We start from the raw sequence: 72089 nt of genomic DNA on the forward strand, positions 1-72089 counted from the left end.
CATACGGGGCTTGAACTCACGACCCTGAGATCAAGACCTGAGCTGAGATAAAGAGTTGGACGCATAACTGATGGAGCCACCCAGGTGCCCGTGGTTTTCATATTTAAAAATAAAGGAAAAATGAATGTGTGGGATACGGTGGTCCCTAAGACCAAAAATTCCACACCCAAAGAACTGAAAACAGGTATTCGAACAAAGACGTGTTCATCATGGTCATAGCAGTGACAAGAACCAAAGGACGGAAACAACTGAAATGTCTATCTATCTATCTATGAAGGATAAACAAAGGTTGGTGCATCCATGCAAGAGAACAGGGTCCAGCCATGGAAAGGAATGAAGCGTTGATACACGGCAGGACGTGGGCAGACCTTGAAAACATTACGGTAAATAAAAGAAGCCAGACACAAAAGTCCACATGTTGTATGATTCTGTTTTTATGAGATATCCAAAATAGGTAAATCGGTAGAAGGAAAAAGCAGACTCATGGTTGCCAGGTGTTTCGGGGAGCGGGAGAATGGGGCGTGACAACCAAATGGGTATGGGCATCTTTTTGGGGTGATGGAAATGCTTTGAAACTTGTTAGAGGTGGTGGTAGCACGACAATGCAAATATACTAAAGGCTACTGAATTGTACACTTTTAAATGGTTAATTTTAAGTTTTGCAAATTTCACCTCCATATAATAAATAGGCAGATATTTTTTATTTTTATTTTTTTAAAGATTTTATTTATTTGAGAGAGAGAATGAGAGAGAGAGAGCACATGAGAGGGGGGAGGGTCAGAGGGAGAAGCAGACTCCCTGCTGAGCAGGGAGCCCGATGCGGGACTCGATCCCGGGACTCCAGGATCGTGACCTGAGCCGAAGGCAGTCGCTCAACCAACTGAGCCACCCACGTGCCCAAGATAGATATTTTTTAAAACAGTTCTCCGTGTGTAGAATGGAGGGGTTGGTTCTCGCACCAGCTCAGTGATGTGCCAACTTTAGAACCTCCCAAAGCCTCAGTTTCATCTGACAAATGCAAGAATATACGGTTTCTTTGTCGTGAGTCAGTCCCAAAGACTAAGCAAGATAATGCCTATGTCACCACATGGTGCCAGGCTCACAGCCAGGTCTTAATAAGTTTTAGCAAAAATTTTTGTTTGTTTTTAGTTATTGTTTTTGTTATTAGTTTTGTTATTTGGAATCACTGATGCCAAAAGGAGAAACAAGAAACACAAAACAAGGGGGCGCCTGGCTGGCTCCGTCGATTGAGCGTCCGACTCCTAATCTCGGCTCAGGTCTTGCTCTCAGGGTCGTGAGTTCAAGCTCCGCACTGGGCTCCGTGCTGGGCATGGAACCTACTTAAAAAAATTAAAAAAATAAAAATAAAAAATAAAAAACACAAAACAAGGATATGGAGTTAGAGTCACGTTTGAATCTTGGCTCTACTGCCCACACGCTGGATCACGTTGGCAAAGGTGCAGAGACTCTGGGAGTCTCAGTTTCCCATTCCTTAAAGACAGGGCCACGCCTGACCCTCCTTATGAAATCCGCAACACTTTGGTCGGAGCAATGCCTGGAATCATAGTTTCCCCATGTGTCTCATGGCTTGTGACAATCAAATAGATGTAACAACATAAAAATGCACATGTAACCTTGATCACTTGAAAAGGGTGGTATCTGCCTGTGGGTGTCAGTATACACCTGATAATGATGTGATGGGGGAGCCCTTCACCTCTGCCGTCTACGTCCCCAAATTCCATAACCCCAGGCTTAAGCAGGAGAAAACAGCAGACAAGTCCGGATTGGGGGACGTTCCACACAACATTGACCAGTACTTCTTAACACTGTCCAAGTCTAGGGGCACCTGGGTGGCTTAGTCGGTTAAGTGTCTGCCTTTGGCTCAGGTCACGATCCAAGGGTCCTGGGATCGAGCCCCATGTCAGGCTCCCTGCTCTGCAAAGAGCCTGCTTCTCCCACCCCCGCCCCCATCGGACTCGTGAGCATTCATTCTCTCTCCCTCACTCTCTCAAATGAATAAATAAAACCTTAAAAAAAAAAACAAAAACGGGTATTTCAACAGCTTTAACGGCAAAGCACAATTTTGTGACTGATTATGAAATGTGATTGTCTGAATGTTAACTAACCAAAGCTTGAGATGCTATCTGGGAAACTGCTGGAAGAACCCTAAAAATGGAGTAACGTTGGTGCAATTGAAATCTATGCAAACTAAAACATTTCCGTCTGAAGCATTACTGTTTTCAACCAAAATCCCAGCGTTATCCACACGATAGACCTGCTTGGGCTTTCCGTGGTCTGTCACATTCTACTGAATTACCATTCCACTTTTTTTTATTATTATTTCTTCAACTTTTTTTTTATTATGCAAAGTTTAGTTCTCTCACCAATAGCATGTCAGCCTTATTTTTCCAACAATGGACATTTTTTAATTAAAGTGTAATTTACATAATTTTATTTCTTGCACTTTTTTCCTCCAGCTCCTACTACGCCCTGGGCTCAGAGTTAGTGAATGAACCAAGCAAACTCCCTCCTTGCCCTCCGGGAGCTCCTGGTCTCCTGGGGGTTGTGAAGGAGCAAACGGATGATTTGAAGGTCAGAGCCATGCAGGGGCGTGTGGGCGCTCCAGGCAGCGGGTAGCTCAGAAGGGGCCGCCAGCCGGACCCGGCAATGAAAGGGGGTGTTGCAGAAGAAGGTGGGCATCTTGGCGAAGGTCTCGGAGGCAGAAGGGGACGCTGGCAGAGCCTCTGAGGTCAGAGAGGCCCTGGGAAGAGGCGAGACTGGGCTGGTGAGCAGCGTTGGCCACACAGTCCTCCCTCCCCACATTCTAAGGACGCTGCGTTTCACCCTGGAGGAGGGACATACCGGGTGGGAGGTGTTGGGCCTGGTGCGGAAAGGTTTCTGTGGAAGGATAACGGCTTTCCTGGTTCATCCTGCTTGGTTGGTGCCCAGCTCTCCCTTAGGAACAGGAGGTGCCATGCCAGGTCTGTGAGCTTTTGGGACCCATGAGAATGTCTTCATTTTAATTTCTTTCTTTTTTTAATTTTTATTTAAATTCAATTGATTAACATATAGTGTATTATTAGTTTCAGAGGTAGAGTTCGGTGATTCATCAGTTGCCTGTGACACCCAGTGCTCATTCCATCAAGTGCCCTCCTTACTGCCCATCACCCGGGTACCACTTCCCCCCACCCCCCTGCCCTCCAGCGACCCTGTTTATCTCCTAGAGTTAAGAGTCAGAGAGGGAGACAAACCATTTTAATTTCTATTAAAGTCAGAAAAGAAAGACGAATATAATAACAATAAATATATGATCATGAATCCAGCCTGGATTCTATTCATCTCTATACCAATGCAGGGGTAAATATTTGTCCTTCCTTCCTACCTCCTTCCCTCTCTTCTTTCCCTACACATGTCTGTATGCCTCCCTCACAGAGGAAGGGGCCCACAAAAATCACCATGTGCCCTGAGCCTCCTCACCTCCAACCAAGCCTAGCTCCACCTTCCTTCTGACATCTTCTGCATGTCAGGCCAGGCACGGGGACCTGGAGATACCAGGATAAGCAAAGCATGCTCAGCACCCACACGGCTCAGTCTTGTGGGCAAGCATGCACAAGAAAACACCCGAACGCTAAGATCTGGAAGTTGTACAGGACGAGAGAACAGCAACAAGGGTGGTCTACCATTGGGTGGTTCAATAAACAGCATGTACGTCGTCACAACTCACTAGACGTTCCAGCACCTAGAATCAGCCTAGGTAAGTGTGGAGGACAACACTATGATGGTTCTAGAACCCAAATCGAATGTCTCAAGGCTTGAAAGAGGAGAAGTAGCAATGACGGAAACTGAGAAGTGAAAGTAGAGATGTGGCACGATGTGGACCATTACCCTCCTCGGACAACGTGGGGAGGCAGGAAGTACTGAGTCACCACTACTTAGAGTCACGAGGTCAGCAGGGCAGTTGTTGCCAACTGCAAGGAGCTCCCACCTGCCCGAAGGGCTTTGGGGGAACCTCTTCCTCACATAATGGGCAGATCCTCCACCTCGGGGGTGGGGGCGGGGGCAGGACTGCCGGGCTCCATCTGGCAACGGAAGGACAGTCCCAACCACAAAAAGTTGTCCTGCCCCCAAATGCCGATAGTGCCTCCTCTGGGAAGCACTGCAATTGGCAAACAAAAAATCCTGCCACAAGGGAGTGGAGCAGATTCCAGAGACAAGAGCGGCAATATCCTGGCGGAACCAGTTAGAAGCTCGGCTGGATGGAGACTTGTCGCCTCTGCAGAGCAGGACCGGGGCAGAGAGGGGCATGTGCAAGACTCTTGTTCTCCTTTATAAATCCTATCTGATTGTTTTAACCACTTGCATACATGATTTCATTCCTTTTTATTTAAGGGGCAATCTCAACAGCATGGAAAAGACCCTGGCATAAAAGAACACAATCCCTATTCAGTTAAGGGAATCAGCTGCAATCTTTCGTTTGAATTTTTTCAAATGTTTTCTTTTGCCAAATGGGCTTTGATTTCCAAGGCATCCAGCTTGGGACTACAGAGAAGTTGCATGTTCTTCAGGGAGAGAAAACCCCAAACCCTGACATCCTCTAACACCACCTAACTCCAGGCCTAATCCCAACAAAGGACTGCCCAAATTTCCGTTGACCTGATGACGGGCGCCACCACGCGGCAAAGACATCTCTGAAGATGGGCTCACACTGGCTGACATAAGGCTCCCGGGGAATTTCTAATTTCGTGGGGTTCACACTCTTGCACGTTTGGTGCCCGCGGTGGAGCTCCATCCGCCATGCATCTAATTCACAATTTTGGATTTGCAAGATTCAAACCTGCATAAAATAGGACCTCACGGCGCCAGCCAGCGTCCCGTCAGGCTGATGGCTACTTGTGAAAATCCTTGAGCTTCTTCACATTTGTATTTGCACATGAAAGGAGGCCACGGAGCTGGCCGTGATCTATGATTATTTGTTTTATATTCAGGATCAACAGAAAGCAATAAAAGGAGTCATTAGAGGATTCCATTTTCCAACTCGCTGCACTTGGCTGCTCACCTTCAAAATCTAATCGATAATAATGAGAGAGACTTAATACAAGTTCAACCAAAAGTTCAAGTCTTGCCGTTGATTTTTGACGTTGCCTTTCCGCCTCTGGTCGATAAAACTGTGGATCTTGTTCTGCAGTGTTGCGGCCCGCGTTGTCTTTCCGTTGGCCCCAAGATGACGTGAACCTCCCCAGCCAGGTAACCAGCACCTCGTCAGCCTCTTCAAATCCTTGCCTGGCAGAAAACTCTCTGCTCAGGTGGTTCCCACCGGCCCATGATCCCTGAAGTGGGCCTTGCTGCCTTCAGCTTCCCAGAGGGGGAGTTTAGAGGGAACAGCAAGTGCAAACCTTCCCAGCTCCTTATCCAAGTCTCAGATTAGATGGCACTTCTGCCAGGAAGTCCTCCAGACCCTCCCCACAAGGGTCAGATGCACCAACAGAGGGGGTCTTCCAGAAATGGAAACCAAGTTCAATGTGGTATGTTGAGCAGCCTGTCAAGTGTCTCCGCTGCATGAATGTTCAACTCCATTTGGAGATAACATCAGTGATTCAATGACCATGTCCCATCATGGTCAGACACTGGGCTAGTTGCTGGGGATACAACTAAGTCCAATCATGTTAATCCTCTGCTCAAACCCACTCCCATGGAGTGGCTTCCATCATGCTCAGAACAAGAACCAAAGTCCTTCCAACAGGCCAACAAGACTCCATCCCCTTTCCTGTCCTCAGCCACCAGGCCAGCCAGCCACCTGCACCTTCTCACTGTCCTTGAGTAATACGGGGCCTTTGCACATGCTGCCTCCTTTGCCTACAGTGTTTCTCTCCAAATCACCACATGGCTCACTCTCTTGTCCTTCAAGTCTTTGTCCAAATCTCATCTCCTGGGTGAGGACTTTTTTTAAGTTGCACCCTCAACCCCAACCCAAGTCCTGACCCCTCCTTACCAGTTAATTTTCTACTAGTTCTTATAAGCTCTGACATATTATATAATATACTTATTTAATACTCCATGGGGCCAAGGGGTTTTGTCTTTTCAGATGATAGGCCCTCAATAAATAAATGAGGAGTATATGAAGGAGCCTGACCTGCCCTCATGGACCTCACAGTCTTGCACGAGAGAGTCAGCCTATGGCCAGCTTCCCAAATGGCTATCTCAATGTCTAATAGTGTAGCAATCATCATACAACCAGGAGGAGGTGTGGGCTACCCTGGATGCACCTAAAGATCTGCAGGCAGCCACACCTGGGTCTGCATCTCTGCCCTGCTCAATCCTACCTGCACCCAGTGGCCCAGTGCCTAACTGTCCGAGCCACAGCTTGCTTGTTTGGAGAATGACATTAGATGGTGCTGGCCATAAAAGGTACCTTGTGAGTTGAAGCCTTCATATTGTCCCGGTTTTTTATATTCTGACATTTCCAAATGCTTTACTGTGCTGTTTTTTCATTTTTTTAATTGAAGTACGACATACATCTAGAGGTGCCCAAATCACATATACAGACCTCAATGAATTTTCACAGAATAAACCAGCACACAAATGAAGAAAAGAAGTATTTGCAGCATCCCAGAAGCCCCCGTGTGCTGTCCCCCCACCAGCACCACACCACCCATTATCCTGACTTCTAACAACATAGGTTAGTTTCGCTGATTTTTGACCTTTACGTAAGTGGAATCGTACAGAATATTCTCTCTTGTGCCTGGTATCTTTCGCTCAAAATTAAGTTTGTGAGGTTTCTCCATGTTACTCTGTGACATCATAGATCATTTGTTTTCACTACTGTATAGTATCCGACTGTAAGAATACACCACGTTTTACTCATGCACTCTATTCTTGGTAGGCATTTGCACCTGTGCTATTTTGAAGTACAATTGGAGTTTGGTTCCAAATATAATCAAATCCAAGTTACTACTTCATCTAGTCACAGAATTATCCACCTTTTATAAAACTCATGTATGAACCGGCCAGCTGCTTATCTACACGTTAAAAGCACAGACGTAGCTCAACCTCTTTATCAGCCACGGGCAACTTAACTTGGTTGGGCCTCAGTTTCCTTATCTGTCAAATGGGGAGGATAAATTGCCACCTTAGATAATGCACGTAAAAATCTCTTAGCGCTGCCTCGGGCACATAGTAAATGCTCAATACTTACATATTAAATCGAGGGAGGAGCGGAGGAGCAATTTTCAAAAGGGCTATAGAATAATCCCCTATCTGGTAACCATAATAAGTAACAGCATGGGCGTAGAGAAAAATCAGAAGACATAGACTCTGAATTATTAAAGGTGTTACTCTTTAGAGGAGGGAGTTTCACATTCTTTACTATAGATTTATCTGAGGCTTGCTTTTTTATAAAAACGTATTATGCTTATAATTTTAAAATTAAGATGTTTTTCGTATTGTGGTCAAGTGTGCTTAACATAAAATTTGCCATTTTAACCATTTTTAAGTGTACAATTCAGGGGCGTTAAGTACCATCACACTGTTATTCGGCCATCACCACCGTCCACCTCCAGAACCTTTTTATCTTCCCAAACTGAAATTCTGTCCCCGTGAAACCCTCCACCTCCTCCCCTGCCCCGCCCCTCACCCCAGGCAACAGCCATTCTGCTTTCGGTCTTTGTGGATTGGACTATTCTGAGAACCTCACATAGATGGAATCATATACATATCTGTCCTTTTGTGCAAAATTTGGGTTTTTAATGGAGGAAAATAGAGGTGCTAAAGCACCAAGCCCTCGATCACTGCACTATACCAGAAGCTCTAACAGAATAGCCCAGGGACCTCTGAGGTCCCAAGCCCCCTCAGGGGGTCCACAGGGTCAAAAAGACCTAATATACTACAAAGTTACCTGCTTTCCACAGGCCATATGATGTGTAATGTCACACAAGACTGAACGAACAGCAGAGATGACCGTCCCGCTCTCTTTTATGAAGTAAGACACTAAAGACAGTTACAAAAAGGTGAAACATTGCCAGTCTTCTCATAAAATTTCTTTCACTTTGGGAATTTTGTTATTTACGATGGAAAAAAAATATGTTCTTCATATTAACATGTAGCAGGTTCATTATTTTTCCTCTTGAATTATTAAGTGTTTTCATTGTTTTAAACTCTACTATGGTAAATATCAATAAGCATGAGCCACAGAAGCAAAAACTTTCGAGGACCCCGAATAATTTTCTAAGAGTGTAAAACGATTCTGAAGCCACAAGTTTTAAGAACGAGCACATTATGTTAACCTTTCCTCTGATGAATGGTGCTTGTGTTGGCGTGGACCACGGGCAGTTTTTCTCTATGTATGAGACGTGTCAGCGTGTAAACGTCTCAAATGTGAATAACACTCGTCTCCAGGCTTCCAGTCTCCTATAATCTGATTATCTACTCTGCCCATCCTCACCACTCTGCCCACACACTCCCAGAAAACTATTCAAAGACTCCAGACCAAAACTCTCTTGATCCTCATTACCTTTTATTCTTCTGAAATATCCGCCCACCCTTGCAGCAGACTGTGAAACTCCTTTCACTTGGTATAAGGATATATAAGGGATAATAAACTAACAAGAGTTGAGTATTACAGTTTATTGCCACAAGCAGATGGAAACGCTTACGTGCAGTGTGACTCAGTAGATAATCTCATAGGTAGGAGGTTATTGAGATAATTCTAGGAGACCATCTCTCTGTCATTAAAGAATTGCCGGGCTGGAATAAATCATGTATGTCCATCCATCCATCCGTCCATCCATCCTACCAACAGATATTGAAGGAGAGCCAAACTCTGGGCTGTGCCCATGGGAAACATCGATAAAATAAATTTCTTCCCCCAGGGAGCCCACCTTCAAGTGGGCAAGAGCAGCAAGCAAGTCCACACCATAATGGCAGGTGGTACTGAGTTTTATGAGGAAAAATAATACCAGATACAGATGTAGGGAGGCTGGAAAGGCTTCAGGGCAGGTGATGTATGAGCACTTAGGTGAAGTCGGGGTGGGGGGCAGACTACCTGGGATAAAAGTGTAACCAGGCCACGGTTGGCGCCTGGCTGGCTCAGTCACTGAGCGTCTGCCTCCGTTTCAGGTCGTGATCCCGGGACCTGGGATCGAGCCCCGCATCGGGCTCCCTGCTCAGCGGAGAGCCTGCTTCTCCCTCTCCCACTCCCCCTGCTTGTGTTCCCTCTCTCGCTGTGTCTCTCTGTCAAATAAATAAATAAAATCTTAATAAAAAAAAAAAAAAAAAAGTGTAACCAGGCCTTGAAACAGCAAGAGTACCACTGCAGGAAGAGAAAGGTGCCCGGAAGTTTCTAGAAGAACCAAGGCCTCTGTGGCTGCCACAATAAACGAGGGAACAAGGATCCGTGAGGCCAGGGATCAGGCCTTGCAAGCACGCCATGGCAAGGATTTGGGGTTTTATTCCATGCACAGGCGTTGGCAGCGGCCTGAGACACAGCCGGGCTCCAGGGCAGGGCTGGGTGGGACAACGTTTGTGGGACAAACGGACACCGCACACTGAGCTCTGAACCCTAGGGCCCTGACGTGTCAAGGATCCAGCTGTTCCTAAAATCCCTACCCGGGGCCGCTGGGGGGTTAAAGGGACAATTCCCCAGAGGGGATGAGGGTGGCGTGGTCTGCTGACAATCCAAGAGGATGCCTGTCAGGCACCTGATCCAAGGACATTTTCATTATCATTGCAATGAGATTACAGTTGCCAGTTTGAAGCTATTTTAGGTCATTTAGAATTCCAAATCAAAAATCTAGGGAAGTTTGAGGTAATTTCTCACTCTGGAGTAACCGAGAATCTCGTGGGGTGCCTGGTAGGCATGCCGGGGCTCAGCCCTCCTCCAGACCCCCCAGCCAGAATCGGGGCGGGGGGAAGGCGGTCGGGTCTTGGCAACGTGATTCTGAGGGTTGCCGTCTACGGCGGCCGTGGGAATCCAGGCATTTGATGTGTGTGCAAAACTGATGAGGAAATCTCACTGGGTGAGTAAGGGTAAAGGGCAATAAAAAAAAGTCATTTATTTTTCTTCTTTGATATAACTTTTTACAAACAAACCTACAGCTGAGGAATTTCAGGCTCCCTAACCCATGCTGTATTCCTTGAGTGGAATTTACTTGGTATAGAGTCTCCAGCAGAGACTTCTAGATTCCGCACCCCCCACCCCAACTCCCAAAGTTTCTGATTCAGCAGCTTTAAGGTGAACCTGATGGTCTGCACTTCTAGCGATTTCCCAATGATGATGATTTTGCTAGTCCGGGACCACAAGTTGAAAACCAGTTATAAACAAGAGGAACTATTAAAAAATCTGAAATCTCCACTTAGAATGTTGGTAATATTGGCATCATGACTTAATTGCTACTGGCAGGATAAAGCAAGTTATGTTGATATCAGGAACCCAAGTTTTCAGAGAATCAAATATAAAATCAAAGAAATAAAAACCTTATTTTGAGTTAGAAACAGCAATACAGGGGCGCCTGGCTGGCTCAGTCGGTAGAACGTGTGACTCCTGATCTCGGGGTTGAGTTTGAGCCCCACGTTCGAATTAAAACAAAAAAACTGTAATTCATTGAAGTTTTTTTTTTTTTAAAGATTTTATTTATTTGACAGAGAGACACAGCGAGAGAGGGAACACAGGCAGGGGGAGAGGGAGAAGCAGGCTTCCCACTGAGCAGGGAGCCCGATGTGGGGCTGGATCCCAGGACCCTGGGATCATGACCTGAGCCGAAGGCAGACGCCCAACGATGGAGCCACCCAGGCGCTCCTGAAGTTTTTTTTTTTTTTTTTTTTCTTAAAAAAGTATATCCTTGTTCTCTAGGTTAAGAAGCCCCGGGGGTTGAAGCAAACCAGGACTGATGAGCATCCTTATCCCCAAGTCACCACTTGTAATTACCATTTCCCGTAAAAGGAACCCAGGATCCTCAGAGCAGTTAACTCTCTGGGTCTTGGTCAGGAAATGGATGAGTTCAGAACATCTTATGGCAAAAAGCTACGAAGCCTTCAGACTGTTGCCCAAAACACAGAGCCAACTTGAAGGAGCCCACTGGCCAAAGACAGGAGACTCTAAGCATCAAAATAATGCCTGCAATTGCTTAAACTCATCAAATGTATAGAGTTCCTACAAAAAACTCTCAAGTTCATTCACCAGCCACGTCTAGGACCAGACAGGATACTGGGCACCAGATTTTATTCTCAAAGCTGGTTAATCAAGGGAGAGAATCAAGTTTTATCTATCCTTTCTTGTTCAAGCTGCATTTCAGGGCAATCAAATAACCACGAGTGAGGTCTTCTGCCCAATACTAAATACAGAGGAAATGACAGAACTTTAAATCACCTTTTGCAAGATTCTTAATGCTCATCAAATGGCCACTAAAACCCGAAGGAGAGAGGCTGATGGAGAACTTTATTACAGCTGGGCAGTCTGACATCTGAACCCACTGATCCAACTTGAGTACAGGTTGGAAGACCAAGTATTGCAGGTGTCCAGAGACGATGCGATTGGGAGCACAAAGACCCCTCCTCCCCAAAACTGAGTTCAAATCTACTTTAAAACTCTCATTTGAATTCACCTGTTCACAGGACATAGAGACTGGAGAACACTGGTTAGACAATACCACAAATGTACAATAAACCCGAAGAAGAATGTGCAAACTCCTTCTACCGGACCAACTACCCAGCCTCTTCAATAAATAAAACGTGTGTATGGAAAGGGACGGAGATTAAAATCGACTTAAAAAAACGATCTTCTAGGGGCACCTGGGTGGCCCAGTCGGTGAAGTGTCTGACTTTTGGTTTCAGACAGCTCAGGTCCTGATCTCAGGGTCTGGGATTGAGCCCCACGTCAGACTCCCCACTTAGTGTGGAGTCTGCTTAAAATTCTCTCCCTCTGCCCCTCCCCCACCGCTCGCTCTCTCTCTAAGTAAATAAATCTTAAAAAACAAAGAACAGAAACAAAACAATCTTCTAAACCAATTAAGTGAATCTTGTTTGGGCCCTGATCACAACTTACCAACAATGAGAAGCCACTTTTAAGACAAGGCAATGTGGTCATGGAGGTTGGTCATGAGGAATCACTGTCCATTTAACTGCATGTAATTATGAAAGCCCTTATACATACTGAAGTGTTTTACGAATAAAACTAAATCACGGGGTCTGAGATTTGCTTTTAAAGTACTCAGGGGAGAAGAGGGGCAAAATACTGCTGGCGAGCATCGAGGATTCAGAACACTAACCTCTCTTCTACCCTGTAGGCTTAACATTGTACTTATGAAATGTTAAATAAAACAAAAACAGAAACCAGGGACACAATAAAGACCAGAACGCAAGACTGCAAAACACCAAATCTATATTTACATCCACATATAATAACATAACTTTAAGCTGAAATATATCATAAATAAAACAAGTAATGTCTACTGTTTGACAAGTATCAACAATTAAAATAAATCAAACTGGAATGAAATAAATACATAAACAAAAATCCAACGGATTGTACCTCTATTATATGTACTGTTGTCTCAAAGGAAAAAAAAAACATACAAAACCAGTAGTATCCCAATAGTTAATACTGATGGACCAAAAACAAAAACAAACAAAAAAAATTTTTGGAGTACAAGGGCTGTGAAAAAAAAGGACATTTTTATGCATTCAGAAATTCAGAAATGTGGTGAAGAAAGGAGAAATCTGAAAGCCCCCCAAATTTCAGCATGACATGAATTGACTTGTTTTCAAATAGATTTGGTGATTTTTTTTTTTAAATACAGGTTTAAATTTCAGCCCTCTATTATCTTGTATCCCCTTTTTAAGATTTACATTTATAGTCACAGCAAGCTTTTCTGCAACACTCATTGGATTAGGCAAAGATCAAGTCAATCATCTTGCAAAAATGTGTTAATCTTCAAAAATAGGCTATAAAAGTGCAAAACTATGAAAACAAAAATCTAGATTATGTACATATGGCTCAGCTTATGAACAGGAAACAAGGTCAATAGTGTACGTTTTCCTGATACAAAGCACTTCATTGCAATACCAGCAGACGGGTCTCTAATCAGCTCTCCCTTTCACACGGGAGTTAAGACTTCCGTCAAGTACGCTTCATGTTGCATAATGAAAACAAAACAAAAAATCAGGGTTCTTTTAGGACTTTACTCCTGCTCTAACGCAGAAGGGCAGGGCAGGACAACTTAACAGTGCAAATTTATTTTTGAAACAGTTTTCTTAATAAAATATTTTGTGGTTGCTAAACCAATGTACTGCTGAAGAAACTCAGCCACGGACAGCGTTATCAAGGGAACCAAAGTTTAAAACACCTAGTAAGCCAGCTGGTGGCTACCCTCTCTTTAAAACCCAACCTGCGTATGCACTGAGAAAAACGCTGCTGCTCGAAACAACCAAAAATGGGAAGACAACGGAGGTCGAGAAGAGATCACATCTTCCCCATAACCAGAAGGCTCAGCCTGCAGTTCCTTCTTCAGAATCAATGTGTCTATAATTAACTCAGAATGTCCACAGTTAACCCAAATGCCAGGCACACCAAGACTTCCAGATACAAACCTAAAATTTACCCAAAGACGTTCATGTCCTTTTTAAAATTGCTTCCAATATGTGTCATTCACATGTATAATTCAGCATTTCTTTTTACCTACTAATTTCAGTGAAAGCCAAACAACCTGAATTTTCCAACAAAAATGCTTAATTTGATAGAAAGTAAATGCAAGGGACCCCACCTACGATTTGGTATGTTTACCGGACATGTGGCGGCTCCACAGAGGACATGCTTTCTGTAAACACACACACTTAAAAACCCCACAATCCACAGCACTGTTTCCGGGAAGGGGTCACGGATCTGGACACTCCCTTGGTTGACAAAATGAAATTTGCAATAAAAGGGCACCGAACTCAGAATGGCTGACCTCAGTACATGCAGCACATAGTCATAGAGGGTCAATACTTCCGTTAACAATTTTGTTAAGACAATAGACTGAGGAGGATTTAACATAATACAAATCATTGAGAATTAAAAAAAAAAAAAAACATACATTTTAAACGAAAGAGCACAAATAGCAGGAAACTGCTCAAAGTGGTGAGCTACATTAGAGAAAAAGAGAAACGCACAGTATCCAAACAAGCAGGTTTAGAACTTACAATTATGTACAGAGTTACCTGAGGTGCAAGCATCATAGACTTTCTCCCCACCCCACCCCCCCCAACCCAGATGGTTTCTTTCCAGCAGCGCTCAAGTAGGCAAAAGACTCTTCTTATTTGGTCGATTCTAAAAAAAATATGATTCAGGGACAAAATAGAGATTTCCAGTCTCCATTTGTGTACAACCCAACTGTTGCAACTATAGTTTTTATTGCTATTTGGTACAAAAGTTAACAGAACAACGTCACAAAACCGTAGTGTTCCTGGTGTGTTACATGCACGGCACGGTCACAGCTTATATTTCACGGGCTTCCACCGTCTGCTTTCTCAAAGGATGGACGAACTCCATTCACGGACAGTACACACAGCCATCAAGACCTACAGAAACAAAGGTTGAGAAGCCATGAAGATAAAACTGAAAACAGCTTAGAAAATCTGTAACAGAAAAGTGCAACCAACAGAACTAAGGAGATCTAGAACTGCAATGAGTTCCACTTAAACTCAAATGTTGCATCGAAGGGGCGCCTGGCTGGCTCAATGGGTGGAGCACGTGTAGAGGTTACTTAAAAATAAAATCTTTACTTAAAAAAAACACGTTGCCATGAAAATATCAGGACTCTTCACACTGGCACCTCAGAGACACCTCACTATATACTGAACAGTGATTTAGTGAAGATGATTTTACCGAGATTCAGAATTCCTACCAGTTACACGGAGTCTGGCAAAGGCAACTGTCACTGACGAGAAACTGAAAGTTTCTAACACTATTTGCTCAGCCAACATTTAACAAGCTGGATCAGTGATATTCCCAGCAGTGGGCTAGGCAGGCAAGGGAACACAGGAGTGTCCTCTCAAGCTCAGCTAACAGTGAAGTTGGACACACAGGTAAGGGGGGTGGGGAGGTGATGGGGATGAATCACACCTGCACAGGGAGCACAATGGAGAAGTCCCTAGTTCCTGGCAAACATTTTACAGGAATGATGTGTGAGCTGGTCCTGGAGTATCAGGGAGAGGTGATCTGACATACAAGATGCAGGAAAGATGTTCCAGGCAGAGGGAAGTACAAGCAGAGAAGCTCAGAGGTTACAGAGAGGACAGGCCTGGCCAACGGGACAGTGCACATTTGCTGTCACTGACCGACTGTGCCATCGAGTACGGGAAATCGGTGACGAAGGATCTGTTCCTTGTAATCCATACATTATTCGTTTTTGTTTTAACAGAGAGTGAACTTAATCCCATTCCTGTGACAACACTTGACTCTCATTCTACTTTCACTATCTGAGGGGAAAGAGGAGTGCAGACCCGCATGAGGCTGATGGGCCCCACGCGTGTCCCCCTGAAAACAGGAGGGAGAAACTCTGCCCTGGACCAGGAGTCTAGATGGCGGTCACGTGACAGGACCAGGGCTTCTGCGAGAGAACGCAAATCTGTCCATAAGCTCCAATCTTTTCATTCAATGTATCGGTAAAGGAGGCCTAGAGTAACTCTTAGGCAACTGGCCAAGCTTGGAATTAACTAAATTACTATGCGTGCAACTATGACAATACTGCAGTTTCTGGGTATCTACAGTTATATACATCTGCCATGGGAACCACCAAGACCAAACGCAACTACTTGCTCCTGACCCACTCCCCTCACCCCACAGATAAGGATGCACAGAGGCTTTGAACAAGCTCTTTAATAGGAGGGCTGGGGGGGAGGAGGTCACAGGCTTTGGTTCCTGCAGACCTAGGACAGAACCAGAGTTAAGCACTGGGCAAGTTACACACTCCAAGACTTGGTACCCTCATCTGTAAAGCACACCCAGGGCCTCCTAACCCAGGGGTCAGCAAACATTTTCTATAAAGGGCCAGAGTGTAAATATTTTCAGCTTTACAGGCCCTGCACTCCCTGTCACAACTACCCAGCACTGCTAATGTGGCACAGAAGAAGCCATCAACAATACAGAAAGGAATGGACATGGCTGTGTGCCAGGAAAACTTTAGAAACAAGAACAGGTGGAGGGCAGTTTGCTAATCCCTGGCCTGATGCCCCCTGCTGTGGGAAGGCTTAAGTGAGGTCATGATTATAAAACACTTCAAGGCAGAGCACAAAATAAATGCGTAGTAAATTCCAGTTGCTATTACCATTATTACTATGATCATCATCACTGATATCCACAGACCCTGAGAACTCAAAGTTTTAAAACACTTTAAAATCAGGGCGCCTGGGTGGCTCAGTTGGTTAAGCGACTGCCTTCGGCTCAGGTCATGATCCTGGAGTCCCGGGATCGAGTCCCACATCGGACTCCCTGCTCAGCAGGGAGTCTGCTTCTCCCTCTGATCCTCCCCCCTCTCATGTGCTCTCTCTATCTCATTCTCTCTCTCAAATAAATAAATAAATAAAATATTTTAAAAACACTTTAAAATTAAGGGCGCCTGAGTGGTACAGCCCGTTAAGCATCCCGACTCGGTTTCAGATCAGGCTGTGATCTCAGAGTCTTGAGATGGAGCCCTCTCTCCCTCTCCCTCTGTGCACCTCCCCCCCCACCCCCGGCTGTGCTCTCGTGCTCTAAAATAAATAAATCTTGTAAATAAATAAATAAAAGTAATTTTACTTTATATTCTACAGGATAAGTTAGATGGTTTATTTTCTTTTTAAGATTTTATTTGACAGAGAGAGACAGAGCGAGAGAGGGAACACAAGCAGGGGCAGTGGGAGAGGGAGAACCGAACTCCCCACTGAGCAGCGAGCCCGATGTGGGACTCGATCCCAGGACCCTGGGATCATAACCTGAGCGGAAGGCAGACGCTTAACGACTGAGCCACCCAGGCGCCAATTAAGTAAAATCAATACATCACATACACTCACCTTTCTTAGACAAAATAGGAAATCAAGTTTTTTTGTCATTTGGTCGATAATGTGCATTTCCAATAAAATTCTCATAGTTTCTCTTTTGTAGCATGCTGCTAGACAAGTGTTGGTACGACACAGGTCTTTTTCCTGTTCAGAAAAAAATGTGAAAAGATGTTTAGAATTAAGTTCAACAACTGGGAAGGTGTTAGGTGGGTTGTCAGAGGTCAATTTTCACCATTCCTGACTCGTAATGGGATCAAAATACACCAGCTGCATGCATGTTGCAAAGTTACAACTGAAACGTTTTTAAGTGCCCTGAGGATATTTGCTAGTACAAAACTTCAAGTCATTAAAGCTAAAATAGATCTAAGTACTATGGTGTCCTTAGTAAGAACTAAAAAGTCAAGATCCAAGGTTTAGGCACAGAAAAAAAAAAAAAAAGCCAAAAAATGGTAGCATAAAATATTTTAAACTTATATGCATCAGAAACCAAAACTGTGGGGAAGGAGAAAAAATGATTTTAAAAAAGGATTTTACAGGGTGCCTGGCTGGCTCAGTTGGTGGAGTGTGCCACTCTCAATCTTGGGGCTACGAGTCTGAGCAGCACCACGCTGGGTGCAGAGATTACTTAAAAATAAAATCTTTAAAAAATTAAAAAGGATTTTGCTTGCAACACAGAGCCCAGACTCTTCAAGTTAAGGCAAAGTTTTGACTCCTGTCCATTTTAAGAGCTGATAGGGAGAAAGATAGACAGTTTTGATCAAAAGGCTACAAAAATTAATATTTCATCACAATTTTTATGAAATTCACTGGAGTGTGTGAAAAAAAAACTTCTTTAATTTGCTATCCATACCAGATCAAATGGCATCCAGCTATCCTGGGTAAGAGTGTTGTCACTACACAGAACCCGTAATTTGAAGTTAATACAAACTGAGAGGTTTCAAATGGATTTCTCTTTGGAGCTGCACAAACCAGCAGGACTTCCATCCGACAAAGGAAGTGGTTTAATCAAGTTTGCCAAGTGGAACAAGGTCTCCAGGACACTCTGACCTACCTCTCTACATGCACAGGTACGCACCACACACCTCTAACGGAACGCGGCCAGGAGGAAGCAGGGTTTTGAAAACATTTCCACGGGGAGAACTCCAAAGTAAATCTACGACTTTTAACAATTTACCCATTTGGGGAAAAGGGCGTCCCTTTTAAAACGCGCTTAATGTTTAACGAAGGCTAAAAACTGGGCAGCATGAGTCCAGAATCCTAGCATCAAAACTGTTCAAAAGACTGCTGTTCACTGGGGTTCTTATACTTTCTGTTCCTGCTTGGGTGGAGGGCCCGAGCTCGGGGGTGTGTGGGGTGGGTGTTCACTGTGAGGTGCCACCTGCTAGCGGGAACTCTGCCAGCCGCGTACATGGCAAAGGGACAGAAGCCGAGGTCCGGCTCCGAAGGACTGCGCCGTGGGGAGCGGGGACCGAGCCCCAGCACCAACCCCGGACTGGACGTGCACGGGACGCCGGCCTTGGACAGTGAGGGAGGCACAGGGCTCAGGGGACACCGGAAAGCCAGCCCCCAGGATCCGCCGCCCGCCGCCCCCCAGGCCCGGGGTCTGTCCACCCCTCCCCCAGGCCTCACCGTCGGCGGCGGGCCCGCAGGCGAAGAGCGGCGCGGGCGCGGCGCGGGGCTTGGGCGGCAGCGCGGCGGGCGGCGGGCACACGCACTCGGCCGGCAGCAGCGACTGCAGGCCGCGCACCACGTGGTACTTGGGCAGCTCGAAGGCCCGGCGGAAGGCGGGCGCCGGCGGCTCGGCGTCGGGCCGCGGCCGCTTGGGCAGCGGCTCTCCGGGCTCTGCGGGGCGGCCGCTCGGGGGGTCGCGGCCCCGCGGCGCCCAGGGGCGCTCCGCACAGCCGTTGGCGGCACCGGGCGGGGCGGGGGCGGCGGCGGGCCCCCGGGGCTTGGCCTCGGGCCTCCGGCCCCTCTCCGGGTTGGCGGGCTCGGCCTGCGTTGGCCGGGCGACCCCCTGAGCGCCCCCGAGCTGCGGCGGCGGCTGCTGGTGCTGGTGCGGCGCCCGCGGCGCCTTCAGGTTGCTGGGCGCTAAAGTGCTGGGGTCGAGCCCCGGGGACGGCGGGGGCCTGGCGGGCGCGGCGGGGCCCGGCTTCCCGCGGTCGCGGTCGGCGGGCGCGGCCTTGGCGGGCGGCGCGGGCCTGGCCCGGGGCTTGGGGAAGTGGGCCAGCGGGGGCACGTCCTTCCCCAGCAGCGCGGGCGGGCAGCCGGTGCGCCGGCTGCGCAGCACCGACTTGCTTCTGCAGTTTTTGTGGATGTCGGGGTTGTATTTATGCTCCAGTCTCTGGTGCATCATCAAAACCTCCGGATAAAAGGTCTTGAAGGTACAAAATGGGCAGGTGATCCCTGGGATTAAACTCTTGCTCAGAGAAATGGCGGGGCAGCCGTGAAGCGCCCCGAGGGACAGGTTCAGCGGTTTCTCCTGACAGTCCCCGCTGGCCCTGTGCTTGCCGTCGGCCGCCGTCCCCACCTGCTCCTCCCTGGGGCCGCCGTCAGCACCGTGGGCCGCACTGCTGTCCGCGCGCGCAGGGACCCCCGCCTCTGGCCTACGTGCGGGCTCGGGGGGCTGAGGGTCACCTGGCGCTCTCTTCGGGAACACGTCCAAACCCGCGGGGGCAGGAGCTTTGCCCATTTTATCAGTACTGGCATCAGTTGCATTTTTATTGAAATCCTGAGTATCTCTGTGTACTGGTGATTGGACAGTGCTGCCCAGAACATTCTGAAAGGTAGAGGCCATCCCCTTAAGTGGCTTTGAAGGTGGGCTGCCTTTAACATCTTTGGCACCATCAAAACATCTTTTCAAATTTTTGGTTTGCGCACCGTCGGCGGCTAGTAGTGCATCTTCGGTCTCCTGGTTTTTCCCATCCGTCTTGACTTCGGCGGCAATATCGATCTGCTTGTCCTTGTGATGCCTCTCCAGGTGATACCGCAGAGATGTCTTCTGTGCCGCAGCATAGTCACAGAATTCACATTTGTATGGTTTTTCACCTAAAATGAGAAATGTCACTGTGTCACACAAGTTCATGAAAAACATCTAAATAGATCTTTGGAAGCTAAAATTATCTGCCAGGAGAAAATACAGGGTCTTTCCTTTTCCCTTTTCTCTCTACGAATCTGCATATCCAGGATTTTTCACAAGTTGCTCGCTTTATCACCCTTATTATACTGAATATTTGAAAATGTGAACACATGTCTTTAAAAAAAAAAAGCACATTTTAAACTTATTTAACCTTCATAATAGCTCTATGGAACAGAAGAGTATCATTATCCTGCTTTTACAGGAACACTGGGGCACAGAAAGGTATAATGACTTGCCCAAGGTTGCACGCACAGCTAGTTGAGTAGGAGAGAGGCAGTTCAAGTCCACCCAGCCTCCTAAACCATTATTAGGTCACAGCCACTTCTACAATCTAAAGAAAATACTAAATATATTCTTGTTGCCTTCTAAATCATAACAGTTAATACAAAAAAAAGCTGTGGCATGAAAAAACATAATAAGATGCAACAGTAGTCAGAAACTAAACAAGAAACAAACTTTGAAACAGGAACAGTTCAAGTTACAAGAACACTAACAGACCTAAAATGACAGCTACCATCAACACACCACACACTTACTCTTCAACTACTACAAGGGCCTAACAGAATATTTGAACAACAATATAAAAGAAGTCAAGACACAAAGCTACACTGTAATTCTTTGAGCTAACAAGAATTTTAAAAATCTAGGAAGTTCCTTACCTGTATGCGTTCTGAGATGAATATTGAGGTAATAATTTGAACGGAAAAACTTCCCACAATAACTACATTCTCTTGAGGACGTAAGATGCTTTATTTTTCCTCCATCATCATTTTTATCTTAAGCAGAAACAAAAAATATTTCTGTAAGAAGACAGCTCAGGTACACGAGTTAAGACAAGCTAAGAATTCTTGATGGAAACGGTTTTGTTTTTTTTTTTTTTTTGGAAAGCATAAAATAATTTTTATATTAAGTGTTGGGGTATACCAGAAAGGACAGGAACACACCAAATGCTATTTTGAGACTGTCTGAAGTTTTGGAAGCTTTTTATAACATGCGTGCTGTTTCTTGGTTTTGTTTTTGTTTTCTGAGTACAGCAGAATTTGGTGTCCCGGATTCAGTTCTTCCTTTGCCTCAATCACAGGAAAGATCATTTAACAGACTGACATGCATGGGCAACTTTCTGTTCTCCCAACATGTCTGCAACAAGCAGGATCTGGCAGACTGAAGCTGGACCTACAGACACGGGCTAGAATAACCAGCTTCTTCAGAATAACTGATTTAGAAAACTGAGCCAATAGAAATTGCCAGCTTCCCCAACCACCAGGGAAAAGAAGTGTATCTTAAAATTGGGCCAGCTACCACTAGAGGGTAGCAAGCACCACTTAATCTTTAAGGAAAATAAAAGGTTTCAGCATTGGGTCAAACACCTAAGAAAGTTTGTCAAAATTCAGCACATTCTGGAAAGCAAATTGTATCATTCACAAGCGCTCACGTGGCCAAAAATACAGCTGACATCAATCTGTCCCCAAATGACAATGGGCTAAACCATATACTTCAATCTCTGCAACGACCAGGACAGTGTATCTGGGTTGCAACAGAGTAAAGGCCCACTGCGGACATTAATTAAAGGATGATTATACCTAAACACCAGCCCTCCAAAAGACGAGTACATTGCTACAGTTAAGATACCCGCTCCCCGCTGCCTGCCAAAAAAAAAAAAAAAAAAAAAAATTTAACACCCGTAAAAATGAGCGCTAAAGTTCTGGATAAACCTCCTCTTACTGAAGACTGTACTCCCTACACTGCAGTGAGGTCAAGGAGGTGGGGTCACCTCTTAAAACTGAGCCTAACTAAACTGGCTCTTTTGCCTTGAAAACTGTTAACTCCAACTAAAAAGGCCTCTTTTCCCTGCTTCTTCCCAATTTTGTATTTTAGATTACATAGATCTAGTTTACGATTTTAAAAAGCAGCTTACGGGCCCCGCTGCGGGCAGCCTCCAGGACAAGAGGAGGGGACCGCATGACCCCGGCCCCCAACCCCCTGGGGAAAAGGTATGCACCACTGAGCACCTCTGCCGTAAAACAGCAGAGGCCACCACTGGCCGTGAAGACTTAAAAACACAATCACGTGAAAAACCACTATTAAACATACTATAAAGTTGAACAAACCCCAAAACAAAACATTTACTTTGCCTTTCGAAAAGTCAATCTCAAGAAAGCCAAAATCTAGACCACCACATCATAATATAAACTTAGGAAAATCAATTCTCTAAATACAGAAGGCCCAGCTTTGTCTTACAATCATACCCAATGAGCTGAGTTTGAACCTTACTGCAATTTCCTACTCCCAAGTATGTGTCAGGATTTATGGTATGTTGCATCATATCCAAAAAGTTATGAAATGGGTCTGTTTTAACACAAAGGACGTGAAATGTCCACATATACCTGGTTCCTGCTCCTTTGGCATCACCTCTGATTTATAGTTTCTGAAAGGACTGCCAACTTTTTATCAAGAGGCTGTTGAAATTATCCTTGGGAGGTGGAAGACAAGGGTCGATGAACCAATTTTGCAAACAGAGAAATCAGGGCGAAGAAAGGTTAAGCAACACGTAATCAGCCACAGAATAATGCAGTGGCAGAACCAGACTAAAGGCAAGTCGTGGCGCTCCCAGCTACCACCAGGCATTCTATCCGCCTGACAACCAAGATTTCTACCAGGTTCTTTCGCCCACACCACCTACTGGCAGAATGCGACCAGCGATCTCATTTCTTTCAGGGCAATGGGGCAGCTCGAGGATCCAACCATCTCCCCATTACTACATGCCCCTGAAGAGGAATGACACTACTAGGAACCACTCTGAAGACAGGTCTCTGTGTTCAAGGCCTTTTTTATGATGTCATGAAGACACCATAATGGTATTTTCTAGATTTCTGAAGACTGTGGTATCCTAAGTGCTAGGTTTCCTGTGTCCCCTGAAACTCAAAACATCCTAAATCCTCAGTATGAACACTACTGTTCTCAATCCATCTTGTGATGGCAAAAAGAACCTGACACTGGTTTGGAGCGTGAAGCATCCAGTGTATCATCCAGTCAAACTCATCTTGGGTCTCACACGAGTTCTCACAAGCCAGCCACATACCATCAAGTTAGTCAAAGAAGGTAGCAGCATCTGCTTAAACCAAAGACTACTTTTGTGAATGATAACGTCCCTCTAAGACTAATTCATGTTCCCACCATTCAGTTGTTGAAGATGCCAGGGGTTCTTTTAACTGTCGAATTTCAAGCAGCAAAATCCCTTACTCAAACAAAACATTATTAAACAGACAGAAGCAGCAGCTCTGGTTTAAGTACAGATGGGCAAGACCTGAACCACAGGTGGGATCCTGTCTTGGATAATGCCCATTGGGCTTCAAGAAGTAAGAGGTCCCTAAGCCTTCAGCGATGACCCCCGTTTCCTCTAAGAAGCCCTTAGTTCAAGAAAAATCTGAGCATTTGAGATTCCGTTAAACCATCTTTGGTGTGTTCACATTCCCTTTATTTTACAGAGAAATGGTCTTAGTCTCTGAGCTGTTAATGAACACTCGCCCACCAGACAGGACTGGGTACCAGGTAGCACCAAACAGTTTCTCTAAAGATACCCTTGCTCTGGCCTACAATCATTCCCGGTACCTTTTGTGACTTAGAACACCAGCCAGAGTAAGCGCATGAGAGCTGGGTCTCGGAGGACAGGGAAGTCGGTTGCATGTAAGGACAACCTGTTTTTAGAGAGAAGCTCAGGTATGCCAGAACCCCTGAAGCAAAGCCCAGGGTCTCTCAACCCTGACACCACTGACCCTGGGCCACATAATCACCAGCTGCGGGGCCGCCCTGCACACGGCAAGTGGGATGTTCAGCAGCATCCCTGGCCTCCCCGCACTGGGTGCCAGCCACACACCAACACGGCTGTGACACCCCAAAATATCTCTAGACACTACCAGATTCCACGGGGGGCAAAAATGCCCCAGGTCAGAACCACCGCCTCAGACTGATGCGCAAGTGAAGATGATGTGTGTCCTCCCTGAGCAAAAGATAAAACAACAGAATTTTCAGAACTGGAAAAAGCCTTGAGAAGAACCAAGGCCCTGAGAGGTGAAGTGACTTACGACAGGTTGGCACCACAAGAGCCTGGACTCTGCCCCAGCTCGCCAACCCTCATTTCTGGGATGGGGACGGAGTAAGGACAGCGCACATGGAGGAGAGGCTTACCCAACTGGAGCCCTTCCGCAAGTCCGTCCTCAGATCCATCCTCAGAACCAGCTTCGCGATCTACGGCTCCATTCTCATCCAGGGTGGCGGTGAGGTCTGGAGAACACGTCCTAGGCTGCCTTCCATCAACTGACATGGTTGGCGACTCGGCATCGGCCCTCCGGTCCTTCTTGTGCACTCGCGAGTGCAGGACCAGCTGGTGGTAGGTGCGGAAGGCTTTGCCACATTCCGAGCAATGCGTCGGTTTCTCTTTGTTGCTGGACAACTTTGGGTCCGCTTCCACGGAAGGCACTTCACCACTGGAGGGTCTGGGCTTCTCTTTATCTTGTGCGAGGCCTGCACAACTGCTTTTACTTGTCTTGGACTTTCCAGAACCTTCGGAATGGCTCTTACCAGCGTTCCAAATTTCGACAAGCTCCTCTTTTTCAGAACACGAATCATCATTGTCGGTACTTCCTTCTTGGCCCGGCTGTTCCTTCACTTCTCGGCACACGGCGACTTTTCCTTTGGTAGCCAGCTGCCAAGCCTGGTAGGTGGTGAATGGATCGAGCTGAGGTATCCATTTTGTGGGCTTCTTGCCGGTTTCGGGGTGAGAGGTGGGTCTCAAGTTTAAAAACTGCAAGAACTCTTCCCCCGGAGATGGCATTCCCCCCTGCTGAGAGTCTGTTTGTGTACTACTGGCACCGGAAGCAGATTCTTTGGTGTGCATCTTCCTGTGATCGATGAGACTTTCCTTATTAGGAAAGAGGAAGCCACAAACCATGCAGATTTTGTAAGGAGAGGAGATGCTCTCAGCGGCATGCTCCTGTACCACCTCGTTGATTGTTGCCGGGCTCTCCGAGCCTTGCTGCAGTTTGCTCTTGGCCCCGGATTTGCCAGTGTGCGTCCGCATGTGATTTTTAAGAAACCAGGGCTCCTTGAATCTTCTTCCGCACACGTTACACCCATAGGTGAAAGAGTCCTTATGTTTCTTCATGTGGATCTCGACGTCGAAAGCCACTCTGAATGTCTGCCCACATACTTCACAGCTAAATTCTTCATTTTCCTTGCAATTCTTGTCCTTTGGAGGCTCTGTTCTCACTTGACTTTTATCAAGAGGACTAAGATACTCCGCTTCAACACGCAAAACTGCTGGTTCACAGAGAATAGGCCGATGTTGCATTAGGACATGTTTATTAAGATCTTCTGAATGTGTGAAGGTCTGATTGCAAAACATGCAGTCCAAGGGCATATATCCTTCTATTTGGATGATGTTTTTCTCTTGTGTTGCTCTGAAAGGAACAGCGGTGGTCCCTTTTATTGACACGGCATCATCTAGCTCCATCTGGGTGCCAAGGGGATTGCCAATAACTTCTGGTCCATCCATATACACCAACAGGGATTGAGTTGGCATGTTTCCTGGCACTTTGGGATTGTATATAAAATAAGAATCCGGTGGAGGAATTTCTGGAATTGGGATAAGGCCACTTGTAAGACTTGTCACTCACACCCCCAGCAGCCCTGCACTTAAAACTAGAACAAATATTTGTTAGAAAAGTTCAAAAGAAAGTATATATTCCTGGAGCTTCTTATCTTCTGAAGTCGAAGGAAGCTCGGTGACAGAGCTTCTCACTGGTTCTTTCCACAAACAAGGCAGACAGACTCCCCAATGCTTTGATTCAAATATGAGTCAGCACAAAGCATTAATTCTCTTTGTCTCCATTGAGTGAGTGAGTGATTCAATTGAGCAAGAAGTCAATCCCAGCAACCTGGAGACAAGGGATTTCCAAAACCTAGAGGGGGGAAAAAAAACAAAACAAAATATAGAAATGGTTAGCTGCAGCCAGGGAGAAGCCTGGCGTGGACGATTCACAGCTGGTCTGCCTGTAGCCTAGCTCATCTGCTTCTCCCTTAACTAGCACAGGGCATCCTGTTCAACATGCTCGTTAATTAAATCATTAGCATTTTATCCAATCAGTACACTTATCAAATCACTAGATTTTCATCCAGTTAAGAAACGTAACACGTGGTCCTTTAATGATTTACATCTAAAATGTAAAGATTCAGGGCAGAAACTGTTAAATTCAGCGGAATATATTTTAAATGCCAACACTACAATGCACATGTGTATCCTTATAAACAGTTTCTACAAATCTAGAGACTATACCAACTGTAAAAAATGACAATTACAGCACTTAACTTCAAACTGTCTTATATACAGTCGAGAAACACAAATGCCTAAATGCACCCTCAAAGCTTTACACATGCATTGGCCAATAACATACACACACAAAAAACAGGAACCTTTCATAAAATCCACATTCAAAAACTACAGAACACTTCAGAATGATGCTCATCTTGGCCAAGAGAAACCTTCATCATTTTGGCTCACAGGATATTGTAACCCTCAACCCACTGCCCAAATCCCAGTTTGCTTGTAACAACTTTCTGCTTCAACAAGCCTCAGGGTTGGGCTTCCTTGTCTGCACAATAAATAAGCAAATACATATACACAAAGCTACTTTGTGAATATACACTTTAAAATCCTCCACACAACCCGTTCAACAAGGCTCAGTCTTCAATCAGAAAATGGGTCCTCCCATTTTTAACCCACCTTTCACATTATGCATTGGCCAGGTGAAAAATGGACTATTACTTTATTTAGCTCTGCAGGCTCAGATTCGGAAGCTAATTTTCACTCTTGAAGGAGAATTAAGCTCCAAAAACCCAATACCCCCCACCTTTCTGGCAAGCACAGAATTGGTTTTCAATAGTCTCAACTACTTTAACCGAGGTCTGTTCATTCTCCCCAACAAAACAGAAAGACTTGCAAAATACTCCCACCACCTTCAGCTTTACTTTCTTCTCTCCACTTCCTCAAAGAGCAAGGGCCTCTAGGCTCAGAGAAGACAAGGAAACATTTCTTCCCCTTCTTTACACTCATAATAAAAGAAAATTCTCATGCCCCTTGCTATCTTTAGTTTTGAATAAACCAGATCTTTAACATCAGGCTTTTCTAAATAAGACTGCAGATCAAAGATTAGGGTAAAGAAAGAACGTACTAAAGTGCTTTATCTTAATTTCTGAGTCTTTTGTTGTCATCACAATGGAGGATAAACCACTGGAGCTGGCTACCAGCTTGGTGGGAAATAACAGAACACCCCAGTGACCTGAGTTCTAGTTCTGGCTAAGTCACAACCTTCAAGCTGTCACCACCACATACCCCATCTTCATCTACTTGATGGAGATGGCTAAATGACAGGATCATCCTCAAGAGTTCCAAATTTCTGTGGTTCTGGGGGGTAGGTCTACATTTATGGATAGACTTATTCAAAAGAATTTTTAATGCTATCTTAAATCAAGATATTAAATGGTATTTGAAAACACCACGAAGTTGACCAGCACATTTTCACCTGCTGACAGCTATATGAAAAACAGAAACAGCTCAATGAGTTCTCCACCAAGTACAGAGATAAATTTCAATTTGAATAAAGGCTGTCCTCTATTTGAGGCCCTTTCTATTTTTTGGTTGCAAAACAGCTTTTTAAAAAATGAAAGAGTGGCATTAGGGAGCAGTAAAGTTTTTTTTTTTTTTAATGCCCTAATTTGCCAAAATCAAAGTTAGTCCTCCATGTCAGACATCAACATTATCTTCTGCTTTTTTTTCTTTTTTTAAAGAAATTTTACTACTCTATGATATTTTAAATTTGGGGGAACTCCAGTTTTCTACAGATAATCTTTCCCAAAAAGACACCAATCATAAACTCAGTCTCTGAATAAGAAACATGATGTGGGTACGTCCCTGTTATTTATTTCCCACCCAGGGTAATGACATATAATTGGAAATGCCTGACTTTGAGAAATAGTTGTTTCAATTTTTATCTCTGAAATGTTCAAATATGTGGGTCAAGGGAAGTCATCATCAGCTTCTAACATAAGACCTGAAGGATTAGTAAAGGAGGTACAGTGCAAAAAAAAAAAAAAAAACAAACAAACATAGAAGAGCTTCAGTTTTGCTGAAGGATGGAGGCCTGGAGACGAGGGGAAGGAGGTCCTGGGCCAGCGAGTCTCCTCGTATGGTCAGATGGGGAAGAAGACCCTCCCAGGCAAAACTGAAGCACTTCTCCCTCAACGGAAGCTTCTGGCACAGATCCTGATATAGTCATTAACTGTGCCCAGCTGTCCTGAGCACTAGACTACGTTGGGTCATAGCCATCCTTACTACTCACTCAAGATAGGAAAACCCTGGGCCATTCCTTTGAAGTAAGATCCTAGGAGGAGAGACCCTTGTTCGCTGCTATCCCCTCCCGTCTAGAAGGGGTCTCTGGCACAGGGGCAGGCCCTCAATAAACACCTAGTGGCTAAATGAACAAACACTACATTGTCAGCACAGGTACAGAGTCAATATTGCACATCTCTGGCCACAGTCACCAACCATAACTCATCTGATATTAAAATTAACTCGAAGGTTCATCAGACCTTCTACACGGCTCCCTATGGCTGCCATCTGCTATACCATTCTCTACAGTTTCAAGGGTGTAATAAAAAATAATGAATCATATTTAATCACTCCACAAAGTTGAGCACAAGCAAAACTGTTATCATTTGGATTTAAAACTACTCCCCTTACAGACCCACCAGAACAGAAATGGATAAGCTGGGAATCTCTGATAGCAAACCCCTTCAACCCCTGACTTAGAAACTGAATGCAGACTAAACACTTCCTTAACCTATAAACCAATTACCTACATCACTTAAAACCAATCTGCTAACAAAATCTAAAATCTTTTAGAGTGATTGCAATAACAAAGACTTTAATACTAACAAAACTTACCAAAAAAAAAAAAAAAAATAGACATTCTAATCTAATTAGTGTTAATAGCAACCACTGCAGGCGAGGGAGGCGAGCACCCACCCAGCCTTCCCCGAACCTTCGGCGTCTCCAGGGGGAGCACGCAGAAGCCAGCAGCAGCACAAGACACTGTGAGCAGAGGAAGTTGTCTGTCTTCACGAAGACCTGGAGGAGGAAGGAGGGGGAGATCATAATCCAACCCCTACAATCTAAATGCTTTTAGTTTGCAGAAAAGTGAGCCTTCGGAACACCCTCCTGAAAGGCAGGTGGCAAAAATGTTTTTCAATATTTAAAAAAAATGCTCCTAAACCTTTACTCAAGGCACCTGAGGCAATATCCAGTGTAACCTCATATTCTGGAAGAATACTAGGGCTGACTTGGTATCGTGATCACTTAAACGGAGACTTAAAAAAAAAAAAATTTACAAGATGATCTTTGAAAAGAAAGTAGGAACCATATTGCCATCACTGCCTGAAAGAGAAGTCTAATGTTCTTTAGGTCATGTCTCCTGTTACTGTTGTTGTTTTAAAGCAGATACTCGTGGGCACCTGGGTGGCTCAGTTGGTTAAGCCACTGCCTTCGGCTCAGGTCATGATCCTGGAGTCCTGGGATCGAGTCCCACATCGGGCTCCCTGCTCAGCGGGGAGTCTGCTTCTCCCTCTGACCCTCTTCCCTCTCCTGCTATCTCTCATTCTCTCTCTCAAATAAATAAAATCTTTAAAAAAAATAAATAAATAAATAAAGCAGATACTCGTTGGAGGGCGCCTGGGTGGCTCAGTTGGTTAAGCGCCTGCCTTCAGCTCAGGTCATGATCCTGGAGCCCCGGGATCGAGTCCCACATCCGGCTTCCTGCTCAGCAGGGAGTCTGCTTCTCCCTCTGACCCTCTTCCCTCTCGTGCTTTCTATCTCTCATTCTCTCTCTCTCAAATAAATAAATAAAATCTTTAAAAAAAAAAGGAGATACTCGTTTGTGAGTAAGGCTTCTGCTACTAGATTTTGAAATTATCAACTATTACACATTATACAATCCTTAATGAAAAACACAATAATTTATGTTTAAGCACAACAAATTAGAAGTAAATGCCACCTTGCGGACAACTGCTGTCACTTGGGAACAGTTCTTTACATCTAAATGTACTCACGCTGTTTGTTAACCTTTAGAGACAGCACAGTCTCTACTTCAGCTGGACAGGTTAGCTCACATGTTTTGATACAGAATATTTTATTACCCTCTCATGGAGTAAAAGGAATTCAAAGTCCTCAAAAACTGTCAAAAACACATAAAAATTCCATTTATGACCAAGTCATTTGCTGTATTCCTACAAATCTTTTTCCCTCCGAATCACCTAAGCGTCCAAATAAATGATAATTAAAATATTTAACCCACACAAACTGCTGGTCCCTGGCCAATTCATTTGTACCCTTTAAACAGCAAAATTATCTCCAAGATCTGGTCAGGAAACTTACAGTTTTTCTATAAATGTTCCTTCTGTAGGTCACACATACCGGTTTGGGTTTTTTTTTTTTGTCTTAATCCAACAAGTGAAGAGAACTGCACATAGAAAGCCACAGTGCAATCCAAACCTGTAACTTTAAATCCTCCAACCCTATTTCAAGGAAATCACCAAGGTCACACCCATGAGCTAAATGGTCAACCCAACTTTCCTAATATAGCTGTGGAAAGATGTTGAAAAGTTAAGTGAAAGAAAAAGATTAAAATATTCAGAAGTTTACACTCAACATCACAATCTAAACTATCCAAAAGCAAATGATTATTGAAAGGCAAAGCTTGGGGAGAGACCCTATAGCATAGTCTCATTTTCTTGAAACTTAGAGCTCAGTCCTAAATATGATTAGAGACCAAAGTACTGTAAAAAAAAAAAAATTAATCATATTAGTATATCTGAGTGTCATGATTAAAAACTCTGCCTGATTCATGCCAAATCTATTAAGGTCAGTTAAAAGATCTTAATGTGAACTTGAAGCACCACATATTAGTTTTAGTTTCGGTATTATCAATATTAACAGATACTGTGGTCTGTAAACTGGCTTTTAAAAAATTCCATCCTGACCGGAAAAAGAGAACTCTAAGGGAAATGAATAAAAAAAGAATTTTCATTAAGCAAGATTAAGCATGGCTATCTGTGAGGTTACTGCTACTTAACCAGTACTACCTTTAATACTCTAAAAAGATTTCAGACAGGACTAACTGCACCAAAAAGAGGGATTTCAACAAACTAAAACAGTAAACTCTTCTCTTTCCCTGTATTCTTTTGCTCTCCACAAGGAAAACACCCTGTGTATGCGTGCGCGTGCACACACACACACAGATAAGTGTGTATCTAGACAACTATAACCATCCTACTACACCACTACCCTAACACACCTACAACTCTTTTTCCACACAGCCCAATGGTGAGTGTTCTTAATTATACCCCATTTAACTAACCAGATTAAATATAAACATGGGCACTGCCTTTTAGGGCATGAGCTCTTTCTTTAGCAACATTTAAATATTCCCCTCCCTATCTCTGTTGAGTAAATATTCAAGTTGTATGTCTGGCTCTTTTAAGTCACCTGTTTGCTTTCAAAATTAAGGGAAAAAACTCTCCTTTCAATTCATCCATATAATCGCTGTTGAGGAGACTTACAGACTCAACTGAAAACAAAGCTTATCCGCAGCTTTTAAAAACCCCAAAACACTTCTTCTGGTCTAACTGACCTGTTTTGAGGTTATCCTGATTTGACACAGGTAGGAAAAATAAAAACATGTAGTTCTCCTAATGCTGATACAAGAACAAAAGAGATCTAGACTCTCAATCTCCAGTCCACAGAACTGCATTTTAAATCCAAGAGGTTTCCTGACACGCTAGAAACTAATGAACAACAAAACACAAAACCCTAACGAAGCCATTACAAAACTGGCATCTGACTCCAGGGTTGTGGCTCCTCAGTACGAAGTGAAGGAATGTGGAGGTCAAAAACAACATAGGTAAAGCTTAAAGAACAAAAGCTGAGGAATTTAAACTAATTCTCTCAATTTAACTTACCCAGCTGTCTCTTCAGGTTTAGTAATTTTATTTCTCAACTTTATCATAAAATTACCAAACTGGCCCCTAATTTCCAGTAACTCAGTTATGTAGCTACCCTGGGCAGGAAGTAATGGGGACGTTAAGAACAGTCAGTCAACAAATGTTCAAATGTAAAGTCGTTAATGAGCATTCCAATGTTAAGCATAAAAGGGCAGTTTGTGGTGCAGCAGGCTGCCAGGGGCCGCCCCACTATTTATTTGGAAGATAGCTTTATACAAGAATTGAGCTTGCTCATCATGAACAGCAGATTTTGGGAAAGGATGGTCCCTGTCCCACTTCCTCAAAACCAGATTTCTATCTGCCCTCGTGGTCTCAATTCAAAATCCTGTGCCCCACAGGCCACTATAAATTTGCCTAACTCTATTCTTGGTTGGAGAAAAATAATCCCAATCACCTTTTTCCTAAAAGCCAACACTTGAGAAGTTTTTCCACCGCCCCTCAAGAGAAGGCCGTTCAGTTAATAACGATCAAGATTCCCTCTCCCGAATTTCAGAAATTTCCTGCTGTCTTTGTGTGTAATTCCTTCTTTCTTCCACGTGCATTTAAACTGGTTAGCACCCCTCCCCCCCAATCTGGAGATGGGATGTACAAATCGAGGCTCCTCCACAGCCTCAAGTTTAGTTTACATGCTGTAACTAAACCTTTCACTATTTAGAGCATTTAATGTGATTGGGATTTCTTTAATTTCTGCTCAGTAGCTGTTCTGTAAACACCTTCCAGGTTTTTATTCGTAACACCTCAGTAACTTGAAAACAGTTCTGTATATTCCAAATGTAGTCGTTTCAATTAAAATCTCATTACACTGATTTTATTCTAGTGGAATACTCCTCAGCTTATACAACAGTCTCAGATTTCTCGTTCCTACTGTACAATTCTGAAGCTTGAAAATATATAGCTATTGTTCAGAACTTTGGCTTCAACTTTCCAATTCATTTACTAAACATACTGCTACGGGGTTCAACTCAAATAGGAAATTAGCAATGAACCATTTAAAATAAGTCATCCCCAGCAACCTCAAAAACCCTAACATACAGGACATACTTGGCATATGTTGAGATGGAACATTCTCAACTGAACTTGTCTCTGAGCAAATGGAAACAAAGCTTCACGTGAAACATAAAAAAGGTCCAAATTACAGTCCTCAAAGAGTCAGATAAAAGTATCTTTTTTTTTCAAGTAGTAGATAGTAGACAGTGAAGAGCCATTAAAACTACCCCAAAGTTCTTAGCCACCAATATCATGTTTGTCACAACTGTGAGAAAAGCATGTAATTTTATAAAGTGGGAAAACAGCACAGCTTTTGGGACCCCTGAGGCTCTAATCAAGCGTCTCAGAATTAAGAGTGCTCCAGGGTTGAGAAAAGGCAGCCCTGCTGTGGCAAAAACAGGCCATTTCAACATAAATGTTGTTAAAAGAGAGAAAAGTGATTATCTGAAATGAGGAGAGAGGGACTCCTTCGTTGCCAGGCCATTATATTCCTTAATGATTTCATCAGTTTGTAAGTGACTTGATGATTAAGTCTTATTTTCTGATTTCCTCTTTAAAGGTCCACTGGAAGGGAACCAGGGGCTGCTATTCCTCCCAGAAGTTCCTCTGCCAAAAATGGAGGCTTACAAAGAGAATGCAAATCTACCTCCACCTTAAAAGTAAAGGCAAAGTCAAACCCTACTCTCCTCCCTCCGCTTCCCCTGGGGAGGGGCGGGGGGGGGGGGGTCAAGCTGTTATCTCAAGATTCTTCAGGGTGAAGGGGGAAAATATTTTCTACAAATTTTATCGAAGTGCTGTATTAGTTCCTTTTTTTGATTAGGAAGTGAAAGGGAATAATATGAACCCAAGACAACTGCTAAACTTCGATCTTACAAGTTATTAAAAACAGCAAAGGTCAAACTGCAAAGTGTTAGAAGGTGCTGTGAAGATAAAGGGACTGAATGAAGGTGGACACTAAAGAAAAGTATGTGTCCTTCACCTGGAAAAGTCACAATCCTCCCCCACTTCCTCCTCCAGCATGCAAACCAAGGTGGAGTCTAAAGGAGCAGCCTTCCTCTTCACACCAAATAATTAAAATTCCAAACAATCAGATTATTAACCCTATTCCAACAAACAAGCCAAATAAATTGTAAATTTGTGTGGTAGCTACTGACAACAGGGTTTTTAAATAAGTCACTCTGCCTCTTTGAATTTAATACTTATATAACTGATAAAAAAAATGGCAGCAATTTGGGGTGGGAGGGGTTTGACTTCACTAAAACACCAGGATTAAAAACACACATACTACTAGAGTCTTTGGGATACTGAACAAAAACAGTATCTAAAATAAACATGACTTCTCAGAAAAAGTCATCCACCATTAAGGACACACCTTAAAAGTTCTTAGCACACATTAACTAAGCAAGCACAAACTAGTGGTTTGACTGCTGTTATTTTTCAGACAAAAAGCAATTAGATTATTACTCTGCACTTGTCACTGCAGACACTGAAGGCTTTTTAGAAACTCTGATTATTCATTCTCAAAGTATTATAGAACTTAGCATTTTAAGTCTTATTTGAGATCTATAAAGGCATCCATCCGTGGGGGAGGGGAGAGAGTACAGTAAAAGAACATTTTTAAATGTACTTCTTTAACACATACAAAAGAGAAGGTGCAAGGCCTCCCAAGACCCCTACCTAGTCGCCAGGCCTGGCCGGCAGCTGTCGTTACCCTGCCTTTTCTTTTGTTGAGCTTAATCTCATGTCAACTCATTCAACCAACTCAAAAGCGATGAAGACATAATTGAATCAACCTGAACTAAATCAGACCTAGGCTTCTTAAAACATACAGCTTAATGGTTCCAAAGAATCTAGAAAGCTAGGAAACCAGCCAGTATGTAGCATGGAGTGGTCAATACTACACGACCCCAAACTGGCCAAAGGACCACTGCCAACAGCCCTGCATTTGATACACGTTTAGGAATGTTCATGCCAATGCTTCAAGCCCTATAGGCTGATTCAGAAAGATAAATTGAGGCTCAAGGAATTTCAAAGAGGAATACACCAGAGCCTTAAACTCTAAAGTGACTATTCTTTTCTTGGGGGGGGGGGGGGGAAGAGGAAAAAAATAAAGTTTCTACTACGCCAAGTGTAAGCAGGCTACTGGGGTCCCAGAAGTGGCCACTGGCGGCTCTTTCCTGTTCCTGTAACTAAACCTTTAGGAAAAGTCCCCGCCTGCCCACCCCACCCCACCCCCACCCCACCCGCCCAAGAACGCGGCTTCCCGTCCTCGGTGGCCCTTCCCTGAATCCCAAACACTGTGGGTTCCAATCCAGGACCTGAACGTCTGTCCCGATCCTGGGCGCAGGTACCGGCCTCCGCACCGCACAGGCCAGGTCTTGCCCCCACCGGAGCAGGACCGCCCAGGCCGCCCCAAATCCGGCCTCCAGGGGCCCCCAGCAGCGCCCTCCTCTCCCCTCCCCATCCCGTGCCGCTCGCATTTTGGGGCCAAAGCAAGAGAGAAGAGGGCTCTACATCTGAAACTGCGCGGTTTCGCCACTCAGCGCCTCCTGGCAGAAACTTCCCTTTTAAAAAAAAGAAAGAAAGAAACACTTATAGGCGAACATTTCGATCCTTCCTGCCCTTTAAGTTACTAGTTCTGCTTCCAGCTGGCTTTGGGACTCCAACTAGAAGTGAGCGTTATAAAGATATTCTTTAAGCGTTTAAAGGCTATTGAAAAAGTTTCAAAAAATTAAAGGGGAAAAAAAAAAAACCTCATCACACACATCCAGGAAACGCAGCCTGTGCACCGCCTGCTCAGGGATGGGCAGGAGACGGGGACTCCCGGGGACGCATCTGGGGGCGCCGAGGGGCTTGCTGTGGTGCGCGTCGGGGTCCGCGGCGACGCCAAGCCCCTCCCTCGGCCCCTGTAGACGCGCCCTCCGCCCGGCCCGTGTGGACGGTCCCGGCCATTGTTTGAGGGGGACGCCTGTTAGGACGCATTGTTTTGGCTGTTCCCAAGTTGCCCCAGCCCCTCCCGGGCCATCGCGGGGGACCCCGCGCCGGCCCCCTCCCCTCCGCCCGCCCCCCACGGCCCAACCGGCAAAGCCGGAGAGCCGCCCGGCGGAGCCACCCAACTTTTCCGGAACAGCCCCCCACCCACCCACGCACGCACGCAGCCCCCGGCTCCCTCCGGCCGGCCCCTCGGTCCCGGCCGGAGAAGAGGGACTCCCCCGCCCCCAAACCATCCTGACTATCCCCAAGAGTGAGTGTGATGGAAAACACTGTACACACCGGGGGCTCGCCCGGCACCTCCTCGCCGCTGGAATCGCTCCGAAGCCGGGTGGGGAGGGGGCGCCCTAGAGGAGCGGAACAGAAGGAGCGGGGGCCGGGCGGGGCGGGGGTCATCCGGGGAGGGGGGCGAGCTAACGAGCACGGGAGACTCGAGGGCGGCTCGGGGGGACTCCGGAGGGCGAGGCGAGGCGCCCCTGGGCCCGGCGCGGGCGGGGGGCGCGCCCCCTTTACCTGCGGCTCCGGCTCCTCGGCCATTTCCTCGCTCGGCGGCGGCCGGGACTGAACTGACACCACACGAGCGAGCCGAGGTTTGAATGAGGAGGGAGCAGGCGAGGAGGGGAGGGGGCGGGGAAGGCAGGAGGGAGGGGAGGCGACGGGGAGTTTCTCTCGGCCTTTTGTGCGGACACCTCCCGGCTTCCGCGCCCGCACCGGCCCCCCAAAAGAGACGGGGGACCACTGGGCGCGGGGCGAAGCCATCTCCCAGGGCGCCTCGGGACCCCGCGCTTTGAAGACCCTCCCCCAAAGGGAGCGCCCCCCGCCCCCACCCCACCCCCGCCCGGGGGATTTGGGGGCCGGGCTCACCTCGGGCGCGGGGCTAAGGTGAGCGGGGCGGGGGTGCGCACGGGGGGCAAAGGCGCGGGCGCCCCCTACTCGTCCGCGCGGGGACAGTGCAGGCGCGGGGGGTCCCTAGAGCCGCCGGGGCGCGGCGCGTCCGGCGCAGGGGGACTGTTGGGTCAGAAAGTGCTCAGGGAGCAGCTGTTGCGCCCTCCCTCGGCCCCGCCGCTCTGAGACGCCCCGCCTCCTGCCTTCACCGGCCGCGCGGCCCCGCCCAGGCCCCGCCTCCGGGCCACGTGGTCCGCGCAGGCGCGCCCCTGCCCCGCCCACCGCCGCGGACTCCGCCTCCGGGACGCGAGCGAGCGGACGAGCGCGCGCCCTCCCGTTCTCGCCTGCGATTCCCGCGCACGCGCGCGCCTTTCACTCCCCCCGCCCCCCCCCCACACACACACACCCCGCCTCCCGCCATCCGGCTAAACGTGGCCCGCGCGCGCTCCGGCGGTTCCAGTGACAGGTACGCGGGGAGGGGGCCACGGGGGCAGCGCGCAGGCGCAGATGCACGCCTCAGCCTCGCCACCTCCCCCTCCCTTGCAAGGTGTGCCCAGGCGAGGGAGGGGCCGGTAGCCGAACTCCCGGGTCGTCACGAATGACCAGCAAAAAAGCTTCTAGACCCATTTGAGTAGGTTAGAAGGCGGCAGTGCACGAACAGTTTTTCAGATTTTCGTCAAGTGTGAGCAAGGTCGAGATGACATGATTAAAATGGTTTAATTAGCATCTTCATAAAGCTATCCTGTAATTGTTTTTCTAAAAGGGCTCGATTGCGCCGCTATTATAACTTGAGATTTCTAAACTTGGCCTAGGTTCCAAGAATCCACTTGGCTTTGATAGAAATCCACGTGGATAAAACCAGGCTGAAACGGGGGGGGGAACCAAACTAGCCTTGCCCCCTCTCCCCTTCCCACAGCCAACGTATTTAGAGCCTTTACCACTCTTCCTTGTTCACAAAAAGAAAGGGGGGGGTTGATTCTGAAGGCCTGTGTTCCCTCATTTTAGGTGTGCCCCAGGAGGAACCATAGTAGCAACAATCACAACCACTAAGTTTTCTGCCCCCAAATGCAAACGAATGCAAATGTAAACAGAGCTACAACTCACCACAAACAAAAAAGCCAAGTGGGTTTTTTAATGGAATATGGGTGTATCCAAAATGGAAAAACTTAAAACCTATCAAAAAAGGCACTTGAAGTATATATTTAATAAAAGGGGTAGGGGCTATATAAAAACACTCTGCTGGTGAGCAGTGCGGTTAATAGAAAATGGAATTTGAGAGCTTCTTAGCAGAGGGGAAGAATTTGCCAAGTGTGATGTTTTGTTGTCATTTTATATAAAACTACTAACCCCACATATGGTCTGGTTAGTCTTTTTTAAAAAGGAAGTGAACCAATTACTTACAATTAATTAGCAGTGCCAGAAGTAAATTCTTTGGCCAGAACTCTTTTTTTTTTTTCACTCAAATACACTGATGTTGATCATTTCTATTTCTAGTATTAGGGTTCCTTTTCTCAGGGAAGATAATATCTTTCTTTAAAATACTTTTTAAACCCTTATAGTCACATCCGAAAACGCAATCCAAAGACACCCTTCATAAACAAGAAACTTGATTTAACTTATCAAAACAAATGGCTCAGAGCATTGCTACAAAACAAGCTATGGGCCAGTGGAACCAGGCTGAGTCGCAACATTAAGTGTAGCTTCGCTCTACATGTTAATGGATAACCTTTGAACTCTGAAACCTTGAATGCTGTAAACACAATAGCACTGATAGTTAAAAATTCTAGTGTCAAAATTGGGCAAAAAGAAAAGTCCAAACTTTTCAGTAGGGATAGGGAAACAATCAAATGTTTTGACAAATAATCGTTTCACTAAGAACAATGAGGCTTCTGGCTCTCAGACCTTGTTGCTACTGAATTATTTTCTGGGCAAAAACGGTTGTGCTTTTCTCTATGCTCTTACAAAGCTACCACTTTGTTAGCATAATAGCATCCTATGGTTTGTTAGTTACTGTTTCTCTCTCCTCCCCCCCCCCAAAAAAACCTTATTATGTTGTAGCTTTTAAAATTGAAAGATAATTGTATTAACTGATCTATCTGCTTGGAGTTTTATATGTGATCCTTATGTTTGAGCAAAGAATTACAAAGAACCTTATTCCTGGAGACGTGCCAATAAAACTGGGAAATCGTTGCAGAAAATTCTGCCAGTGACTGAGTGCTGGGTTACAAACACATACTGTGTTTTCAAATGGATATACAGTGATCTGAATTTGCTGTTAAGGGCATCCCTGAGACCCACACTCTCCCCTTAGAATGTGAAGACTCATACTTAAGATCTGGGAAGCATGCACAGTTAAAACAATTAAAAATGCAAACTCCAAAAGTAAAGGAGAACACTAGAAACATGTAGTTTTGTAGGAAAAGCTCAGAACTCCTTATTCTATGAAATGAAAATTGAAAACAAAGCGTTATAGTCCACATATACTTAGCTCCACCCCCAAGTAATCCTGTTTTGCCATCACCCCCCCCCCCCCCAGCTAGACTATCTCTAAAGGAGTCAGGTGCTGCAGAGACGCTGGCAACAAACAAAGAAGAGAACCCGAAATGTCCCTTCAGATGGAAGCTGATGCTCTGCACATTTTACTCGGAGAAAGGGCGGAAAAAGCCCCACTTCACTAATGCGACAAACACATCAGCTACACCTCGTTTTTCACAATTATCCAAACAGATCGGCCCTCCTTAAGATACATTTCCCAGTGTACGCTTAGAAAAATCGCACCATTATCTCTGATTTAATCCTTGTGATATGAGACCTCTTCGTTCGCTAACTTCTGGTTTTCTCTCCAGATGCTGCCTGCCACAGCCTTCTCTGATCTAATAACAAAACAAAAAACCCTTCTAATTTGCTACATTTAGCATTTATTGGCATCATCTTTGGAGACTTAGCCTTAATTAGAAGAACAATGCGATATGATCTTCCCATTTCACAAGTATTTATTTAACTGTGGAACTATTACAGAAAAACAATTTGGAAACTGCACGTAAATCCCTGGAGCTGAAATGGGGCCAACATAGATACTTGACTTAAAAGAATTCAGTGTTCCGTAACATAATAAAATAAAATTAAAAAAAAAAAAAAGAATTCAGTGTTCAGAGCAGGAAAACCCGAAAAACTGCAGTGAGGAGTCAGCAGGAAAGGAAAATGAGAAAGTTAGGCAAACCTGCCAGCCCTTGTAAACCACGAAGGACATTTGAGAAGGAAGCCGGGACAGCCCTTTGAACACGACTGAATGCACTAAATTAAGTAGGGATCACCGACAACTCCAGGGAACGCTACACTCCTCTCTTTTCTATTAAGTTTCTTGATCCCACTCGAGTCATCTCGAAATTTTAAGCCCTCTGTAAAACATCATCATGCTATATGATAAAAATAAATTGCAGAAGTCACCTTTCCGAAGCGGAGGCCGGGTCTGGAGCTTCGAGACTCTCCCTTGGAGTTTGCCAGTCCACCTGGCTCAGAACAGTACTGTAAACAGAGGAGATTGCTGGTTTTTACAAGCAAACTGAAAAGGGAGGGGCCGAGTATAAGGCTCAATTTAAATCGAGGTTTAGATACAATCATGACTTGATTAAATTAATCAACCCTGATAATGTGCAAAGAGCGTAGTTTATTTTTAACTGTCTATGTCCCATGGGCAAGTTTGACGGGCATCCTCCCCTCCACCGTCTTCGAGCACAACTTTTGTCTTCCGCCAATATTCTGGCTGGTTTTCCAAGGTTGACTTCACTCACGTTGCAAATGTAAACTTTCTTTAAAAACCACATGTGTCACCTAACTTTCGGAGCACCTCTGGAAAGCTCTTTGCACTCATCTGATATTCCAGATGGGGAGCTTTGGGAGAAGGGAGGTAGCAGAAAGAGAAAGTAACTAACGTTCATTGAAATCTGACTCCCATTCTCATCTCAATAAATGGATCCATCTACCATCCGCCCACTTACTCAAGCCAAAACCCAGAAGTCAAACTATATTTCATCTCCATCCCCCCCCCACCTGCACCTTTAATCCATCAAGGCCTACAATTTCTAGCTTAATATATCTCAACTTTGTCCACTTACCTCTATCTCTAACACAGCACCATGATCTCTCACTCTCCCCTCCAAATATATAGAGTGTGTAAAGCTTTCTTCCAGCTTCTTCCTTTCTAGGTTTGCCTTAACACATGCTCCACCCGAAGTCCAGGAGATCTTTTTACAGAGTAAATCAGATCCTGTCACCGCCCAGTTTAATGGCTTCCTATGGCCCCAGGGGAAAAAAAGAAGAAACTCCAGAGCTTGTCCTCCCCAGCTCTGTCGATCTGGCCCCTGCCTAACTCTGCAGCCTCAAGTTTTGGCAAGCCCTTCCCTGGGATTCTAAGCTTCAGCCATTAGGCTCTTCCCTCTGACCTAGAGCTTTCAGACCTGTGGCTCCCTCTTCCCATTCTTTCAAGATGTCAGCTTCTGTTCCTCCTGAAATTGGTTTAAACTCTGTGCCTCTGAGGGGAGAGAGGGTGGGTTCCCTCTGAAAACGTGCGGTAATGTCTTCTTTCCAACTGTCCTGGCTCAAGGACTCCAGTTCCACGTTCTGAAAGCTGCATCAGCCTCAGAATATTATTTAATCTCTCTGGGTTTCAGGTTTCTCATCCACAAAATGGGGTGATGATGAAGAGGAGGAGGAGGAAGACCTCAAAAGTTCTCATCACAAGGAAAAAAAGTCGTAACTACGGGGTGATGGATGTCAACTAAACTTCCCATAATAATTTTGCAATATAGACATAGATCATTATGTTGCATGCCCAACGCTTAGACGGTGTCATATGTCAACTATATCTCAATAAAACTAGAAAAAGAAGTATCTTATTATTTACGGAAATAATATTTTTTTCTGTAAGACTCTGGAGAATTAAATGAGACACACTGCAGAGCTGTAAACCCAGAGTTTTGCAGGGGGGCGCGGAGAGGCCTGGCACTGTCCAAAGCATAAGAGACAAGCTTGCTTAAGCAAAACAAACGAAGTCTTTGCCCCTTTAGAGGAAGACAGACAACACACAGATAGTATATCTGCAACATAAGGGTCCCTGGAGAGGGGAAGAGGCATGCGGTTGTAGATCAGGTCTCCCTGAGGAGCAGAGACACCCAGGATGTTAGGTGGCAAAGCATACTAATACAGCAGGGGGCGGGGGGAAAAGGAGAGGCTCAGAGCCGGAGAAAGGCTGGCTTGGGGAAAGAACTGTAAGGAGACCAGTGTGCCTGGGGTCCAGCGAGTGAAGACAGGGGAGTCAGGAAATAAGGCAGGGCCCCATAATGACAGTGGCAAGGCCTGGTGTTGACTCCGGTTGTGACAACATGTCAAATGGCCAGTTCCATGTCCCCATGTTGTTCACATCTGTCACGCTTCGTAGAGCTAACCCCTCCCTCATTCTTAAAACACTGTTTCCCTTGCTTGGGACCCCACGTTCTACTGATTTCCACCTCCCCACCCCCATCCTCCCTGGACGCTCCTTCTCAGTCCCCTTCGTGGGTCTTTCTCCTCTCCCTGACCTCCAGAATTTGAAGCACCCAAAGCCCAGTGATGGCACCTTGTCTTCTCTTTCCTGGTCATTCCCTAGGTGAGTTCATCCAGTCCAGTGGCTCAAAATGCCATCTAGATGTTTAGGGTTCCTAAACATCTACCTTCCACCCAGACCTCTCCCCTCAGCTCTTAAAACGCATTTCCAACTGCCTACACCATCTCCTCTTAGGATGGCCGCCCACAGCCATGACCAGTAGATTTGCTCACAACAAATGCATATAGAAGTGAACAGTGAAACACTGAGCTCGGCCACAGAGAGGTCTGATGGGAAAGGAACTGAGATTTGGGTCTTGAGGCCAGTCACTGGGCTCTTGACTCAGTTTCCTCATCTGTAAAATAGGGATTACAACCTCTGCTTGGTCTGCCTCATTAGATGGTCGGTTTGCCCATGTCAAACCAGAGGCGAGCCCTGTGTTGTTCAACAGCAAATGGTTTTTATGATGACCCTTCCCGTGCATATGGAGTAGCAACTCCACAAAGGGCTCACTTTTACGTAGGACTGTCTTGGAGTCTACCTGGTAACTTAGCCTCAGCTCCCCCGACAACATTTACACGGGTCCTGAAACCCGAGGTTCAGGCTCTCTGGGAAGAGCACACAGAATCTCTGTCCTCACTTCCCTCCTTTTCCTTCCATCTCTCCCTCCTGAATGAGAGAAATGGTCCAGTGAGTTGTCTGTGTAGCTGGTTAAAAATGTCATTTTCTTTTATTTTTTTGGTCTGAATCAGACTGTTCATTCCATGAAGAGCAGGGACTTGTCCAAACCCACACCCAGCAATGCCTCCCGCATTTCTCTGCCTGGGGATGGGTCACGTGGACCAGATAGTTCAGACAGATCCCATGCCCAACGCAGGGCCAGCATGCCGAGAGGCTAGCTGATAAGCACTAACATTTATTGAGTTCTCAATGTGTGTTTTTCACTTTATAGCTCATTTAATCCCCCTAATGACCCCATGAGGTAGGGTTTATATCTTTCCATTTGTTGGAGGAAGAACTTGAGCAGGGACGGATTAAGTAGCTCTCCCAAGGCCCCCAGGCAGCAGGCAGAAGCCTCCTTCACCGCACAGACCTGGCCAGCCTCACCCCCACACCTCACCGGTGCATCCCCAGGACCTTGAGCCATGCCTGGCATATAGTAGATGCTCATTAAAGAGTGGATGAGAAATGAGTAAATAGAGACTGTGTGCCAGGGACTTAACACCCATTATCTCATTATAGCCTCCAAGTAACACAGTGGCTATTTTAGTCTTGCTTTAAATACAGAGGCCAGGGGCGCCTGGGTGGCTCAGATGGTTAAGCATCTGCCTTCGGCTCAGGTCATGATCCCAGGGTCCTGGGATCGAGTCCCGCATCGGGCTCCCTGCTCCTTGGGAGCCTGCTTCTCCCTCTGCTTCTCTCTCTCTCTCCCTCTCTCTTTCTCCCTCTGTCTCTCATGAATAAATAAATAAAATCTTTAAAAAAAATTAAAAAAATAAATGCAGAGGCCAACTATGCATCCAACCAATGGCGTGTGCCCACATTGTTTGCCACAGTCCTGGGACCCAACTGGAAGGAAAGGGGGACTCTTAAGTTTACAGAGCTACCATTCCAGCAGAAATGCAGACAATCCCATCTCTGTCACATCGATCTTCTCAAAAGCCACACTGATCTTTTCAAAAGTCAAATCTGATTACATCAGGGTCCTGCCTACAACTCCCCATGTCTCTTAGAATAAAAACAAAAATCCCTGATAATGTGGCAGGCAGGATTTGAGGGGGGGGGGGCGCAACGACTTTGGATTTTTCATCCCACGGAACACTGGGATGCCACTGGAATGGCAATGAAATGCAAGTGAAACGGACCCACTGAGCTTCTAGTAAGTGTTTCTTCCTCGAGGGATTATCTCCTGCAAGATCGCATCCTGGTTAAACAAAGGAGACATGGCAAATCGGAGGCCACTGCGGTCCTCTACTTCCTGTCCCGTGTGGAGGGCACGATCCGAGAGTCAGAGTTGTCACTGATAAGCCCGCCTGGCACGGGACTAGCCGTAACCTTACCCATCTTCACCCCTTTACTTATTACTGCCTTTTCTTTAAAAAGAGGCAACTGAGGCTCAGGATGGTTAAGTGGCCCGCCTGACGTCACACAGCTAACAGTCTTGTTTCCCCACCTTCCAGACTACACTGAAGCCCGTGGGCCATTTGAAGCCTATGTCAAAGCCCAGCTCTGTCACCAATCTAAATTTCCTCTCTTCTCAAAAGCTACACTGATGCACGTTTCTCGACATCCTATTTCCTGAATGTCTACCAGTCAGCCCTGTGTGTCTCTGGGGCAGGGTTGAAACATCCTCAGCCGGCATTCTCCTCGCCCCACCCCCCACCCCCCTTCTGGAACAACACTATTTCACTTGGTTGCCCTGGGGCAGGTCCCTCCCACCTCAGTCACTCCCTGGCATTCTTGGTGTACCTGCTTACTCGTCCTCCATCGTCCCCAGTGGACTCCAAATCTCCGTGGAAGGTAGGGAAGAGAAGTCCTGCAAATTTACGTCCCAACAGCAATTAGCAAAGAGTGCTTCTTGCCCAGAGCTGGGATGTAATAAACATTTGTGAAATGAACATGTCCTAGAGTGGGTCTCCACTTTCCATGCTTTTCTTTACACACCCCCTCCGAGCTAATCAGTTAGTCAATCTCACAGATCTTATCACCCAGTAGCTCTCAAAAGCACCCTCTCCTTTCGATTCCTACCGTCCAGTTTCTCGTTTCCTCCTGACCTGTGTAATGATCTCATAACCGGGCCCCAGTACCTGTCTTCTTCCTAGCCTAAAAGACTTTTTCCTAAGCCCAACAAATAATCCTCCTAATACTACTGTCCTGTACAAAAATCTCCCATTTACCAAAATAAATCACAGCTCCCTCTCTGGGGATGCAAAACTACCCCTTGGCCCCCACCAACCTTTCAGCCAGATTCATTCCATAAATATTTATTGACCACTCCTTTGTCTCAGGCACTGGCTAGGTAGTAATTAAAGAGTGAGGTACAAAACACATTGGATTCCTGCCCTCCTGGAGTTTACATTTTCACAGGAGAAACAGACATTAAACAAATTAAAACCTAAGAAAAAATAGATAAGCATATAATTATAGTAACCACCCTAAAGAAATAAGCACTCAGGGGCTCAAAGAAGCATACACAAGGATATTCATTGTAGCATTGTTTATAAGAGTGAAAAATAAGCCACAACCTACATGTTCATCAAGAGGAAAATGGCCACATAAACTATGATATCGAAATGTCAGAATGCAGACAGCAGTTGGAAAGAATGAAGTAGTGTCATGTGCTCACAGAGCCAGATCACCAAGACATTGTGGAGTAAATAAATAAAGCCACAAAAGGTGTGCCATTTTTGTTTAAACACACATACACGATAATATACTTTCTAAAAGAAATATATGTATATGGACATAATATAAATGTATGTGTATGTATGTATATGTAATATACATACACACACATGTTTAAACTACACACAGGGGGGCGCCTGGGTGGCTCAGTTGGTTGAGCGACTGCCTTCGGCTCGGGTCATGATCCTGGAGTCCCGGGATCGAGTCCCGCCTCGGGCTCCCTGCTCAGCAGGGAGTCTGCTTCTCCCTCTGATCCTCCCCCCTCTCATGCTCTCTGTCTCTCATTCTTTCTCTCTCAAATAAATAAATAAAATGTTTAAATAAATAAATAAATAAATAAACTACACAGAGACCATAAGAAAGATATAGGCTGTTCATTCCACAATATATACAAATATTGAATGATTATATTATACAACTGAAGTTAATATGTTACAGGTCAATTGTATCTTAATAAATAAGAAATATGTATGCAAATACATGAATAAAAGTTGGTTAATTCTCAGATATGGGCAAGGACCCAGGACCCTTTATTGGTAGCTAAATATTTTAATCTTTTAACCTGTAAAACATAAGCATATTTGACCTGTATAACTAAAAATAGGCTGCCTATTAACAGAATTCCAAACTATATTAAATACCCTGAGAAATCTTTTAAAAACTGGGGAATAAAATACTTAGTATTTTCACATCCTGCTTTTTAATGAACTATTCTCTCCTTACCCATCTCCTTGCTCTGCCCAATGCCTGTCCCACCCTCATTTTGAACCTCCCCAAGCCCACACGCCACATATGTCCAAAAATCAATCCAGAGTCATCCTGCCCACCCCCATGGTCCACTCAAATGCCACCATGCTCTTTGTTCAGTCACTGTCTTCGTTCAACGCCTCCTTTATGACATTTACTGGCTATGCCTAGCCTTGGCTGTGTGTGCTTGTCGGAATGACCAGCAGGCTCCTCAAAGAAAGGTAAGGCCAGTCTCCTCCACGTCAGGGCACCGTGGCTCGCACCCAGGAAAGTATCCCAGTAGTTAGTTGTTCTATTGAATTGAGTAAATATGCTCCCTGGGTTCCTCCATTCACTCATTCATTTACTCTCTCACTCAACAAATATTTATTAAGCACCTACTGTATACCAGGCACTGTTCTAGGTGCTCTGGAATACCACAGGAAAGCAAAACATCAAATGCCTATCCTTGTGGAGTTAACCCTTAATATTGTAGTGTATTAAATGATCAGTGCTATGGGGCGCCTGGCTGGCTGGCTCAGTAGGTGGAGCATGGGACTCTTGATCTCAGGGTTGAAGGTTTGAGCCCCACACCGGGTGTAGAGATTACTTAAAAATAAAATCTTTTTTTTTTTTAATTAAATGTTGGGGCACCTGGGTGGCTCAGATGGTTAAGCATCTGCCTTCAGCTCAGGTCATGATCTCAGGGTCCTGGGATTGAGCCCTGCTTTGGGCTCCCTACTCGGCAGGGAATCTGCTTCTCTCTCTCCCTCTGCCTCTCCCCCTGCTGTGCTCTTTTTGTCTCTCTCTCTCTCTCAAATGAATAAATAAAATATTTAAAAACAAAATTAATAACAATACAAAAACTAAAAAATAATAATAATAAAAACAAAATTAAACATTAAGTGCCATGGAGAAAAAATGGGGGGTGGGGCAAAGGGGCCAGGGATTAGAGGGAGTTGCCGGGGGTGATGTTCAACAGGCTAGGCCGGGAGAATCCCAGGTGGAGACATCCAGGTAAAGATCTGAAGGGGTGACAGTGAGAGCCATGTGTAGTTCTAAGGAGAGAGCATTCCCGGCTGAGGGATTGGCACACAAAGACCTTGAAGCCATGTGCCCCATGGTTCAAGGAACAGCAATGAAGCCAGTGCAACGCTGTGACTGGTATGGAGTAATAAGAGGACACAAGTCAGAAAATTAGGATGGAGGAGGTACACACCATTTCGGGCATTGTAAAGACTGGATATTACTCCGAATGAACCTGAGAGCTGGTGAATAGTATGAGCAGAGGAATAATGACCTGACCGAGGTATTAAGAGTCTTGATAACAAACTGATAAATTGATAAAACCAAGAGTCCCCCTAAAATAATAACCCAGATGGTCTCCCTTGCTGAAATCACTCAGATATTTGTGTCCATATTTTCAGCACAACAACACAACAACCACAAGACTAGTACCAGTAAGAAGAGAGGAAACAGAGTAACCAAAAGGGAAAAAGAAAACAATTTATTGAGCCCCTGTTACATGCCAGAGTCTTAACTCCACACCTGACTTATCAAATCATGGTGTTATCTCGTTGTCCTGATAACCTGTACATTTAAATTCATCTGGCAGAGAGGACACCATAGCCATCAGAGGTTAACTCACTTTCTGACTTACTAACTTCTTTAACTTACTTGAGATTCTACAACAAGAATGAAGTGGAATTCTAGCCCAAACGAATTCCAAAGCCCATGCTGACTCCTGTCATTCTTTTTTTGTACTAAGTGGTTGACTCTGGCCTCAGGAGAACAGAAAATAATAACAGTGATCATTGATTAAGTACTTATGACGGGCCGAGTACATTGCTTGCACTCTTTCTGGATACCAGACAGAGTCGGTACCCCACCCCCTACCCCTGTCGCCCAGATTAAAAGCTGCATCTCCCAGTGGTAACAAGGGTCGTGAGTAAAGGGCTGAGCTCTTGAGACTGGTTTCCAGGTTCAAACCGAGACCCTGGGCTACCCAGCTATTGCCTTTGCCACCTCCTGGAGCTCTCTTGCCCCCATACCCCTTGTACAGAGGGAGGTAAGAGTACTCACTGAACAGGTGTATTTGGAGGAATAAAGCAGTCCTCACTAGGAGAATGCTTTGGGGAGAATTTGGCACATAGTAAGCATTCAATCAGGACACGCTAGTCTCATAAACACCACTGCCCACGGCCCCAGAAGCTCACCAGCACTCAGAATCAGGTCCATTCTCAACCACTGCAGGGCCCTGCCAGGGTATGTATTCTGGGTTGGAGAAGAGAGCAAGAATGTTTATATGAAGTGAGAGAGCCCGTTAGAGCTGGACCCAGGTCTGTCCACTCCAGAAGCCGAGCAGCTCTCGATCATCAGCAAGACCGCCCAACGAGGACAAAGCAAGTGGAACTCTTTGAAGAAAGATACCTCGATCGGAGCGATCCTCCTCACGGAAGCTGTGAGATACCTGCCTTTCGTGGTTCCTTGAGCATCTTCTCCAAGCTGGAGGTCAAGCGAGCCGGGAGAGGCGCCTGAAGGAGAGAGTCAGAGGTGAGTGGCTACAGGGAAGGATGTGGGGGGGGGGGGGGGGCGGGGATGAGCTCCTGTCTTCCTGACTCTAGGTGTACCCTCTCCAACCACTCCCTCCCACAAGATGCTGGGATTTGGGGAAAATGCTGGAGAGGAGATTTAAGGTCACGCTCCTGCGAGGTGTAGAGTGACCAAGAAATCCTGAGTCTAGACTGAAGATCAGACGCTGCTCTAGTGCTCAGGGGTAGTCATCCAAAACCAGCTACCCCACCACGTTACTTTCAGCTGATGGGCTGCGGCTCAGCAGCTCCCAAAACGAACGCGCGTGTTTTCCCAGAAACCGGACCGAATCGAACACGGTCTTTAGAGCCTGCGTGGACCCAAACCCCGGCTCCATGGCTCAGCTGCTGGGAATCCTCAGTCTCCTGACTTGAGCTGCCTGCCTCACCTGTACAATGGGAATAACAGTGCCACCCACCGCATCGGGCGCTTTGGAGGGTCACATGAGCTAATCACAACCAAACCTCGAATTGGTGCCTGGCACACGGTGGTCACTCAGTAAACACCAGCCAAAATGACCTGAGTCATTATTCTTCCCAGTGTCCCCTTGTTCTAAAACAGCCCTTCAGCTTAACTAATCCCTTTGGCTTCTTTGACAACTTAAAAAAAAAAAAAGTGGTTAGCACATTTTGTTGACATATTTTTACAAATACCAAGCCTGCGTGTCCTCTTAAAAATATTTTAAGAGATTATATTTTGTTCCCATTCGCTTTGAGGAACTACTTCAGCGTCTCTGAGTGGGATGAAAACAGTGAGAAGCAAACAAGGATAATAAAACCTTTTTCCTGAACTTTTTCAAAAAAAAAAAGAGAGAGACTTAAAGATTCAGATTCTGGGCTTTTAAGGACCATCTTGCTAAGTATTTTCTTATCAAGTTTCCTTCTTGTTTTATGCTCCCCCCTAAACACGGCAGTAATGAGATAGTTTTTCTTTCTCCCTGCCTCAAAAAAAAAAAAAAAAAAACAAACCTGTCACATATACACATACATGTCTCCAAACCAATACAATTGAATTTTCTACAAGGATTTGCAACTGACATGATCTATTCTCTCAAGAAACTAAGAATGCGATGAACAGAAATGAACCCTTTCTGAAGCCGTTTTATTGGAAGTCAACAAATAAGAACAACGTGTCCCCAAGGAAACAAAGTAGAATTTGGACCAAGCTAAAATGGCTCTGCCCCTAATCCCCGGGTCCCCGGGGCTGCAGGGCTGCCCTGACAGGAAGCGCCTGCCACCAGAAGTTTCTGCTAGTTTTCAACAGTATTTCTGCATCATCAACTCAGCCGCATAGAAACGAATAAGATACTCAGCTTTAAAAAAAAAAAAAAAAAAAAATGAAGAAGGAAAAGAAGAAGAAGAAGGTAAAGTAAACGAAGAGCATGCTGACCTGATCATTTCTACCTTCCTGGTGGGCAGACAGAGACCAGAAGAAAAGCAGTCGCCCCTCCCCCGCCAGCACCGGGCTTCCCGTCTGGGTGGAAACTATCTCATTACCACATTTTCAACAAGTAGACCGGTTTCCTCGTTTAATCAAAGTTAGTCTGTGGTTGTTTGGCAGTCTGCGCATGCCATGTTTTTACAGCTATAGAAAATGTGTATTTATTTATTTTGTGATCCGCTGTAACCATATGACAAACACAAGCCAGCTTTAGCCAGTGATTTATAAGAGTTCGGAAAAGCACTGCCTTTAAGCATTTTAATAGAGGCTCTCTCATCCTTTTTAAGTGGAAGTGTAAATTGGTACAGTCCTTTTGTAAACAACTCAGTGAGACAAGTCAAGGGCCTTACAAATGTTCATACATTTGGGTGCAGCAGGAACGCTCCTGGAATCGGTCCTAAGGAAATAGCCCTAATAAAGGAAAAGGTATTGTGAACAAAGATATTCAGGGCAATGGGATTTACTATAAAGGGGAAGAAAAACACACATACTCTCTCCATGTATATGGGGAAACGCACAAATAAAGAAATGGTTAATCCTCCAAGAGATCTCCTGCTCTTGCACACATGGCCCGTTTCGAAATTTTAAAGTTTTGAAAATATGCCTTTGGGAAATAGTTATAACAGCAAATGGAAAAATCAAGATACAAAATCACATGTTTAATAAACTAGAAATCCTTTTATTAGTAAGCAAAAGGAAGATAGAGGTATATGTAAAATTTTTAAATTGCTTTTCTTATCAAGGGACATTTTAGTATGGACTGGGTATTACGTGATACCAGGAACTTACTGTTAATTCCCTAGCTGTGATAAAGGCACTGTGGGGTATTTGAAAAAAATGGATATATTTTTAGAGATAGATCCTGAAACATATAGGAGGAGAATGACATGTTAGAATTCATAATACTTAAGCAAATTTTAAAAACGGGAGAATTGAAGCAATGTTAACTAGAAATTGCAAAACTGGGTGTTGGGTATGGGGGGGTCATTTTACTATTCTCTCTACCTTTGTGTACATTGCAAAATGTTTATTAAAAAATGTTAAATTAAAAAAATTTAAATGGTTGTTTTTTGATAATGGGATATGTATGACCTTTTTTCTACCTCCCATTTTTCTTGGATTATTTTCTATAATATGCTTGAATTACCCTCGAAATAAAACAAATTAATATTTATTTTACCAACAAGACATTAAAAATAAGAAGAGTTGACAGTCCACAGAGATGTTTTTATTGCTGTGTAATAGTAGTGAATCCCCAGAACGTTGTGATAAGCCTGTGAACCTTAACGTGAGCTCATAAATGGTCCAAATCCTCTCCCTGGGATAGCACCCTGCCATCTGAGACTATGCTGTAAATACGATCGCCTGATAAAAAGCCCAGCTGCCACAGACCATTTTCAAGATTAGGAACCATTTAAACACACACACACACACACACACACACACACACACACACACACATCACCTCTTGCCTCTTAAATGTTAAGTGGCAAGATACTCTGCTTTTACTTCCGAAGTTTCATGCAATAATCATGTAAGCAGCTAGCAGCACAGAGTTCCACATACCTCCAAGCTGACTCAGAAGGAAGGGTTCCACATGCCTTAATTAGCAGCATCAGAAAAGCAGCTCTTCCTGCAGTGGAGTTTCCCATTTCATCCAGCTACTCATTGGCTCCACACACCCCCACAGGTTCTCACAGAGGAATTCCATAAAGTCTGGAAACAGAGACAATGTTATTTATTTAATATGTACTTTAACAATTTCCTTTGTTCTGTTTCGTTCTATTTTATTCTATCATACTCTATTCTATTGTATTCTAGTTTTTGCAGATCGAAGATGTCCATGATAACATTATGCATATTCTTCTTTGCCTCCAGACTTCCCGGACACCCTGTGTATGCAGAGATCACAGTTGGAAGCAGAATAAATGAACACTTCACCAACTTGAAAACACAATTCGCTTGGTTATTAATAATCAAAAGATTCAAAGTACTGGGCCAGAAGTTTCTTTTTTAGTACCAATGACTTAAATTAAGTTTCTGATTTGTATTAAAGTTCTCTGGCAGAACTCATACAGGATGCAAGAGCATGAGGAAGATTTCCAAACAAGATTACACGGTTTTCCAATGTGATATATTTGATCATCTTTGAAAAGGCAGGGGCAACACTATGGCAATCTTAATTGAAATGTCAAATTCCTGGGGAACATTCTCCTTGTAAACATTGGTTTTAACTGTTGTAACAATTATTTACTTTGAACTTCAGAGGTTTTGAAGAAATGTAAAATAATCCTAAGCAGGTGAATGACAGATTTGACAGATACTTAAAAAAATACTATTTGGAAAACATGGTTTTTGTCCCTTTGAGGGATCCTAAAAATCTGTTCGATGCAGCATCATTCCATTTTTTTCCTTTCAGTCTTCTCTTCCTTAAACTATGTCTTTTCAAAGAATGCTTCTCCTCTTTGACCACCAGGCTGAGAGATTTATATTTGCTTCTTAATTAAGGACCTTAACTGTAAGTAAGGGAATAGATAAGTCCATAGTCTTACACCCCAAGAGAAAGCAAATGTTTGCCTCAGTGGCAAACCTGCCTTCTCAAGGGTCTAAGAGGGAGCAAAGAAGCCCCACTTAGGAATTCTATTTCTTCTGAAGACATCTTTTGGCATTTGGGAACAACTGATGTTGTTTAGTGGGGTAAACCAACCATTGACGGGTTCTTTTAAGAACAAAATCCTTTCCTTCTGGCCCCAGAGAGTAATGACTTTTTGTAACACTTACATAATAATTATGATGAAAAATGTATTTTAAAATTAATGTCCTTTAACAAATATGTCAAGTCGAATCCAGAGCCAAGGGCACTAGCTTAAATTAAATTGACTTATAGCCTTTTGGTGTTCTTGGGTCATGTAAAAAGCTTGGTTTGACCTCATCCCTGACTCAGTTTCTCTACTCCCTCCTTATATCACAAGACACTATGAGGGACATAAAAATTGCCCCATGATGATTATATTGTCTTTTTGGAGACCTGAAGATGTCATATATATTTTTTCTTGAAAATAAAGTTTAGAGGGGCGACTGGGTAGCCAACTAGTCAGTTGAGCATCCTCCTCTTGATTTTGGGTCTGGGTCATGATATCACGTCATGGGATCATGACCTCTCCCTCCCCCTGTTTGCTTGCTCACTCTCTCTTTCTCTTTACAATAAATTAATAAAATCTTTTTAAGAAATTAAAAAAAAAGAAAAGAAAGTTTATAGGGTCACCTGGCTGACTCGGTCAAAGGAGAAATTGACTCTTGATCTTGGGGTTGTGAGTTCGAACCCCATATTGGGTGGAGATTATTTAAAAATAAAATCTTTAAGGGCGCCTGGGTGGCTCAGTTGGTTAAGCGACTGCCTTCGGCTCAGGTCATGATCCTGGAGTCCCGGGATCGAGTCCCGCATCGGGCTCCCTGCTCGGCAGGGAGTCTGCTTCTCCCTCTGACCCTCCCCCCTCTCATGTGCTCTCTCTCTCTCTCTCTCTCTCTCTCATTCTTTCTCTCAAATAAATGAAATCTTTTAAAAAAATAAAATCTTTAAAAAAAAAGAAAGTTTATAAAAACAGTACATTGTAAAACATGATCACGAATCCAAGAAGCTGAGTCTTCTTTCACTTCCAAAGAAATCAAGATTGAAATAAAATTGTTTTTATAAATATTTGGAGGATAGTATTCATATCTAAGTCAGAATTTTGCTTGTGAAAAAAAGATATCTTAACTCACTCTAAAACATTTTGTCTCTTTCCATTTCTGTACATTAGAAAACCATTTCCAGGGGCACCTGGGTGGCTCAGTCTGTTAAGCCGCTGCCTTCGGCTCAGGTCATGATCCCCAGGTCCTGGGATCGAGCCCCACGTCCGGCTCCCTGCTCAGGGGAGAGCCTGCTTCTCCCTCTCTCTCTCTGCCTGCCGCTCTGCCTACTTGTTCTGTCTCTCTGTCAAATAAATAAATAAAATCTTAAAAAAAAAAAACCATTTCCACCCTCCTCTTTACTTTTCCAAGTTATTAAAGATTTTATGTCTTTCCTACTTTCCAAGTATGCAGCAAAACACTGTAAATATATCAGAGAAATGCTGGAATTTTAACTGGTAATAATTCAAAGCTTCTACTTTGAATATAGGCACCCACCACTCACAGGATATCCCACTGTATTCTGTTTACAGAGAACCCAGGTGATGTGCCACCGGGAGTTGGTCGATGTACTGAAATAATCTTAGCAAACTGTGCGATGGTTTGGGTATAGTCACTGCTACCTCATCATCTAGCTGGTGCCACCGTCTGTTAGATAGTGACCTTCAAGGCCTCCTGGCCTTGTTGATATTTCTTGGCCTATCAGTAGATCATTAGTTGAAGTATTTCCTTAGTCATAGAGACTGGCCGTTTGTTGGGCCGTTCTCAGTAGGAACTACAGTTGAAGATAACAGAATGGTTATTTAAACATGAATGTGAGAAACAAAACAACAACACCTCTTTCTTCTTGGGGGCTTAAGGTTGTTTTGTTATTTTCTGATTCTTAAACTTTTCGTTCTTTTTAAGAGCAGAGATCTGATTTTTTTTTTTAATCTTTCCTATGACATATGAATGTTTAAGTCTTTTGAAAATATTTACATTTTCCAAACAGCTAGCAACACTTAATATCGTCTATAGTTCCAAAGATTAGGAAAATAAGAGAAAGCTAGAGAGTTGGCAAGCAAGTGTGTAATAATCTGGCAAGGAAATTCTTGAGCAAGAAGAGAAGGGTTTGAGTTTATTGGGACATTTGAAAGCAATTAGAATGTTTTTTTCCCCCTCAGACTTATTTTTGTCCTTTTTACTTTAGGCACACAGAAGCATACAACTGAAAAATAACATTACAAGTGTAAATGAATCATTAAGTTGATCAAGCCAGGGAGCTACTACCAGGGGTCTTTATAGAATAATGGGTAGAATGTCTATCATCTATGCTCAGGCTTATTGGAGGGGTCAGGAGCAGCCCTTCAAGAAAAACTGATCAGGGGGCGCCTGGGTGGCTCAGATGGTTGAGCATCTGCCTTTGGTTCAGGTCATGATCCCCGGGTCCTGGGACGGGGCCCCGCATCGGGCTCCTGGCTGCCTCAGCCGCGAGTCTGCTTCTCCCTCTCCCTCTGCCTCTCCCCCTGCTTCTGCGCTCGCTCTCTCTCAAATGAAGAAAATAAGAATCTTAAAAAAAAAAAGAGAGGAAAGACTGATCAGCTCCTCGATATTCAAATTTACATTTATTGACCTGATACAGAATGTCCTGCGTGGTGTTAAAAATACCATCTTCCAAACTCTGGGGATAGATACAGAAATGAGACCTATGATGAAACTATATACAAATGTGTGTTGAACACATGTGATTAGAATGTAGTAGAAGCCGCAGCAGATGAATCAGGATTATCCAGGATAACTGCACAGTGAGCTCAAAGAGCATCATTAGGTTACCTGCCCTATTGTACAATACAAGCGCACTCAAACTTTATCGCTTAGAGAAGATTACAGGGTACACCCTAGTATGCTGTGGACAAGTCTTTAAAAATAGTTCTTTATTTTTATGATAGAAGACTTACTCTTCATTGTAGAATTTTTTTTTTTTTTTTTTTTTTTTTTTTTTTTTTTTGGAGAGAGAAAGAATCTTAAGCATTTCTGCGCTGAGCGTGGAGCCTAACTCGGGGCTTGATTTCATGACCCTAAGATCATGACCTGAGCCAAAATCAAGAGTTAGAAGCCCAACCAACTGAGCCACCCATGTTCTTTGTAGAAAATTCTAAAAAGTGCAGAAAACACCCCTAAAGTTAACACATAACACTTAATAGTCATGGTTCCTATGTTGCTGTGTTTCCCTGCAGTTTTTTCAAAATGGCCCAATACTTGGTAGTAGCCTGCTTTTCTTCATTTGATCATTCATAGTGATGATTTTTCTCAGATGTTAAAAATAATGTCAGATTCTTAAATCATGTCTTGTTTTCTTTCCCTTTTAACATCTACAAAATAAGGATGCTGTACCCCCATCCTGCTCCCCCGCCCCACAAACACACACACACACAACTCCTGGTCAGGTAGGATGGTGCAGAATCTCTCTGAAAAGTGAAACAGAGGAAAAAAAAAAAAAAGTTTCACTGACAGTTGAATTCAAACCCTAACAGGTAAAGACTTTGATACCAGGAAGCTCTCTTACTCCTTCTGTATCTTAAGATATTTCAGAGTCTATTAACCAGGAATAAAGACCACAAAAAGGATATTCACACCGTAAAGGAAAACCAGATTGAGAGGGCACTTAATCTCCTTTAAAAAAAATCTTAGCTCCGCTCCAGTCGTGGTGACTTTGAGGGAGGGCCCTGGGAGGTTGGATAACCACAGTAGGAGGGAGACTGGTGTTTCTCTGTGTATCCTTTCTGCTTCCTGAATTTGATATCAGAAGAGGGTACTCCCTTCTTTAAGAAACACACATGTAGATGCTGTAAGTCCAGGAGCACATATGTCTGAATTGCAGTCTTCAGGGACCAAGCTCGTTATATAAGACACATTCCCCCTCTGTCTCCCAAGACCTGAGGTTCCTGACCTCCTCCTCCTCTGGCTTTCCACTCCAGAATCCAACTTCACTCAAAATAGGACACCTTCTCCATTTTGCCCGTGAGTAAGTAAATTGTCAGAGAGGCCTTGACAGCGCCCCCCCTAAGCTGATTATCGAACCATATAAAATGGAGACATCTAAAGCTATTTCTGAGATGAATCTTCACAGCATGTGTACCTGGTCTATTCGCAGCCCGACACGCCCGCCCCAGAAGACGGTGGATGGGCTACTGGAAGTGGACCCGGTGTCCCGATTTGCGGCAACCCAGAGCGAGAGGCGATGCTCGGGTGAGCACCCACACAAGGTCTTCTTCAGGGCACCTGCCTCCTGATGTACTTCCTCCGCTCCTCCCCCTCCACCTCATGGGATTAATGTAGACATTTTCTGAGGTATTTATTTAAACCCATTCTCCTCCTGAGTCAGTATGGACTTTGCTCATCCTATTTCCTTGTAATATTTCCACCTTACAAGGGTGAACAATGGTTTCCTCCAGTGCACACCATGGATGATGATACTATGTGTTTACAGAGATGTAAAAAAAAAAAAAAAAAAAGTACAATTGGAGCTTCCCTTCCAAAATGACAACAGGTGCTTCTGGCTTGTAGTAAACATTGCAAGATTTGTAATTTGATATATAGCTAGAGAATCCACTGTGCGTCTCTCTTTTTTTGTCTTTCTCTCTTCTAATCGGACGGTCCGTCTCGCTTGGAGAACTAGTCAGGGACCCAGGTAGCGATGAGCCCAACAACCTAAGCAGGGCAGACTCCTGAAACCCGAGTCGTAACAGAATCAGTCCTGACCTAACACAGCCGAACCGAGCGACAAAAAGTTTGATTGTGCAATTTTCTCAGTAAGATGACCTGAGGCTAGTCCCGTGTTTGCTTTCTATATTCTAGAAAACGTTTTTAATGGGTTTGGGATTCTTCCACACTAAGCACTTTTTTGCTCGTTAACATGGCTTGGAGTGTTGTGCCTTATTATGAAGTTGTATTTTGAGAGCCTTGTGATGAAAGTCGGGATTTTTCTCTTCCTCCTCTTTTTTCTCCCCTCCTGCCTTAAAAACAAGATAAGCCCGTATGCAAATAGAGTCCACAGTGACCACAGTCCTATTCTCAGCTTTATTTATCATATCACAGAGTCTTCCTTCACCCATTATGCTCTATTTGCATACCTTTAACATTAGAAACATTTATTCCAGTAATGAGTCATTTGAGACATCTTCTGGGTTTATAGCTTGGATTCAACAGCACGAATGCCGGAAGAATGGATATCTTCTGTATTAAAACCTCAGGATTGTTTACGTGTGGAGAGAGACAGAAAGGAAGAGAGGTTTTGTTTTGTTTTTGTTTTGCTCCTTCGTTTGCTTAATTCAAAGATTGAAACGTGCTCGAATGAATTAAAGGTAATTTTAGAAATATATTTAGTTACATACTTCCTACATTCAGAACTATTCTGTAGGAATGAGAATCTCATTCTATGAAGAGAGAAATGGCAGACTGCTCTTCCGGAGCTGACTGTAACTCGTCTCTCCAAGAAGAGGAATAGCTTTATACTTTAAATATTCCCTCCCCACCCCAGCTCTCCTGAGACATAATTGACACACAACATTGTGTAAGTGGAAGGTGTACAACCTGTTGATTTGATACATTATATTTTGAAATACTTCTCAAATGGAAAAAAAAAAAAAAAGGAAAGAGAGAGAGACAACCCCAATGCTTTTCTCAGAAAGAACAGGAAGCCTGAAGGAGGAAGTATGTGACAGTTTATTTTTCAACGAGCCCACATTATCAAGTGAATGAAACCCCTCTGGAAGCTATAAAAATGAAAATTGGAAGGTAGCTGTGTTCAGGTAGTACAAAAGGCTTCTCAATATTTAGAACCTTTTTTTCCCCAAAGCTAAGTTATTAATGAAAGCCAATTATTGCACTTTTCCAAAAGGAAACACTGAGTCATTCATGAAATGATCTAAGATTTCGAAACTTGCTTACACCATTTTTTTTTCTCCTCCTTTCCTACCTGTGCCAAAAGCAGGCTCAGAAAAGCCAGCCAGTTACCGTGGCCTAAATCCAGAGAGCCGGCCAAATGAGCTGAAGAAGGGAGTAATTTAACAAAGACCCCTGATGCCCCAAAGGGTGACTGCCTCACCAGAAGGGCAGGCTTCTGAGAAAGCGCCTGCCCAGTCCACAGCAGCGGAGGGGCCTCTGTCCCTGTGGGTGGGGGGGGGGCTGTGATTAGCCAGTTCTGGCACAGCAGTTTGCCCATACCCCTGGCCCGCCTCCAAGTTTCATGTGCAACAACAAGTGGGCGTGGGCCCACAGATAGGCAGGCCCATGTTCCAAGGAGGCATTACATATTTATGGCCCGAGACCTACAGAACGGGGCCCGAGCTGGGATCCAGAGGAGAATGCGTTCGCGAGGAAATACCGCCGTCTTGATCCATTTATCAAGCGTGTTGATGTTGAGGCCATTAAATTGTGTCCAGAGACAGTCAACACACACGGGGGGGGGGCAGGAATAAACTGTGAGTGAGGTGGTTCTAACCCCAGGACAGCGTCATCCCCTCTCTTTCTGGTTGTGGAAGAGGGTTTCCGGGTCCTCGTTTTTAAAAACATGACTTTTAGATAAGAGCCCTTTAACTAAGAGTTAAACCACCAAACTTTCTAAACAGGCACCGTGGAAACAGCCTATTTCATCGTTGCAAACAACTATAAGGCCTTGTAGATAAATAATGTAGACAAGGAAACAATGTTTTGGTCCAAACAATACAGGAAATGCTTGGAATTGTGCCTCTTCGACACAACACATTGTGTTTGCCCTGTACTATTAAAAAGGATTTTACAGATACATTATCTTCAGATGGCTCTGCAAGGAGAAGAGGGAAGCACACTTGCCCATTGTACAGATTGGGAAACCGTGGCTGGGAGAGACTGTGACCTTTTGAAGGTCACAGACTTATGGCAGAGCCCAAACTTCAGTCCAGGACTCCTGGGGGAGTACTGGTCCTCCCCCTACACGGCCTGTCCCTTATACCCAGGGTCTGAATGTTCTCTTCTGTATCCAGACTCTACGCTCTCCTATACCTGTTGCTTTTTTTTTTTTTAAAGATTTATTTATTTATTTATTTATTTGAGAGAGAGAGAGAGAGAGAGAGCACGAGAGGGAAGAGGGTCAGAGGGAGAAGCAGACTCCCCGCCGAGCAGGGAGCCCGATGCGGGACTCGATCCCGGGACTCCAGGATCATGACCTGAGCCGAAGGCAGTCGCCCAACCAACTGAGCCACCCAGGCACCTCTCCTATACCTGTTGCTTTTACATTCAGCCTATACTTTTCAATTCTTAGGATTCCCAAGGGATAGTCAATTCTTGTTTCTACGCCCTACCTTGAAGATTCTGGTCCTTTCTCCCAATGGGGGATGCACCTGTCTGAAAAGGAAGTGGTCTAGATTCTGGTATCAGTGTCGAATGACTTCCTCTTTTTCTCCTTGTGTTTACTGTGGTATCAATTTTATCCCGGCACCTAAAAAAAAAAAAATCCCGGATTCCACACCACACACGAGGGACTTTTTAAAAAACTTTCTCATCCACTAAGATGTTACTAATAGTCACCAGTGATTTTAAAATTTCCTCTGTGTGTGTTTCTTTTTCACGTCTTGTGTTTTTTTCCCCCCCACAGTGATTTTCTTTTTCTGGTCATTTTGGAGGAAAAAAAATATTTTTAAAAACTATCACCGCTTTTTGCGCAACTCACATGGTGTAATTCACACAATGGGTGGTTATTACTAACACCCGGAGAAAAAACATTGCAGAGTTTCATGACAAAACATCAGACACTTCATAGGCCTCACTTATTTCAAATATGCCCGGTAAGCATGGGTTAAATATTGATGATTCCAGGGCAGTCTTTCTCAAGTGATTTTTGTAAAAACCTTGGAGACCTTGAACATTCTGTTACAGTTTTACAATCATGGAGAGAAGGACGGGAAGGTGGTGTTCACCAGGAATATTGCTTTATTACTCAGCTAAAAGTCCCTTGGACTCTCAAAGCCCCTCCTCCCTGGTGCTGCGGGCTGGGAGGTTGGGAGCCTGGGAGCCAGGGAGGCTGGGAGAAGTCAGCATTTTCTCTCCCTTCCTGCGAACAGTTCCATTTTTGAAACACGTGAAAGAAAACTCTGTCCTTTCAGTAAACGACTTCCCCGCAGTGGGCAGAGACCACCTCCCTCTTACTTGTGAGCAGTAGCCTTTGTGAGAGAGGGAGTTGTCCCCAACTCACTTTGCAAAGATGGCAAGCCTTCTCTACATGCTGTTCACCGCATCTCGGGCGCTGTTGTGTGCTTTTTCTATGGATTAGTTCAGTGAATCCTTCTTCCAGTTGTACAGGGCAGATGCTGTTTTACAGAGGAAGAAACCAAGGCACAGAAATGTTGACCAACCTACCCAAGATCACACAGCTAAGCGCCATGCTCCAATCCATTACTCTTTGCTGCCCCCAGGGATTACTGCAGCCTGCAAACCTTCAATGAAGTGACTTAGCTCACTGACCTCTGTCCCAGAGGCCGAATTTTTTTCTACTATCACGAGGGTGTGGGTGAAAATCGGGGTGTCTCACTTCAGAGACTTGTATTGAATGGTGAGTCGGAACCCACTGAGGACGGACGAGAAGGCATGTGACCTTGATCTAGGACAAAGCTTTATATCTACCCACTAATATTTCCTTTAAATCTCCCAGCCAAGTTGGTTGTTGCAACACAACCACCAAGTGCTTCCCCAGTTAGGTAAACACGGCTTATGTCTAAGAGTAAGTCCTCGATGGTTTAGCTCTGGACAGGCAGATTCATTTCAATCCATTTTAAATACTTGTAAAACTTAAATCAAAAATGTTAAAACTTGGTGGATTTTATCCACTAGCTGAAGGACTCCTAGTTACTATCTTAAAAAACAGCAATCAATAAGCAAACGAGAAACAAAAAAGGGGGGGTGCTGCACAACCAGGCTAACAAACAACAAATAAGATCTAGCCATAATGCTTAAGAGAATATATATTTTGCTTAATTATATTTTCTAGTTACTCAGATGTCCATAAATAAAAGTTCTGTTTCACCTTTTATATAATTATGTATTTTAAAATATATTTATATGTGAATATGAATCTTTCTTGCACATTTTTAAATATACAAGAAATACTATTTATTTATTTATTTATTTATTTATTTATTTTTAGGTAATCTCTCCACCCAACGTGGGCCTTGAACCCACGATCCCAAGATCAAGAGTAACATGCTCCACCAACTGAGCCAGCCAGGCGCCCCAGAAATACTCTTTAATCTTTAAATGTGTAATGTGGTAAATATGTCATCTTTTATAAAGCAGGTTTGGGTGTCAATAAACTAAACCACAAGTAGAAAAAAATATATCATTTTCTTGGATAAGTCACAATTTTGGGGGGTCCTCATTCTGTACTTTATAACCATCCACGATGAAATAAAAAGAACATTAAGTCAAATTGTACCTACATGGACATCATGACTGTCCCTGGAAACTTCTTTTCTTGGGCCAAATTCCTAATATCAGTTCTGTTCTCATGATCTGTCTCTTCCTCCTTCTAAAGAGAAAGTGAGAAAAGAAAAGGACTCAATTTTAGTTTTTTTATTTTTTTAAAAGATTTTATTTATTTATTTGAGAGAGAGAGAGAGAGAGAGCACATGAGAGGGGGGAGGGCTAGAGGGAGAAGCCGACTCCCCACTGAGCAGGGAGCCCGTTGGGGGCTTGATGCCAGGACCCTGGGATCATGACCTGAGCCGGAGGCAGACGCTGAACCCACTGAGCCACCCAGGCATCCCGCCCCCCCCCCCCAATTTTTAAATGCAGGAGACACTGTGCCTATTGCAGTGCAGTTTTAATAAGAGAAAGAAAAGCTATCTCTGGAACCCAAGTGAAGTATGCAGAACTTACATGGGTCATTAGAACTTGTCTTTATTATCAAGTTGCTAAACACTAAGGGACACATGCAGATGCTATGACAAGTATAATTTAATTAAGCTTTCCATTCTGTGTTTGATGAAAAGACCTGAAGGCTCTCATCTTACATTCAGTGTAAATCCCACAAGAAAAAGTGGAAATGATTTCACTGAATGAAAGAGTTCAGTGAACTTTTTAATTCGTATTGAGCAAAATGGATTTATGCCCATAAGCCAAACACCATGAATGCACAATCCTGTGCCAGTCCCTTCACAGAGAAGTGGATGTTTTTGCTTCACCCAGACTTTAACTAAAGGAAAATACAGTAAGCAAGTGCCGCCAAACAAATCATCTATGTCAAATCCATGGATTTCTTATGTCTTTGACATCACAGATCTGGAATTCAAATAAATCTAAAAATATGTATGAGCCTATTAATCCCATAATCCGAGTAAAATCACGATAGTGTGCACTGTATGAAAATCTTACACCCACGGGCAGCCATTCAACAACATATTTCTGTTGTAGACCTACTCTACCAGGCAATATTTTAGGGGGCAGGGCTACACTGACTCCTTTAAGACTCACAGGTCCTTGAAAATATAGTTACTTTCCTACAGCCATGACAAGCCCGGCACCTTCCTTTTTTTCCCCTCAGTCATTGAATATTTATTTATTTATTTGTTTGTTTGTTTGACAGAGAGACACAGCGAGAGAGGGGACACAAGCAGGGGGCGTGGCAGAGGGAGAAGCAGGCTTCCCGCGGAGCGGGGAGCCCGATGTGGGGCTCCATCCCAGGACCCCGGGATCATGACCTGAGCCGAAGGCAGACGCTTAACGACTGAGCCACCCAGGCGCCCCAGTCATTGAACATTTATTGAGCACCCACTACGTGCCAGCTTTTGTGTTGGTGCGGAAATGCAGAACTGCACACACAAAAAGAGTCCCAGCCAGAGGCCAAGTCTTAGCTAGGTAAACGGACATTAAACAGCTAATTCTAATGGAACTCAACCATTTGTAATCATTAGAATTACTAACAGCTTGATTAAAAATGCAGATTGGCCGGGCCTTCCCTGGGAGACTAGAGGTCACTGACGCTCTGAGTGTGACCCCAGGAGAGTTAGATTCAGGTGTTCGCAGCCTCACCGTGCAGGAAGTTTTTAACCAGAGTTGGAAGAAGTGCTCAGTAGAAAAATGACACAGCGCTGTGAGGGCTGGCTTCTCCTTGAGGAATAAGGGTTAGTACTTGGGCCCCATGATACTTTTCAGGGCCCTCAAAAATGTTTTTTTATCTTAATTTCTCCCAAAGCTAGAAGAAAAATTAATGTGGCAATAATGAATCTGGAATAATAGTCCAGCCGGGATTATATCCATCTTTATGCCAATGCAATGGCCAAACATAATTTTTAATATCCTTTTTCGGAGGAAGGGACTCACAAAGGCTAAAATACTTGGGGTCCAAGCTCTTTCTCTCCTTCGGAAACCTTCCTGATCCATACCATCTGTCTGTCCTCTCTTCACAGTTTATAAGCTGTGTGGCTTGGACAAGTTCCTTAACCTCTCTGTGCTTCTGTTTACACACCTGTAAATAACTTTCAATCTCGCTGTGAGAACTAAATTAGTTAATATGTGTAAAGTACTTAGAACACTGTCTGGCACATAATAGGTACTCAATACATACTAGCTAGTTTTATTATTTAATCACATCTTAATTATCTTACATTTTGGTTATCTTTCAGTGCAATTGAAAAATCCTTTATGTGTTGATTCTGCAACTTTTATCTTGCCTCTCTCAAAGCAATTAGCATGATAGGACCTACAGAGTAAATATTCAATACATATTAGGGAATTGATAAAAATAAAATTTAGCAACCATATTAATTAGGATCAGAATCAGTTGTGAATAATAGAAAAACATCATGTAAGAGTTTATTTCTCCTTCATGAAACAAAGGTTTGTGTCTGTCTAGGGCTCTGTGGCACTCCATCATGTCAGCAACTGGGCTCTTTCTATTTTACTGCTTGGCCTGTCTTTCATGTGGCTTTAGCCTCATGATCCAAACTTGCTGCTCAAGCTCCAGCCATCAGACCACATTCCAGTAAACAGAAAGAATGTGGGAAGGTCAGAAAAGGAAACATCCTCCTTAAAGACAATTCCCGGAAGCCATCTATACCACTCCCCCTTACGGATCACTAGTTAGAATACAGTCATATAGCCACCCCTCCAAGGCCAAAGGAAGCTCAGGAAACACTCTTTTATCTGGGTGGCCACATGCCAACTAAAAGTTGGGATTTTATTGCTGATGGAGAAGGGGAGACAGATATTGGGGCAACTAGTGGCCTCTGTCCTGGCAGTTTGAGTTCGGTATGTGAATACCACAGAGAATGGGAACGGTCTCAGCCCTCCTAAAGGAAGCTGGTAACATGAGGCCTGACTGGAACTTGTGTAGAGAAACTGTTTTGTCTTCCTCTTAAAACTCTATTAATACTTATAGAATGGATACCTTTCCATTTAGAAATGTCAGTGTTCACTTACGATGGCCCTCCCTACAGAAGAAAAAGACATAAAGCCAGAGGATTACAAAATTTTTCTTATATATGGACAATTTCAAGCAAAATAGAGAGAAGGGTGTAATGAACCTCCATCTACTCATTATACAGCTTCAACAACTATCAACTCCCGAACCTCTTCTGTCATCTACAGCCTACTTCTTTTGCTATGTTATTTTGATGCAAATCCTAGGTACTGTATAATTTCATCTATTGATATTTTAGGATCTCTAAAAGATAAGGACCTTTTAAAACTGTGTCTTTATTTTATTTATTTTTTGAGAGAGAGAGAATGCACACGTGCGCGCGCGCACATGAGAGTGGACGGGGAGGGGAGGGGCAGAGGGAGGAGGAGGGAGGGAGGGAGAGAGAGAGAGAGAGAGGGAGAGAGGGAGAGAGGGAGACTCCCCGCTGAGCACGAGCCCTTCCTGGGGATCGGTCTCACGACCCTGAGATCATGACCTGAGCCAAAATCAAGAGTCGGACACATAACTGACTGGGCCACCCAGGTGCCCCAAGCTAAGGACTTTTTTAAAAAGCATCATCACAATATCATTATCACACCTTACAAAATTAGCAAAAAGTTTTTAATATTATCAAAGATTTTTGCCAGTGTTTGAATTTCCCTCATGGTCTCAGAAATGAATAAATTACATAAAATAAATTGCCCTCATTTGTCTCATGGGTTTTTTTTTGTTGTTGTGTTGTGTTGTGTTGTGTTTAATTTATTTGAGAAACAAAACAAGGTCTTTACGGTGCGGTTGGGATGACATGTGTCTAAGCCCCTTTTAATCTAGCTGCACAGTTCAGCATAGTAGCCACTGACCACGTGTGGCTATTTAAATCAATGAATTTTAATACAGCAAAAAAATTCAGTCAGGTACACAAGCCACATTTCAAGCGTTCAGTGGCCTCACATGTTGTGGAATAGCACCTTCCACACTGGACAATGCAGATACAGAATATTTCCATCATCGCAGAAAGTGCTATCTAGACAGCACTGCCCCGGAGGATGCGCGACCCCTTTTTCCTTGCAGTTTATTTGTGGAGGAAACTGAGGGTGTTTGTCCTGCCGAGATCCACACGTCTGAAACTCTGCTGATGGCAACCCTCCCACGTTCAGTTATTCTCTATTATCCAGCAGTTGATAGAGTTAGAGTTGTTTCTCTGTTCTCTGTTTCTCTGGTCTCTGTTTCTCTGTTCTCTATATTCTCTATTAACCAGCAGTTCGACCTGCTGCCTTGATCCAATTCAGGGTCAATTCCTTGGGGCGGTTTAAGATGACAAGCAACCCAATGCTGGTAGTGTGTTAAAAAGCACACGGAGGGGGGAAAAAAAAAAAGCACACAGAGAGATCAAAATCTGGAAGGATGTACATTAGAACATTATCAGTAGTTATTCTGGGGAACTAGAATGACTTTTTTTTTGCCTTATTTTTGCTGATCTGTATTTCATTATTTATTCCATAGTGAGCATGCCTTTCTAACGAAAAGTAAACAAGAGCTATTATTTATTGTACACAATGTGCCAAGCGCTGTGCTGAGCGATTCACTTACATGAGCTCAGGGGATCCTTGTGACAATTCTATGAGGTAATTACTATCTCCATTTTGCAGTAAACACTCAGGAAGATTAAGTAACTTGTCCAAGGTCATATAGTCAGTATTTGGTGGAGTCTGGATGTAATCTCGTAGCTGCCTGACTCTCAAGGGATTCTGATGTCGGTAAGTGCGGTGTGGAGCCTGGGAGACTTCATTTCTGGAAAATTCTGTCAGGTTATTCTGAGGCAGGACCCAGGTCTGGGAACCGAAGTGCATCCCTGCCAACCACACTGCATCATCATCCACAAACATGTTGTCTCCCCATGCTAACCCCTGCTCTCAGCTGAAAAGTATTCTACATCTGGCACGTACGGAGCGTAAAGCCTGATGCTTGAACAGAGAGTGTGCTCAGCAAATGTACCTTCCTCCCTCTTTCCCTGCTCTTTGGAGATAGCGCTTGAGAGTGGATACCACCAGACATCGTCTGCACTCTTTTCTCATGCAACAGCTTGTGTTGAGCTTCCCCTATATGCCAGGTAGATTAGGGACATCAGGACACCTTAGTGCACCAAAACAGACAAAAGTTCCTGCCCTCATGGAGCTTACAGTTGGAACTTTGGGAGAAGAGATAAAAATGAAGATAGTAAGTTAAACATAAAGAAAGGGGAGCCTGGGTGGCTCAGTCAGTTAAGCGACAGACTCTTGATCTCAGTTCAAATCTCAATCTCAGGGTCTTGAGTTCAAGCCCCATGTTGGGCTCCACGCTGGGTGTAGAGCCTACTTAAAGAAAAAGACAAAGAATAAATATAGAGAAAGCCAGATCATGAGACCCTATTCAGAAAGGATATGAAAAATGGGGTGTGTGTGTATGTGTACCTATAATTTGGGGGCAGATGGCCAGGGAAGGTACTCTGTAAAGCAGGGGTCGACATACAAGGGACCGAGGGCAGCCAAATCCAGCCCACTGCCTAAGAATAGTTGTTCCATTTTCCACTTGTTGGAATAAAAAAATTTTTAAAAGAACAACATTGGGGCGCCTGGGTGGCTCAGTTGTTGGGCATCTGCCTTCGGCTCAGGTCATGATCCCAGGGTCCTGGGATCAAGCCCTGCATCGGGCTCCCTGGTCAGCAGAAGCCTGCTTCTCCCTCTCCCACTCCCCCTGCTTGTGTTCCCTCTCTCACTGTGTCTCTCTCTGTCAAATAAATAAATAAAATATTTTTAAAAAATTAAAAAAATAAAAGAACAACATTTTGCAGCACATGAAAATTACAGGAAATTCCATTTCAGTGTCTATAAATAAAGTTTTATTAGAACACAGCCCTGCTTGCTGTTTATTGTTTATTAGTTGCTTTTGTGTGACGATGGCAGGGTTAAGTATTGCCAAAGACGTCATGTGGTCCACGATGCCTAAAATGTTTACTCTGAACATCCGAGCAGCTGTCACAGTACATTCAAAGGCCTGAGATTGGACCATGCCTGGTGTATTCTTGGCAAGAGGAGGAACTCATGGTGTTTGGAGCAGAGTGGATGAGGTCAGAGAGCATGGGGGACCAGATCATGTGCAGTCCATCATAAGGACTTGGGATCCTAGCCTGGGCAAGATGGGGTCCATGGCAGTTGTGTGGTTAGGGGTGATGTGGTCTGGTTTATTTTCACAGATTTCCCTACTTTAAGAGCAGACTGTAAGAGGGTGGGGGAGATTGGAAACAATGAAACCAGCTGTGAGGGCACCCTAATAATAATCTATGTAAGAGATGGTGAGGGGTTGAGCTAGGAAAGTGATAGAATTGCTGGGATTTATCTAGTGGAATTCCTTTTGTTTTTTTCTTAAGATTTTTATTTTTTTAAGTAATCTCTACATTCAACCTGGGGCTCGAACTCATAACCCCAAGATAGAGAGCTGCATGCGCCACCGACTGAGCCAGCCAGGCGCCCCTATCTAATGGAATTCTTGATAAATTTTGAAGGTAGCGTTGACAACATTTGCTCTGGGTAGGAACAGTATCTGAGTGAAAGCAGTGGTCAAGGGTGACTCCAAGGTTCTTGGCCTGAGCCAACATAAAACTGGAATTTTCTTTAGCAGAGCTGGGAAGGTTGTGGAAGAAACTGGTTGGGTGGGGGAAGAGGAGGTGCTCGGTTTGGGTTATACTCATCTGAGGTGTTTTTAGACATCCAAAAGGTGAGTAAAGACAGAAAAGATGAGATATAGCTCATTGGATGCTCGCCTTTCCTCCAACAGATCCAGCTCACCCAGTCCTGGGCCCTGTGTCTGCTCCCCCCTCTGCCTGGAACACTCCATCTGTAGACTCTTGCGGGCTTTGCTGGCCCACTTCATTCACAGCTCCGTTCAAATATCAGCTCTGCAGGAACCTTTCCCGACTCACGTAACCAAATAGCTCCCCCACCCAACTTACAACCATGCTTTATTCACCTTCTGCCTGTAAATTCCTATCTTCAGTATTTTCTTCTGTGAGACCATAAGCTCCATAATGGCAGAAACTGTCTTATTCTCAAGCAGAGCCTGACACAGTGTAGAGACTCAAATATTTGTGGCATAATTTAATAAAGGAATAGATGAGGCATGGTAATTTTCTTTCTTTTCTTTTTTTTTTTTTCGGTAATTTTCTACTTTTTACATCCTGCATTCTCTACCCCCAAATTGTCTAACCGCTCTGCCACCTACACACTCAGTTAAGAAGTCTGGTCGCAGTTGTAGGCTTAGGAGTTCAACACTAGACACACGTGCAATAATGAAGGGGATCGTGAGCAAGACGTCACATCTTCAAGAGATGGCAAGAAACAATTCTGTGTCTGGGCAGCTTAATAAGATAATCAGGGGGGCACCTGGCTGGCTCAGTCGGTAGAACATGCGACACTTGATCTCGGGGTCGTAAGTTCGAGCCCCATGTTGGGTGTAGAGATTACTAAAAATAAATAAATAAACTTAAAAAAAATAATCAAGGATGTGCAACTATAGAACCAGGTGAGCGGCCGGTGCTCGTTGGACACACCCCTTCCAGTTTCTAGCTTGTTTGCTCTGTCATTATGGGGAAAGGGCCTTCCTCTTGGGTGTTTGGCAAAGCAAGTTTTGGTATTTTCCTGCATGGGCAAAAATACAGCAGGAGAGATCTTCCAGGGATATGTGAGTTGCAGCCAGACAAAGTGGCTTTCTGTGGGTCTCTGCCAAAAAGGAGAATCAGCTGTCATCTATTCCTAAAATAAAAGTCCCTTGGAGAAGGGAAAAAGGGGGAGGGGGAACAGCAATTACGTTGAAAGTACAGAATTTAGCTTTTTCTCTACCATCACGGTGCGTGCAGTTGACTGTTCCCCTCCACGTCTTCTCACGAGACTTTATCAGGATCAAGCAATTCCTGCCTAGGAAACAAAAGCAGAATCGTCCCATTCCCCAGTGGATTTGGATGAAAACTGGTAATAAAATCAGGCACAACTCCTGGAGCAGGCATCGGAGGAGGTCCAAGTCGGGTCTATAAGGGATCGCGCGTGAGACGGCACACGTGTTGATGCTGCGTGAAGGTCACGGGCTCCTATCCCATCACTGCGTAAACATCACTGCTGCCTGAACAGTAGACATATTTTATCAGGGAAATGATGTATCTCTGCTACTATGCTTCTGCACGAGTAGGTTGGTTCAGTAATAAATATGTGAGACCTTCTGTTTGAAAGGAAAAAAAAAAGGACAATTTAGATTAGCTGCTTGCTGGAACAAAAAGGGGGAATATTAAGGGCATTCAGACTGTTCTGTATGATACTGTAATGATTGGATACATATCCTTACACGTTCTTGAAAATCCATAGAACTTTACAACATAAAGGATGGACCTTCATGTCATCTGTGGATGTCAGTTAATAATCAGGCATCAGTATTGGTTCATCAGTTGTTTTTTTTTTAATTCATTTTATTTACTGCTTTGAAGTGTACATGTCACAGGATCATTTATTCTTTTATTCTTTTTTTTTTAAAGATTTTATTTATTTATTTGACACAGAGAGAGAGAGACACAGCAAGAACAGGAGCACAAGCAGGGGGAGTGGGAGAGGGAGAAGCAGGCTTCCCGCAGAGCAGGGAGCTCCACTTGGGGCTCGATCCCAGGACCCTGGGATCAAGACCTGAGCTGAAGGCAGACGGTTAACGACTAAGCTACCCAGGCGCCCCTGGTTCATCAGTTTTATCAAACGTACCACACTAATGCAAGTGGTAAATAATAGGGAAACTGTACAGGGCAGCGGTGGAATGTATATGGCAACCTTCTGTATACTTACAACCACTCTAAAAAAGTAAAGTCTATTAATTAAAACAAATAAAAGTTTAAAGGGCACACTTTTTAATGAGAGCAAAACTTGTAAAAAATACCCCTTGGTTTCAGTATCACACAAATGGGAAATAGAATGCCAGCCACCATTCATTAATTTGGAATTGATCCACTCTTCCTGAGTTTGAACTGTGTGTGGCTTTGCTTTTGTTGTTGTTGTTCTCAGTATTTTGTCATCCAAAGAAAGCCCGCAGAGGACTGTGACTCTTAAAAGACAGTATCAAAATGTTTCAACAACTGACAAACC

At 44.4% G+C, this 72089-nt stretch overlaps 1 protein-coding gene and 1 long non-coding RNA gene across 7 annotated transcripts; one reads left to right on the plus strand and one right to left on the minus strand.

The window, feature by feature from the left end:
- Nucleotides 1-14343: 14343 nt before the first annotated feature.
- ZNF217 (zinc finger protein 217) lies at nt 14344-50886 on the minus strand. Of its 6 annotated transcripts, XM_088026803.1 has the most exons (8): nt 50808-50886; nt 49257-49360; nt 40562-40639; nt 24329-26100; nt 20803-20919; nt 18637-20052; nt 17020-17151; nt 14344-14547 (listed from the first exon to the last, which is right to left on the minus strand). In XM_088026803.1, exons 4-7 carry the CDS (start codon nt 25719-25721, stop codon nt 17042-17044), a joined length of 3036 nt encoding a protein of 1011 aa, XP_087882929.1. In that variant the 5' UTR covers nt 25722-26100; nt 40562-40639; nt 49257-49360; nt 50808-50886; the 3' UTR covers nt 14344-14547; nt 17020-17041. The 6 variants fall into 6 exon arrangements, with proteins under 6 accessions (XP_087882929.1, XP_087882931.1, XP_087882932.1 ...); XM_088026805.1 differs by lacking the exons at nt 49257-49360; nt 50808-50886 and adding an exon at nt 45165-45231; XM_088026806.1 differs by lacking the exons at nt 40562-40639; nt 49257-49360; nt 50808-50886 and adding an exon at nt 37094-37267.
- A 6448-nt stretch (nt 50887-57334) lies between these two features.
- LOC148163618 (uncharacterized) lies at nt 57335-62802 on the plus strand. The gene is made up of 3 exons (XR_015768881.1): nt 57335-57527; nt 57661-57857; nt 62686-62802. It is a non-coding gene; the product is annotated as an uncharacterized LOC148163618 (long non-coding RNA).
- The last annotated feature ends 9287 nt before the right edge of the window (nt 62803-72089 follow it).

This window comes from Eumetopias jubatus, unplaced genomic scaffold (assembly GCF_037043125.1).
Source record: "Eumetopias jubatus isolate StellerSeaLion01/CBP00866 unplaced genomic scaffold, mEumJub1_p1.0 scaffold_9, whole genome shotgun sequence".
Taxonomy (NCBI): Eukaryota; Metazoa; Chordata; class Mammalia; order Carnivora; family Otariidae; genus Eumetopias; species Eumetopias jubatus.

Bases quoted from the DNA above. Each gene is read 5' to 3' on its own strand.
- ZNF217 (XM_088026803.1), bottom strand. From the start codon at position 25,721: ATGCCAACTCAATCCCTGTTGGTGTATATGGATGGACCAGAAGTTATT. The intron at 20,920-24,328 runs GTAAGCCTCTCC...TTTCTGCTTAAG, and splicing joins TGCGGAAGGGCTCCAGTTGG to ATAAAAATGATGATGGAGGA. The intron at 20,053-20,802 runs GTAAGGAACTTC...TTCTCATTTTAG, and splicing joins TCATCTCAGAACGCATACAG to GTGAAAAACCATACAAATGT.